The sequence below is a fragment of the Venturia canescens genome, chromosome 8 (assembly GCF_019457755.1).
Source record: "Venturia canescens isolate UGA chromosome 8, ASM1945775v1, whole genome shotgun sequence".
NCBI lineage: Eukaryota > Metazoa > Arthropoda > Insecta > Hymenoptera > Ichneumonidae > Venturia > Venturia canescens.
Window position 1 is genome coordinate 9,591,840 of NC_057428.1, and position 72,089 is coordinate 9,663,928.

The 72,089-nt window shown below is 36.0% G+C and overlaps 3 protein-coding genes and 1 pseudogene across 4 annotated transcripts; 1 reads left to right on the forward strand and 3 right to left on the reverse strand.

Annotated features, from left to right (window-relative positions):
* Nucleotides 1-824: 824 nt before the first annotated feature.
* Nucleotides 825-1,319, reverse strand: LOC122414964 (uncharacterized). The gene is made up of 2 exons (XM_043426682.1): nt 1,141-1,319; nt 825-1,074 (listed from the first exon to the last, which is right to left on the reverse strand). The coding sequence occupies exons 1-2, from the start codon at nt 1,316-1,318 to the stop codon at nt 923-925; spliced, it is 330 nt and encodes a 109-aa protein (XP_043282617.1). The 5' UTR covers nt 1,319; the 3' UTR covers nt 825-922.
* Nucleotides 1,320-7,427: 6,108 nt separating this feature from the next.
* On the reverse strand, nt 7,428-11,420 carry LOC122415229 (xyloside xylosyltransferase 1-like; annotated as a pseudogene).
* Nucleotides 11,421-24,647: 13,227 nt separating this feature from the next.
* On the forward strand, nt 24,648-26,377 carry LOC122414963 (uncharacterized). Of its 2 annotated transcripts, XM_043426680.1 has the most exons (6): nt 24,648-24,824; nt 25,226-25,273; nt 25,392-25,490; nt 25,562-25,756; nt 25,894-26,005; nt 26,079-26,377. In XM_043426680.1, the coding sequence occupies exons 1-5, from the start codon at nt 24,722-24,724 to the stop codon at nt 25,968-25,970; spliced, it is 522 nt and encodes a 173-aa protein (XP_043282615.1). In that variant the 5' UTR covers nt 24,648-24,721; the 3' UTR covers nt 25,971-26,005; nt 26,079-26,377. The 2 variants fall into 2 exon arrangements, with proteins under 2 accessions (XP_043282615.1, XP_043282616.1); XM_043426681.1 differs by lacking the exon at nt 25,226-25,273.
* LOC122415230 (putative nuclease HARBI1) lies at nt 26,235-28,251 on the reverse strand. The gene is made up of 6 exons (XM_043427217.1): nt 28,016-28,251; nt 27,798-27,938; nt 27,675-27,696; nt 27,431-27,593; nt 26,849-27,355; nt 26,235-26,263 (listed from the first exon to the last, which is right to left on the reverse strand). Exons 1-6 carry the CDS (start codon nt 28,249-28,251, stop codon nt 26,235-26,237), a joined length of 1,098 nt encoding a protein of 365 aa, XP_043283152.1.
* Nucleotides 28,252-72,089: the final 43,838 nt, after the last annotated feature.

The following is a 72,089-nucleotide window of genomic DNA, read 5'->3' on the forward strand; positions in this document are numbered from 1 at the left end:
GTTTTCTCTTCCTCTTGTGGTTTCATTAGATAAATAAATTATCTAGCAAGGCCATATAGACCATGGAGAGTGCGGTATGTCTACAATTGTTTTTCACACATTTGATTGTTAATGCTTTATGACGTTTCATTTCTTTTACGACTTTTTATCGAATTCAGATTTAATTTTTTATTACTTGACTGTTTGGAAGGGGGATAAATGGATTTTTTGTCGAATTTCTACTGTTTGTTACTAGTTATTTAGCATTTTTTGCAAGAAAGATTTTCTTAAGAAAGTCTTGGAATTTACGCAGAGTTTATAAGTGGTTGATCGATTGACACGCATTTTAAATTTCAAGGGGTTCGTCTTATTGATTATTGAGATAAACGTGTTTAAATATGAAGAAAAATGCACAGGATTATAGGGACTATGCGTGAAAAATCTTTCATCTTTCTATATAACAAATGAATGTACGAAGTTCACGAAAAAGTACACAATAACAATGAAGTATATAATAAAGGTCTGGGAACAAATTTGAGACTATTATCTTATTAGTAATAAAGATATATTACGTTAGAAATTGAACGAAATTGGCAAAATGAGCACTCATATAATCTCACATTTGCTTATTTCACCATTTTATTTCTTCTTGACTTGGGCCATTCATGTCACAGCCTTCTGCCTTTATCAACACTTTTTTCTTGATCCATTTCCCTTTTGTGTTTTCCCTTTTCGCTTTTTAAAGCGATTTTTTACATAAAAATACTATAGTAATTTAGCCAGATAAGTTGAAAAAATGTATTTACAATTCGGAATTAATAACTCTGACATTAATTTCAAGTGATTATTCTTTAATTAGGGAAGTAAAAGTCGATCTAATGTAGACACCCACAAAATACGATACTTCGAGCATGATCTACCTTAAGAGATTAATAGTATTAAATTAAATGTCAAGCTCTGGCTGCTGGTCGGTTTTATCGTTCCCGACGGTTCTACAGTGCCGTTGCTTTGAAGCCCTCAGTGCCGCAGTCAACGCGTCAATGACGGTGCGCCGAGACGGCCGATCGTCAGGTGGTATGTTTTTACAAATGGCAACTGCAGATAAAAATTATGTTTACAGCGTGTTCAACGATTATATTCATGAAATGTTCGAACACTTACGGTATATTGCTTTGTACAAAGCAGTGTCCTCCAACCGGCACGAGTTCCGCGTACCCCCCTGGACGGTTACAACCGTCAAGAACTGGTCGGAAATCGATTCTTTCACGATTAGATGAGCCTTCTCGTGTACTGAGCCAGAGCTCAAGCTGCCTAAATATTGAATCTGCAACAATAACATTAATCGAGAGGTAGATTGTAATAACTTTGAAGCTTTTCAATATCATATTTTCCTCATGGTGTTGTTGAGAAAATATTTATATTGTTCAATTAGTTTAGTATTGGTACTCACTGCTTGCTCTTTATTTCCTTTCGAGAACCCCCCCAACGCCTCGAGCTCTTGAACTCCGCAGACCGGAAGGCACCGCGGTTTTTGGAGATACTCTATAAGGTTCCGGCTGCGTTGGAGCTGTTCATATCGCACGAACCGTCCTTCCAGCGCTTTGAAAATGTGGTTACTATCAGTAAGATTGTCGTATTACTCAAATCTCATTTGCCTACATGTTATGCCAAAATACACACGTGATTTGGCTTATTACGGTGCGCTCCATGTTGCTGGAACAAAAAACCAGTGCAATATTCATATTGTAACGGTACGCTTTTAGACGTCACCCGCTACGCGTGAATTCGAGCTACTAAATTTAATGAGCAGGCATGAAATAAATGAGAGTGTGAAAATTTGTGTGAAAAATATAAATGTGTTTATTCAGTATGTTTTTAATGTACAAAAAAAATATTTCCAAAATCGTTGGTGTTTTCGCGTTAAATTTGAGATTCTTTCCCTAGTCTCAATTTACTTGTCTAGTTTGGCTAATTGCTCTTTTATGTCAAGAAACTTGTCCAATTCGGTTATTTCGCTATGATTTTGTTTAAGCTCATCTAATTTGATCAATCTTGTGTCCGCGAAGACCGTCGCGAAGGGACGAGTTATCAAGGACGAGTATTTAAGAGATTTAGGCCAAAAGAGCTGAACTCCAACTCGATACTTTTACAACAAGTTAACAATAAGTTTATTTAAGAAGTTACAAATTCGAGGTTTTATTGCCTCGAGACCAATCGTTACAATTCTCGTCAAAGACTGCCGAATTTTGGGTTAGTCGATAATTTTATAGATTTGGGGGTTTTCCCCTTCTCGTGCGAATATAACCTAGATTTCCTTCTGGAAGTTTCGATGTTGACATCGAGGGTCGATGCACTCGTTCGGGAGCATCGATATTTCGTCATTGCTGCGTTTGCGCTGAGAGTGCTTAATTTGTTTTAATGAGTGCGATGTACGGGCACAACAATCTGGTTAAGTTAGTGACTCTATACAATTTTAAGTGAGTTTTTGTTGTTTGGCTCGATACAATTGAACTAAGATTGATTTGGTAATTGAATTTATTTGAAAGAGTTCTCGCTTCATAAATTATAAATCGTTTCTGTTCTCTGAATGTATGAGTTTTATTTTTACTCCAAAAAAAAACAAGAAGGTTGAATGGTAAGGGTCCTACACCAAGAATCTGCAGACTGCACGGAATCGCACAATCCCCTCCCTTTTTAGCATAGGAAAGGATGGATCAAGTTTGAGAATCTTCAGATTTTCTTCAAGAATCTTCAAGTTTTTTTTTATGGTTATCATTCCCAGAGATAGAAAGTTGACGCACCCACGTCGATGCACAAAATTTTCAAACTCTGCATGTAGCCACCAAGGTTCAACCGGACAAAAGAAAAAGTATGAAGTTCGTCAAGACCAACAGAATTGCTTACTTTCTAATATGAGCATTGCATTTTGAAAACATAACTTCTTATGACATTCATAAATAGGCCATCGCTCACTTTTTGTATCATTCATCATTATTTTTTATTATTGATTATTATTTATAATCCATTTCCAAATCCTATAATTCATGTATAATTTATTATTTATTATTTGTAGATATCCATATTCCATAATCAAAAAAAGGAAGTACTAATACCTGGCATGCATGTCAATACACAGAATTTTCCAAATTTGCAAGTATTCGCTGCGATTTATTCATCTAAATTTTGGTACAGACAGAAAAAATTACCACCGATTCATAAAATTTATTATGCCAAAACTAAAAGGAAAAAAGACAGCGCACTTGAAAGTGAACAGAACGCATAATTGTTTCATGTATCTCATTCATATATTACAGTTGGAACCAAAAAGTGAAAAGATTGGCACACCTACCGCTTCGCAGGAATATCAAAGTTCATAGGTATTCGCTGCGTACCAGTAATACAAACTTTGGTGCTATGGGGCAAAAAACTTTAAAATTACCCGAACCACATTTTTGAAACTTATTATGGCATATTCAATAAATAAAGTGACAGATACGCTGCATGTTGAAGTAAATCAAATAGTGTAATTTAGTATGTCTCCATGGTTATACACAGACAAAATATTTGATCACATCCAGAAATGATTAGGCGTAGACTCACACACATGAATTTTTTAATCCATAATGCCAATCGTAAACATGGTCTGGAAATACTCAATATACGTGTCGCTTCATCATGTTGTCAAACTTAAGATGTGTTCATTGCATTTGGAAGATACAAATTTTGATATCACGAAAAATAAGCAACCAATGACTTATTGAAATGAATTTCCAAATTCATCGTGCAACCATTCAAGTGAATATCTATGTATTTACATGGCCCAAAGATTTTTTAAAACTCGTGTTTGTAAACAAGCAATCATGAAAACTTTTTGTTATGAATTTTCCAATTTATTGACATCAATATGAGGAAATAGAAATACGAATGTCACTCGAATTGTCTAGAGAATGAATAGAAATTGGTATGGATACACTGTAAGCTAAGGAGGTGGGAAAAAGGGCCCGGTGAACACAGCCAAACGAAATGAAAGAAAATATGACAATACATTGAATTAGACACTTTTACTTGACCGAAGTTTTTCAACATTTATTTGCATTCATTTACATACAATCACGCATGTTTTTTCTATAATGTAATTGCACAACATAAAATTTCTGTTTGGAAAGAACGTTTGAGAGGTTATAATGAGCGAAAGTTTATTTTTCTCACATAACTCCCGTTGAAAATTTTTGAAGAACCAGAACCAGGATTGCAACAAAATTATGTCATAAATAAACGTAAAATCAAAGAATTTGTATAAGGAGAAATTTCCCAATACTAATATATGTTCTATATAACAAACACTCGCGAACCGATTGCGATAAGCGTAAACTAACCCACATGGTTTTCACAAAACTTACATAACATTTTTTTTATAGTCATATAAGAATTTTGAATCGAATTCATACAGCTCGCACTATTTCTCCGAAATTTTATCATTCAGATCGCTGTTGCTATTAATTTGCTCATGCCATCAAAAACTGACAGATGGATGTACTATATATCACGTCAAAGTCACTATAAGTCTGGTTTTTGTAATACTGTATGACACCACATACCACTTTTTTAATAAAATAAATACATATTTAACACTTTATTAGATGAAAAATATTTTTTTGTCACCCCGCACTTTGTAATGTCGAAAATCCGTTTGTTATAACATCAATAACTGACGGCTGACTGATGGCCTTGTGTATATATTCATAAACTGTATTCCGCTGGAACGGTACAGCAAGTGTCCTGACCAATCACAACTCATTATTTCTGTAGCCGGGATCCCGGGACCCGAGCTTCCATAGAAATGGGTTATAGCTGGCATCAAGAGGCCTTTGATGGTGTTCTGTACAGACACAGTAAATCCATAGATGTGTTAGTAACTTTTGCACAATCTTGAGCCCGTGCAAAGTTTTTTCTCAGCAATTACGCCACCGATCGTATTGATTTTGGGTGGAATCGAAAGAGAATTTCTTAATTAGCTGAAAGTTCAATTTTCAAATTGCGACATAACTCCTGAGCTTCGCAATTCAAGAAAATGACATGTCAATTTTACCCCCACCACTGAAATTTACTTTATTCAGAGATAATATAGTCTCGGCGAAAGCCTCGGGCCAGCAGACGACAGGGCTGTCAATGTACTTGTCCCGAGACTCTACCGAGTCTCTTGATATATAACCTGACGCCTTCATATATATAACCTAGCCACTGACGATATATTTACACTGGACAATATTTCTCACACTCTGATTTAATTGAAAAATTATTTTAGTTAACGCTTATTTCCAGTCGAACAAAATAATGAAATCTTGAAAAGTTTTCGTTGACATATGCATCGCGCATTTTTTATATCCTTTTTCGCACACATATCACAGACTACATTTACGCGGCCGCTTTGATACTGGTTTAGTATATCACAAAATTTAACGAAATAAATAGTAATATGCACTTCGTTACATGACGAAAATTATTTTTAGTTATCCCGCACGCACTTCATAACATCATAACCCCAAACGTCAACATGACGTGAAACTTCGGCTGGTGACTTTCGAGCTCTCGGCATGTGACGTCAGTCCGCGACACCGCTGCGAAGTTAGACGTTAGACCGAGGGAAATGAGGCCTTTGATGGTATTATATACAGACATGTCAAATTTCTAAATGTGTTAGTAACTTTTGCATAATCGTGAGCCTGTGCAAAGTTTTTTCTCAGCAATTACGCTACTGATCGTGTTGGTTTCGGGCTCATTCGAAAGAGATTTTGAAATTTAGTCTCCAAACTAATTTTTGCTTAACAAAACGTCTCTTGAGCTCCGCAATTCTAGAAAATGACATGCCAGTTTTACCCCCACCACCGCGAATCGTTTTATTCAGAGAAAAGATAGTCTCGGCGAGAGCCTCAGGCCAGCAGACGACAGGGCTGTCAATGTACTTGTCCCGAGACTCTACCGTGTCTCTTGATATTCAAGTTTTTTATACAATTGTCCCCAGTTTCTAGTTTATTGTATACAGAATATACAGATCTTTTTTTTATGTACAGTTTAAGATGAATCATGCATGTGTAAAACAGTCAAAAAACTATTTTTTGACGTTTTTATTGCTATTTTTTGTTATTTTCGATCTTCGACCGAAATATGTATGATCGCGACTACTAGCTACTGGCAGTTTTTTGGAATTTACTCAAAATTTTGGGGGTGTATCAGTCAATCTAACCTTCGATTCAGATTCAGCGCGTCAAATTACATGAAAAACACGCCCGCGTAAGGCGAAGAGAACTTTTATTATGCTCTTAACAGCGATTTTCCGCAATTTTTGCGGTTTTTTGGAATGTACTCAAAATTTTGGAGGTATATTGGCCAATCTGACCCCGGATTCGGATTCAGCGGGCCAAAATACGTAAAGATTGATGGGTCCGGTTCTAGGTACTTACCACTTTTTTTTTTGTGTGCCGGTGTAATCAAACAATGTGATTTGTATCGCTTTGCTCATTATGACACCCTTCAGATTTTACTCGTAATCAGAGTATCGTGTTACTCGTACCAGAGTTTCGTCATTATTTGGTTCGTGAAGGGTAGTTTTTGCGTTGGGTCGATGCCCTGTGTCAGATTTGAAATACGGGATTTCTTTCGAGAGGCCGTCTTTTCCGTCCCACCGAGTCCGGCGCAACCTGTTATCGCCACCGCCACTCTGCTCATAGATTCATCGACGCTCTCATACATCTCGGTAAATAGTCGATCATCTTTATCTGAACTCTCGTTGGTTGTTCGAGGTTGTCCTCATTGACAAGAAATTCGGATAATCGCAACGATATTCGACGAAGTCGTTTGTTCTGGATTTTTTGCTTTCTCATATAGGAAACTATGTGATGATGAAAGTTTTTTTTCCAATTTTCAATGTTAATGTGCTCAAAATATCCCAAAACATCGAAAAATCATATCTAGAACAAATGTCCGGGTGTGTTATTCCTCGCATTCTGATTTGAAGGATTATCTCAGTTGCATTCACTTATGAATCGAATAATCTTCAAAAGTTTCATTGACATGTATCGCGTGTCTTTTGATATTTTTTTTCATACACACATCGCAGACTACATTTACGCGGCCACTTTTATACCGGTTTAGTAAAACCCGATGTCGTAAAAACCGATATTAAAAACCGTTTACATGAATTACGTTTACATCACGCTCTGCTAATTCCCATTTATTTTTTTATGAATTATCTAAAGGTTGACATGCACCGCGTTGAATCTTAACCGCGTTCACGTCATCACATGATATCATATCACGTGATATAATATGATGATCTGAATTAGTGTTAGTACGGTCAGGACAATCAATGAGAGCCCAAAGGGTATGAGTAGTGGTTTATACAGATACGCATTCTTCAATGTGTTTCAGAAATCAACCAATGATAAACTTTAGAGGGACGCGAGACCTTTGATGGTATGCATAACGTGAAACATATTTTTCACCTGTGCAAAGTTTTTTCTCAGCAATTACGTCACTAATCGTGTTGGTTCAGGGATCATTCGAAAGGAATTTTAAAATTATTAAACGACATGCCAATTTTACCCCCACCACCGCGAATCGGTTTATTCAGAGATCATATAGTCTCGGTGAGCTCAGGCCAGCAGACGACAGGGCTGTCAATGTCAGGGCTCTTCATTTTCTGATATTTTTATCAGAATCTGTAAAAAAATACGAATCTTACGACGTTTTGAAATTGTCATAAAGAGTGTTGACGTTCTAACTTCCGAAAATTTTAATATTTATTACTAATTTTTTTTTTTTTTTATAAAGAGATTATTATAATAAGAAGGTTGGTATTGAATTTCGGAAATATTGGTTGAGCGGTTTAAATTTTATGATTTTTTGAATTTTACGAAAATATGAGTTTTTCAAAAAATCGTCTAACCGCTTTAATTTTTGGAAATTTTGTAAGATATCGTGTATAAGTCTGTACTTCCTCTATACTTTCCAGCAAAGTTGTCGGAATTATTTAATTTAAATGTAAATAGAAAAACGATGAAAATTGAAAGTTGCAAACTGTTTTTTCTGATGGCTCGTCATTGAGTTTTTTTTTATGAATTTAAACAAAGAGATAAATTCATGTTCGTAAAAGAAGGTAGAGAAAATACATTATCTCCTTGTATACAAAAAAAATTCTGAAAATTAAAATTTGCAAATTGCTCCCTCAAGATGGTCAAGATGCACGATGCTTAAGATGCACGATACTCGAAGCTTCCTCTATGAGGAAGCCAAAATGAAAAATATAGCACCTCTTAGAGTAAGCTTTGAGGCATCGTGGATCTTAAGGTTGTTTAGAAGAAAATCACGTCTTATGAGAATAATTTGAAATTAACGCAGTGGGTAGTGGAATATTCAAGCAATATCCCTGCAAAATTTGAAGTTGATTCGGAGATTATTTACGGAGAAAAAAAATCGCAAAGTTGCGTACTTTTGAGCGCTTTAGTACACCTTTTCATGGACAGAGCCATGCACAATCTCATTAAACTCATGATATATTTGTATATGCCATTGAACTTTTATTGAAAAAATAACGGCGTAATCTCTGAAATATTCCGCGTCAATTAGTACCAAAATTTTTGGGCTTTGGAGAGTTTCTTCGAAGATGTAGTGAGATAAAGATTGAAAAACGTGTCAAAATTCACTCCAAACGAGTGAGTGTCTGACAGGCGTGGCAACGCTGCAGTGTCGCGGTAGAAGGAATGGGAGTACATTTAGTGAGAAAAAAATTTGGTTGAATCACTTGAAAAATGTTCAGTTTAACTAAAATATTTAGTCCCATACGCACGATAAAATATTTATTAAATTTCACTAAATATTTAGATAATGATTCAAATAGATAACGATTTGGATTAATAAAATTAAGAGTTATATGACGATATTTGGGTTACTCTAACATTATATTTTGTTGCTACGAAAATAATTGTATATTAAATCTCCGTAGACTTCGTTAGTAAGAAAACATTTAGCTGAATTAACAAAATGATATGCCATTCAAACAAACATTTTATCTCTGTCGACCAAAATTCTACAGTCCTTATCTAAAGATAAAATCAAAGTGACAAAATATATATTTACTATAAAAAAGGATCCTGTCATACAGCCTGAAAATACTGTTAATCGAACTAGTAAGTCATGCACTTTTAAGAACAAATCAAGACTGTCGCATTCAAAAGTTTCGTGGTTTTAACATACGTTTCTTTAAACTCTGAAGGATCGGATAACCAATATATTGGCTCGCCCTGTAATATGAGCTTTGTATTTAGTTGATACGTGATACCATATTTCTGATCACACCTTGAATATTCTTTGAGCTAACTCCCTGAAATATTTCCTATGTTACGGTGAATGAGATGCATTTAACAAATATTTACCTGAAAGACCGTAAAATCCATGCTTTCAGTTCATTTCTTTCAATGTAGTTATCCTGATTCAAATCCATTTTTTTGAGTAATATTTCCAATCTTTTTTTAGATTCCTCGATCGGAAGTTTGTCGAATTCCTTCGCCTCCTTGACACTACCCGAGGTCGTTGAAATTTTGTGACCGTCATTGCTGAATTTTTTGTTACTGCGAGATCACAAAAGCTTACCGAGAATAGCTTCGTGATCGAATTCTTGATGATGCTCTCCGTCAACGTAGTGTTCGCTGTCCCTAGGGCTAAACGCACCGTCCTCGGTAGTCTAATTACTACTGTCGACTTTGTGATAATGCGAACGAATAAATGAAGCTCCGCTTGAATTCTCCAATAAACTCGCTCCATTCCGAGAAGGGTGTAAAAGTCTTGATCGCACAAGTGGCCCTGTGAATTCAGCAAAATTTAATAGACTGAATATCAATGTGGTTGAAAACTAGAATAATATGACCTCACTCTTCCATCTGCATGATAAGTAATACCACTTTGTTATTTATTTATTTCCAAGACACTACCACAATTACATTAGTTTCAACTTATAATCAATTTATAAGAATAAATGAATAATATATTTATATTTCAATTTTCAAATTAACGATTTTCCTGAATTCTATAGAAATGCGTCAGAAGAATGATTTCTTCTGTTACAACGTTACAAACATTGATGTAAAGTAATTCTGTAATCAGTTAAATATCAACATATTTTTGAAAAGTTTCTCCAGCAAAAAACGATTTTTTTATAAAATAAATATTGAACATTCTTCGTTCAATGCTTCATGACTGTCTTAACACCAACTTTTGTAATATTTTGAAGATTATTTTATTCAGTTATACGAACTATTGCAGAGTTTTGAAATTCTGGCCGAATGAGTTTTCTAAGAAATGTGCGTTATTCATCCTCGAGTACGAGAAAAAAACTTATGGATTGAAAATGCCATTGCTGTTAACGATTTTCCTGAATCCTATTGAAATGCGTCAGAAGAATGATTTCTTGTGCTGAGACTTAGTGTTAGTGAACGTGATTGTAAAAATTAAATTTAAGATCATTTTCATCAAGTTACATATCTACAAGTTTTTACTCATCAACTTTTAATACCTTGAAACTATATTTCTTTCTCAGTCGTGTGATTAACCATATCTTCATTGATTATTTGATCCCACTCGGGGGACTTTCTTAATCTCTCCAATTGAAAAAGCACCACTCCGCTGTTGTAGCCTGGATAACCAACCAGAGAAATAGGCTCTCCAAAAATGGTTTTTGGATTTTGATTTCTGTATGAGCAAAGAACATGTCGATATACAGGTGTTAGTTCCGGTGCTAATCCAAAGAGGGCTTGTGGACCAAAATGTTTGAATTCCTCAAAGAGATCTCTGACGTCGCTCCTCAATTTTGTATCTGCGTCCAGCATTACTGCTAATTTTTGTTTTTCCAGAGCAATTTAATGCAATCCCAGTGACAAAAAGAACAAAGCATCGGAATAATAAGTTCCTGGCTTACTACTAAAATGTCGCGACATCACCAGTACAATGTATTCCAGTTGTTTCGCTAATTTGTGTACATCGTAATGTTGCACCTGCAATGAATTGAGAACATTTACATTATGCAGTTATAATCGGTGTAGAGGAAACTTCAGTTAACGGTCCTTGGTTACCTTCATGAATTTTTGTGTTGAGGACATAACTCCTTGAATGACAACTTCAGCGATGGATCGACTTTCGTTATCGGTTTCGAATCCAGTCTTAAAACAGAATTAGTAAATATACGAAACTTTCGTCTCATTGGAGAATTGATTGTGCCTTTAGTAAACATGCACCATACATTATAATGATTTTTCTTCTTCTGCGGTTACAGCAATTGTAACTCTATCCTGTTCCATCATTTTGTGTATCGCAGCTGCTCCTTTGACGACTGATATTTAGTCGAACTCGTCATCAATGCAAATAACGTCATGATCAGCAGCAAGCACCATATTGATAGCTTGTTTGGAAATTAATATTAATATTAAAATGAATCAAAATATAATCTGTGGAGAAAGAAAATTATGAATTTGGAAAAATGCAAAAGAAGAAACCCTTTGTTTCTCATATTTGCTAATCACTCACTTTTACTGCTTTTACAATGATTTTCGCACTGACAAAATGATACATCTAACGCGCGCACGGCTGACAATGTATTTTGCTAATTCACTCACTTTTACTGCTTTTACGATGATGATTTTAGCACTGGCAATATGATACAGCTGACGCGCGCACGTCTGTCAATGTACCGAGGTCCTCTTGAACAATTGTTTCGTCGTCCTAAGCTCTATGCTCTATTTATGGGTTATCTCGATTATCTCAACGACCAAGTTAAGAACACCTGTCACTGAGCATCTGTAATGTCAAATTATCGACAATGTGACGAATGCGTAATTCGTCACCAGAGTGCGCTGATTTCTGCGCTAAGAACCGCGAATTTGCGAATTTCGTACTTTCATACTGATTTTTTCATACTGAAAATAAAAAAATTTCGGCTAACTTGCACCCAAATTTTATTTATTCGATTATAAAATAATTAATTATTATTAAACTTTTTAATTACAGTACTGATGACTACTGAACGTCCACTTAAAGATATGATTAATAAAAAATTAGAAAAGCGCAAGTCGTTCAGCCAAGTTTATGGAGGTGTGTCAAATGGACATCGGGCGATTCTCCATTGTGTCAAATGCCCATAAAATATAGATGTACCGTTGACGACCATACAACGGCGCGGTATAGCTATATTTTATGGGCATTTGACGCGATGGAGAATCGCCCGATGTCCATTTGACACCCTGCCACTCGCTCGACCAGATGAGCAGGTGCCACGGTGCCACGCAAAGCCGCTGAAGTTTTTTCCCTGTTTTTCCTCGTCGATCGCATCGATAGGAGACCACCCTCGACTAAAGAATTCGTCATCCAGACCGTCCAATATTTCGCGTCCTTTCGTAAAAAATCAAAAAATCGGGAAAAGTTCGAAGTATCTGGCCGTCGTATAATAAAAATTTATAGGATAGTAAGTGATCGTTTTTTCACATTCACCATATCTTCTGCGCTTCCCCCCCCCCCCCCCCCCCAGTTCTGCTGCGTTTTGTTCGAACATCCCTTCTGATTGCCACTCAAACTAACCAGAATGTTTTCGTTTTAGAGCAATCACGATAAAAAAAGTAGGATCATCCTCGCGTAACCTGCACTTTGCAGCGTTCAATCCGAAATATCGCCTACTCCTGGAGGCGATCATCAATGAATGCCTCGATGACTACAAGCGGGTTGTAGCGGAAAAAAAAGTGCTTTCGTTCTTCCATGTAGAGTCCATCACGCGGGCAATTTGGTATGACGGACATTACCGACAAAAAATATTGTCGGTCCAGAAGTTTCTTTATGTCCACGGCGAGGAAAATTTGGTCAATATTCAAAGTAAGTTATTAGTCAATGGAAAAATATTATTCGAGTGACGTGGCAATGGTTCGATGCCTATGACAAGTCGCGCTACATACGGCAAAATGCAGTCGACGGTCATAAACTTTAAGCCGTGTGCTTTCAGGATTGATCGACCATCTGTCATGTAAGGTACAGCATCATTTTGAGATCGCATATGACGACCAGGTTAAAGCCGTCGCTAGACTCTGCATAAACCACGCCGGCTACTTGCTATCTTGCCCAGCGGAGAAATTTGCTTCTCCCGACATCGTGCAGAGTGTCTGGGAGAGATTGACAGGCTGTTCAACTCTGATGAATAAAAAATTTTTTAGGAGCTATCTCATCAACCACCGTGAGCGCATCATCCATTTTATGCGAATTTCGCTGGTGAGTAGGACAAGTTTTATATAAAATTCTTAATTATCAAAATGAATGAAAAAATTCCTGGAATTGAAAGATGTCTCTTCTTGCCAACAGGACATCGTGGACAATGTTGACTCGAGCGACATCTCCACTGAAGCATCGGACGTACCCGAGGAGTCGTTGATGTCCGTCGCATTGCCTGCTGGTTCCAATGAATTCGAGAGCTCGTGTGCCTCAGATCACGAAGAAGGGCAGCGCTCTCCATTGTCGTCACGGGCGGCAATAGTTGAGAACCCCTCAACGATCTCTTCGCGATCTGCAGGACCTGAAAGTTATTGCGTCTACCTCGTCGTGGGTTCCTCCACTTAATCTATCGTCCAAAGAAACTTCGACGCCGATGATCTCGGTATTCGCAGGATCAAGCCGCGACTTGCCCATCGCCTCAGCATCGCGTGCTTTCCCTTCCCGAATAACGAAGTGGAAGGCGAAGAAATTTTCCTGGACAAGGACATCGCGGAGGCTCCTCTGTTGTCACTGTCCAGAGAAATTTCGGACGAGGCAAGGATAGACCCGGCAAAATTTCTCGAGGAACAGCAGGCAATATCGTCAACATTGATTGACGGTTCCTCGGCTCCATCCCAGGATGATTTGGTGGATATCTCCGCAAATCGAGATGTCGTGAAGAAGAAAAAATTCCGTAGAACTCCCGTCGAGATGTTATTACATCATAATAGAAACGTGCCTTACATTATTGGCAAGCGCAAACTCAGGACTAGAGTCATCGACAATGTAAAAAGATGTGATTCCGATGAAAATAAAAACAAATCTAGAATCGCGGCAGCGACTCTGAGACAAGTACATTTATAAGATATGACGAGTTGCTGCCAGAGACTTGTAAACTTTTTTATTTAGTTTTCGATATTGATGCAATATAACCTTTAACAAATAAACGAGGGATGGCGAATAACAATTCTGATTCACTTAGATTTATTTATCACTCTCAATTAACTATTCTTTTTAACAATTTTGACTCAATTATATTTTCGGGTAATCTTCAATTAACGAGTTACAGGCGATATGACATAAAACAACCGTTGAAATCACACCCTCACTCCTCACACACACTCATACATACATACTGGTCACAAAGCTCGATTTTGGGAGACAATTTATAATTCGGAGAGAAACTTAGCTGATTTTATCTCTCGGTGAATCGTTGGCTCCTTCCACTCCGGGACTCGGAAAAACCTCGATGGTTGTAAAAATACGCAGGATCTCGGAAAGCTCGATGTCGGTTAATTTCTTGGGCTGACCACACCCAACGTCTTGATTCGTGGAGATTTCGTCCTTCGTCAGACAATCCAGTATTGTACGTGTTATTCCGATGACGGTCCCGGAGCGAAAGAGAGCGAGGCAAGCCTCACGCAAATCTCTTCAACCAGGTGGGAGAAAAAATCTCCTCGTCAGATATTGACTACCGAGCTCAAGTACAATTTAATTTTCGGCCCTACGGCGGGCAAATTCGAATATTCACTTTACAGACTCTTTACCGGAGCGATAGCGTTTCCAATTGTTTTCGAAAATTTTTGTAAACTCCTCGATGGAAAGTGCAAACTGAGATCCGCTCGTTCTCTCAACTTCTCTTTCCTTTTCACACCTGCGCACTCCTCGGAAAAAATCCCCAGTAAGATCTCTTCTCCAACATCTATCCCAAACAGAATAAGAATAGTTTTGCTGCGCATGACGGGGATATCTGAAGGTGATATCCACCCCGCAAGATACCATATTTTTTCAACTCTGAAATCTCGGCCTCCTAAAGTTTAATTGAAACGATATTCGTTTTGCATGTCAAATGGTCAAAGTGCAATGCCTATACATTTGACATGAGACCTCATAAGGTAGAAGACTTATGCTCCTTTATCTGAGGAGAAGAATAGAAAGATTGGAAGTCTTATAGGCGTACGGGTGGTGCTCCGCTGGCGCGAAAGCGCCCCATTCGTAGCCCTCTAGCGGATTTCTGCCACACTAGAATTCGTACTAGGCTATGCCGTTACAATTTACTGTTAAGGATGAAAAAAATAACTATTTATTTCAACAAAACTTTTGTTAGGTAGTTACAAAAATAATAGCTATTCTGAACTAAATCATTCACAAATGAATGGAGCTCTTATCCATGCTAGAAAATTCATATGGACTAATTATCTGTTTAACCCTTTGAGGGGCAGTGGTACATATGTGTACCACCTTTTTTCCTGCAGTTTTTTTCTTATTGCCGTTGTATTTTGCAATACTTTAATACTTCTGAGTTATTTCTAGTAACTTGAAGGTTCAAGCTACAGATACTCATGAAAAAAAGTGTATATTTGTTTATTTATAATTAGTTCTACATAATTGAAACCGAAAAAACTGGTTTTTTTTTCGAATAAAATCAGCTGTTCTTGAACGGAGCGTTGGATTGCTTTAAAAATTTTTTCACATATACTTCATGACGAGTACTATAACATATATTTTTTTCAGATTTTTCGACACGCTAGAATTTTCAAAAAAAATGTTCCAATTTTCAAAAAATTGAATTATGAAAAATTGAATTATATTGAAAACAGCGAAGATGATATTTCTATCACAGAAAATTTTTTACCAGAGAAATCATTTGAATTCGACGATAATGCAGTTGAGTTGGATGATGATTCCAATTGTGACATTGATGAAGATAATACTCCTCTCAGTAATCGTATCGCAGAAATGGATGGAATTTGGGAAAAAAAGAGGAGATGTCGTTTTGATCCACTATTTACTGAGCAAACTGGTCCGAGAAATTTTCCAGAACATATTACAAATCCAGGTGAAATTTTTTTATATTTACTCTCAGAACAAAATATTCAATCGATTGTTGAACAATCGAATCTTTATTACAAACAGAAAAGAATTGTTTCTGAAGCTATCACGAGCGAAGAAATAAAGAAGTTTTTAGGATTGAATATTGTGATGGGCATAAAAAGATTACCGTCATATCGGGATTACTGGTCTACAAACTTGCAAATGAATGAATATGTGAGTTCTGTCATGCCTGTCAAACGATTTTCTTTCTTATTATCCAATTTACATTTGAATGACTGTACGACAGAACCCAAAAGAAGTGAACCTGGGTATGATAAATTGTATAAAGTTGCTCCCTTCCTGAATATTCTTTCTGAAACTTATAAGCATTTTTACAATCCAACAAGAAATCAAGCAATTAATGAGAGCATGATAAAATTCAAAGGCAGAAGCTGTATGAAACAGTACATGCCAATGAAACCCATCAAGAGAGGATATAAAGTTTGGGTTAGAGCCGACGAATATGGTTATATTTGCGAGTTTCAAATGTACACCGGTAAAATTGGGAATGAAACAGAAAGTCTTTTAGGTGAGAGAGTAACAAAGGATTTGAGTCGTGCTTTAGTGCATAAGCACTATCGTATTTACTTTGACAATTATTTCACTACGGTGTATTTGAAAGTCATCTGTAAAATCATGGAAATCAATGGTCGTAAGACTTTAAATCCAAGAAACAAAACGTTGTTAAATAAATGCAGAAGTTGCCGAGTACATCGCACTACGAACAAAAGAATTACAAAAGAAGAAAAATAGGACACAACAAATTACAACCACAAAGAATACAAAGACAAAACATTACAAAAACAAATTGCGACTAAAATAAATTAAGATCATAAAAATTTTAAATAAATTACCCACGGAAAAAAATTATATACCAAAAAATTGAAACAAAAAAAATTTGGCCGTTGTACTTGGCGTTTTTTTTCTAGCTAATATTATCTAATTTACCTGTATCTTATACTCACAAATTCGAAAGTCGAGTAAAACGCCAAGTACAACGGCCAAATTTTTTTTGTTTCAATTTTTTGGTATATAATTTTTTTCCGTGGGTAATTTATTTAAAATTTTTATGATCTTAATTTATTTTAGTCGCAATTTGTTTTTGTAATGTTTTGTCTTTGTATTCTTTGTGGTTGTAATTTGTTGTGTCCTATTTTTCTTCTTTTGTAATTCTTTTGTTCGTAGTGCGATGTACTCGGCAACTTCTGCATTTATTTAACAACGTTTTGTTTCTTGGATTTAAAGTCTTACGACCATTGATTTCCATGATTTTACAGATGACTTCCCAGAGGGCATAAATGTACTTGTCTCCAGTTTTTTTACAGCATTCGTGCTGTGTTGCAGGTTTATTTGACGACTTTTTGTGTACTCGAAATCTGAAATTTTATGGGATACATTGAAAAATTGAAATAATGATCATAAAATTGAAACATCTGATCACCCAATAAAGCAGTTTATATATTCACCTACACCCATCTCTCTCTATATATTTATTTTGACATGCTGAAGCCGAATTCCAAAATACCGTGAAAATAGGTGAAAATTGCGAAAAATGGTCGTTGAGCAAAATTTTGTTGACCTAAATCTAGAATGTTTCTCGTGTTTTTCGAAAGTTCTGATAAACAAGGTTTCAGACAATATTTCGGATTTTTCGATTCTCACAAGTGACCCATGAATCTCATTGTCAGTATCCACTTATATATTTGAAGCCCCTGGCTCAAGGAATGTCTTGGTATGAATCAGTTGAGATTTCACACAATCTGGACAAGCGATGAGAATTTTTATTATGAGGTCCAAAAGCTTGGAATATTTCCATGAGGCACCCGAGACTTTGTAAAACCATGTTGACCAATTGATTTTGTTCTTCCGAACAGATGTACCAATTTTGCGATCGTAGAAAATCACTCCGTATCGGTTTGAAGTTAAAAGTATTATTAGGAAATTGTGCACCCTTTCCACTGCAAAATCTATCGACGTCAAAAAATCGAATTGAAACTTGAATATTACTTCAGAAATCAATTGACTGTAGAATTTTAATTAAAATTGAACATGACGCTAAACGAGTTTATCAGTTGTGCAGTTTATATTCTGTTTTAGGATGTTTTATCAAAAGGTAATGATTAAAAATGATGAATACAACGTTTTTATCACTCCTTCTTTCGGATTAACAAAATGTTTGCCGGTTCGTTTGCCTGTTTTGCTTTTGAACCAGGCAAATTTCCGGGTCCCTTCCTATTATTGTACCGCGAAACAAGACTCTGCAAGACCGGAAACGAAAAAAAAAACACGCATTAGTTTTGCTATGGCTGAATTTTCAAAAACCCAAGATTTCGCGGTGTCGAGGACGAAATGAACGGTGGTGTGAAAATAATATGTCAACTCGAGGAAAATACAAGAAATAATTCCCTGTCCGTCGAGTAAAGCTCGAATGACCGAGGAATGACCTTCCACAAGAAAAGCGAGTATAAAGTGTACGTAACAAGTTCTAATACTTCGGGAATCCATGAGCTTGGTTCGTTACGACAAAGTCTCCAAAACTTCTGTGTGAAATGAAAAATACCACCAAGCGGAACCATCTGACATTGCTCTGACTCGATAGCATACCATGAATAAATGACGAATGAGAAATAGTGAAGCTGCGACAAGCCTCTTCCACATTTATCAGCACTGGGGATCAAGGGACGCGGTAGCGGCTCGTATTGTTACAAGATTCTGCAATCGAAAACATGCAATTACTGTTTTACTTTGGAAAAACGTTTATCAGAAAATCTTTTAATCATAAATGACATTTCAAATGATTTGATTCCATCCAATAGTCGTAAGACTTTTAAAAGTTCTCTTTAAATTCAAGTCAATAATGAACATTTTTCTGCTTACTTGACAACCATAAACTACACGGCAGAACACACAGCACAGGCATTATTAACATTTTTTTATAGAAGTATCCAAAAGTCTGAGAATTTCAAAACCATTGTCACCAGCTTGTACGTATGCAATTACAATCGCAAGATCTCTATCATCATTTTCTTTTCAGACCACCAGAAATTTTCTCAATGCGTCGAGCCCTTGACTAGAATTAAACTTTCTTAGTGTTTTTCCATACAATGGGTTTGCTTCTTCGGTAGATATTTTTGTAGTCCTTGATCTTATTCGTCACTCCTATCTTGGGTTATTTTATTTATATTTTTCAATGGAATCTATCCAATTTTTGATAAAATAGCATAATGAAAATGATAATGATCATCTACAAATCTGATAATATTCAATTTTGGAGAGCTGATGAAAATTGTCGCCATGACAAAGATGCAGAGGCATGGATTTATTTATTTATTTAAATCTCCTTTAAAATGTAAAAGGATATTTAAAAACCAATTTCTCGTGAATTATTGAATAAAATGATTTCCATATGATATAACAAATGAAACGAAAATGGAATGTGTAGGGAATTGAAATCTGAGTATATAATCAAACAAATATCGTAGACGAATATAAATTCTTCATTTGTTATTAAATAAAATGTTTTCCATGAGAATTGAATAAAGAATCAAAAATGTAATGTGTTAAATTGAATTATTGTAAAAATATATATATTCAACAAATATACCCATCTATAATATTCAATTCAATTTTACACATTTCCGTTTGGATTCAATATTTATATCATACACAATACATTTTATTTGAAAATTTATTCCGAACTAGGGTGCATTCCGTGCGATTAAGCGTGTGAATAGTTTTCTTGTAGCGCTGCAGCGCTACTTTTATTGCAACAGCGTCTTCAAGCCCACCAATCTTGAAGCAGTTCAATAAGAATAAACAGGAGTACAGGGGGATGGCTCCATAGTTTTCGATGTCCAGGTATATTTCTCAAGAGTTTTTGATGTCTAGGTATATTTCTCTACGGCTTTCGATGGCGAGGTCAACGGCTCCATAGTTTTCGATATTTAGGTCGCTGTAGTTTATGGGGTCGAGAACAATCTCTCAATGATTACCATGTTAACACTGTTATTGTCATTGTTTTTCGATGTTTGAGAGGACGTTTCCATGTTTCATTATCTTTTTCATCTCGTATCATGTTTCATTAGGTTCCAGTATCTAGATTGACAGTTTCATGTTTATCAGTGTCCGGTGATATTTATTCACGATATTCTGGGTTCTTGAAATCTCCCCTGTTATTGAAGACCATGGAGTCTTCGATCAGGATATCGATAACCATGATGAAATATATCCAGACATCGCAAACCATTGAGTCATCGACCTCGACATCGAAAGCTACGGGGAAAATACCTAGACATCAAAAACTGTGGAGCCGTCGACCTGGACATCGAAAACTATAGAGCTATCGACCCAAACTTTGAAAACCATGGATCCATCAACCTAGACATCGCAAACCGTAGAGAAACATAGCTAGACATGGAAAATTATGGAACTGTCGACCGGGATAGCGAAAACTATGGAGAACTATACCTGGACATGAAAAACCATGGAGAAATATGCCTAGGCATCGAAAAACATGGAGAAGTATACCTAGACATTAAAAACTATAGCGCCGACGACCTGGATAACGGAAACAGTGGAAAAAAATATACCTAGACATTGAAAACCATGAAGAAATATATCTGGACATCGAAAACTATGGAGGCGCCGACTTAAATCTCGAAAACCTTGCAGTCGTCGACCTAGATATCGAAAACTATGGAGCCGTCGATCTGGACATCAAAAACCATGGAACCGTCGACCTAGACATAAAAAACCATGGAGCCTTCGACCTAGACATCGAAAACCATAGAGCTGTCGACCTAGATATCAAAAGCCGTTAAGAAATATACCTAGGGTCGAAATCTATGAAGCCGTCGATGTGAATGGCAACGACTATCATGAATCATACCTAGACATCGAAAACCATGAAGAAATATACCTAGACATCGAAAACTATGGAGAAATATACGTAGACATCGAAGACTATGGACAAATATACCTGGACATCGAAAACCATGAGGAAATATACCTAGACATCGGAAACTACGGACCCATCGACCTAGACATCGAAATTCTTGGAGCCGTCGACCTAGACATTGAGAATCGTGGAGAAATATACTTAGACATCGAAAACCATGGAGAAATATACCTAGACTTCGAAAATCTGGGAGAAATCTATCTAGACATCGAAAACCATGGAGCTGTCGACCTAGACTTCGAAAACCTGGGAGAAATCTATCTAGACATCGAAAACCATGGAGCCGTCGACCTAGAAATCGAAAACTATCAAGCCACCTACGAGAGATGGATTTTGCTTGTGCCCTTGGTGAAAAGGGGTCGAGATCGTTTCTCTACTGTGTATGCACCGACACATCATTCTAACCTCGTACGATGACGCGCGTAATTATTTTTTTCCTGCAAGTTTTGCTCATACAAAAAATAAAGAATGTACGAATGTACATTTGGCGCATTCTTCACTTAAATTCACTCCAATGCTTATCATCAACGATAAACACGAGTAAAAAAAAGCCCAATCCAACGATTTACTCGATAGCATCATACCTACTAAAAGAACATTAAACGATAGCATCACACCGACTAAAAGAACATTAAAAAAAAGATTCGGCAACAATACGTGACTCAGATTTCTTGGTAAAACGAACATGTGGTATCCTTTAATCTCTGAATGATTCGATAACATTTCGTGAAATTGACAGCTTAAATTTTGAATACAACGGGGAACTGTCACTTTCCAAATTTTTGAAGCATGAACAGATTCATGGAAATATATAGGTATACAATTTGTATTATGACACCAGAAAAAAATATATAGATATATAAAATGTATTATGGCACCAGATTTGTCACTAAAGAAAAAACAAATAAACATCAAAAATGTGTGCGAAAAAATGCAACATTTTTTGATGAAATTAAAAAATAAATAATTAATATCTTTTCAATGCGTTAAGCTACAGAGTTCGTAGAGGTCGCGATCGAAAGATAAAAAAAAATAAAAAATACGTCATCTTGCAGGATTCTTTGGAATACTGTAATTATTCAGTTATTAAAGAAATAAATTTTGAGTGTTATCGAAAACAGCTGAAAAACACTCTCGCTCCGGTAAAGACTCTCTGGAAGCGACTCGTCATACATAAATGTACTTGTCTCAGAGTCGCTACCGCGACTCTAGATGTCGAGCTTGGTAAACGATGGAATCCTAGCATGTGGTACAGTTAGAAAAGACAGGAAAGATTTACCAAAAAACCAAAAAGCCGAAAAAAATATGACTCCTGGAGATAGCGAATTCCGAACTTCGTTCAAAGGTGTTCGATGGCTAAAATGGATGGATAAGAAAGCAGTAAACTTTTTATCAAACTTTCATGACCCATCAGTTATATCACAAGTCAATAGGAGACAAAAAGACGGCTCTCTGAGAGTAGTGACTTGTCCACAAGTGGCCAAAGATTACAATACCTATATGGGATGCGTCGATAAAGCTGACATGCTGAAATCGTATTAGGAGATCAGCCGAAAAAGCAAAAAATGATGACATCGTATCTTCTTCCATTTCCTAGATGTAACATTAGTGAATTCTTTCATTATATACAGACAGCTTTTTCCAACAGAAGACTTGTCACTGAAAAAATTCAGATTGTCAGTAGCTGATCATTTGATTGGCGTATCTAATCGAACAAACGGAGGAAGACCGTCTACGAAATGCCCATTGAAATCCAAATTCAAGTCGCAAGTAAGTGATGCGGTCAGAACATCACAGGCACCACATTTCCCTGGTGTTCAGAATCGCAGAAGATGCTGCTACTGCAGTACAAAAGCAATTCAAAAACGGACGAAACATTATTGTACGACATGCAAGGTTCCATTGTGCATTGAGGAAAAAAGAAATTGCTTCATGAAGTACCATGAAAAGAAATAAGCTAAGCTCTCACCCAAAACGAGAAAATATAAAAAGGAATGGAAATCTACAGAAGCAAAACAAGAAAAAAATCAATCAAAATTATAAAAATAAAAAAAACATTAAAAAAATAAAAAAAAAACAAAAATAAAAAAAAACAAAAATAAGAAAAAGGAACTAGTTTTTCCCCACGTCCACGTCGTTAGTTCTGGGTCATGCTGAAAGGGAGAAGAATATATTCACGAATTTTTAGTATTTACACACTCAATGAGACCTATGTATAATTTTATACAAATTGTGGTCGCCATATTGTATCCGCCATCTTGGACTTTAGAAATCTGATGCCAGAATCATAATCAGCGACTCCAAAAACCTCTCTGTAATGAATTTCGTGCCGATTGAACGAAAAACCGCGAACTTCACCTAAAATAGTCGCCATTTTGGATCCGCCGTCTTGAATTTTTTAATTTTGAGACCGAAATCGTAATCAGCGACCCCAAAAACCTCTCTATACCAAATTTTGTGCCGATTGAACGATAAACCGCGAACTTAACCTAAAATAGTCGCCATTTTGGATCCGCCATCTCGAATTTTTTAATTTTGACGCCAGAATTGTAATCAGCGACCCCAAAAACCTGAAGAACCCCTATGATTTTGGAAATTTGTTCAATAGAAAAATGTGCCCCTCAAAGAATTATTCAACACGTTTTGTTTCTGGATTTGAAAATAAAGTAGATGTAAACACTGTTCAAAGTATTATCAATGAATTCAAGTAACAAAAATAACTATTCGTTTCAGCAAGAATTTTGTTTCGTGGTCACGAAACTAAGAATACATACGAAAAAAGTTTTTCGTATCAATAATTGAAATAAAGAAAATCAACTATTTGATCAGGCAGAAATTTAATTAGTTAAGAAATAAGTAAATCCGTTTAACTAAATTATACACAAAATATACTGAGCTTTCTTTCGAGGCAGACATCTGTACAGGCAATTGATTTGGTTCGTTATCGATAAGATTTAGTTAAGCTGCACGAAGAAAAAATCTGACTATCAAAATTATTTGTAATTTTCCACAAATCATGTTGGCTAATATAATAATACATTTCGACAAATTTTGGGTTATATTGAACTGATCAGTATAATTCGATTTACAAAATATTGAACATTCTTAACAAAACCGTTTAGATACATCAGTACTTCAAATTCAAATAAATATATCATAAAAGTGTATGTGAATTGAGTAAAAATAAACAAATGTTTTGAGTTCTTCGAACAAAAGATTTGGTTTCACTCGTTTAGTTAATTCACATAAACAAAAACTTAGTGATTCGGTTAAATGAACTATTCCTTATTTATCGTAAGCGGATGTTAGTTAAATCAAGCAACAAAAATATCAACTAAAGACATTTAGTTGTTACAACGATTTTTTTTCTCAGTGATTCGATTGAGGCTGCGTTTCATTTGGACGCTCACGTACTGTAAGCGCTCGTGAGCGTTGCTTATTCTGTTTCTTTTGAAGATGTGAGCGCTCACGAACGCTGTTGTGACGTCATTGATGACGTCATAACTCGTGCTTACAAACGCTTACAAACGTTCATTTTATCGAGGTATTTCAGCGAAAGCGTGAGCGCTCACAAACGCCTAAACGTCTAAAGAAACGCGAAACGCGAGCAGTGCGGAAACCCCAACCTAAAAAATGAATAAAAACGAAAAAATTTCCGTGACACTTCAGGATGCTGAAACAGGTAAACAATACACAATTTTCGTGACGAAAGATGAATCCCAGCGCATCAATACAGGTAAATTGATTTTTCTCTCTTGATTTTTACTTTTAGTTTTGTTTTATTCACTTGTTTTTGGTGGTTACGAAGTTGTTATTTTATATGATTTGGGGTTGGGAAAGTTGTGTTTATTCTTTTAATTGTTTGTTTCTGAAAGAATTATTTTTGGTGTCGTAATGAAGTTATCTTCTGTTTCACTCGTATCATTTAAATCATAAGGAAGGTTTTGTGTTTTTTTTCTGAGAATGAATGGTGTTTATATTCATTTTCTTATGTGTGTTTTGTTATACTGTAATCTAAAGTCGCGGCAGCGACTCTGAGACAAGTACATTTATAAGATATGACGAGTTGCTGCCAGAGACTTTTTACCGGAGCGATAGCGTTTCCAATTGTTTTCGAATTTCTTTATCCTCTTGCAGACCTAAATTTTGCTAGTTTAAAACTGCAAGAAGCAATAGCCATGCATTGTAAGTTCTCTATATTTTTCTACGGTTATAATCTTTCTTTAGTAGAATTAATTCTATACTTAGTGCATGAAAATTAAATTTGTGATGATTATTCTATAATTTTATTATCTTAATCAAGATGATCTCGATGCAGTCGAAAATGATTACCAAGAAAATATGGAAATATTGGATGAAAGTGGACATGATCAGTCAACACCGGCATGTGCAGAATTCGGAGGTATAACGTGGGTAATTTGCAGAAATTCTTATACATAATGACGAGTCTTAATAAAAAATTTTGCCTTACAGTTTTCAAATGGCCGCATGATGCGATTCTTCTCCTAATTGAAGAATATCGCTCGCAAGAGGATAATTTCAAAAGCGGTAAAACTTCACAGAAAAAAATATGGGCTGCAATAGCCGAGAAAATGAAAAAATATGGCCACAGCGTTACTGGACCGCAATGTTTGTCAAAACGGATCGGACTGAAACGAACTTATGAGGGTATAAAAGATCATAATAGCAAATCCGGGAATGACCATAGAACATGGCCTTATTTTACGTTAAGTTGTGTTCTGAAGTGTTATGCAACTCACGTATTTATCAGATGCATGATTGTAGAAATATTTCGTTATATTCAGATACTCCTGTAACGACTTTGTCCTCAAGTACCAAGCGCACGAGATCACCGTCGGAATGCAGTAATTCGAGCCTATGATAGTTTTATCGATGGTGACGGAGTCGAAAAGTCCAGTAAGATTTTATCACTGCTGTTGCAATTCATATAACCATGAATACAATATTTATCAGATTTTTTTCCAATCAGAAAAAATACGACGAACATCTGGGGTGGAGGATCTACTGAAGGATGTGATAGAAAGTAAAAATAAGGCAGAAGAGGCAGCGGAAAGAAGACATCAAGAAAATATGGCTATGCGAGAGAGATACTACCAAGTAATGACAATGTTCCGAAAAAGATTCGTCAACGCTTTCGAAAAAATGGCAGATATCCTACAAAAAAGGACACAATGAGACAAATTTTTTTTATTTAAGAAATTAAAAAATAAGAAAAATATATCGTGCAACGTTCCACAAAATGAAATATATATAAAATGAATAAGAAAATTTTCCAGCTATTTTTATACCATGTTTATTATAAAATTAAAAATAAAAATGTTATATATTCAAGCTTACTGCATAATCAACTCATTACATATTAAGGAGGGTGACTACATTCATCAAAATGATAAGAAATTGATCAAATTTGGTGATAATGTTCTTCAACATCAAGTGCGAAGATACAATTTTTTTTTTAATTTTCTTCTGCCTAGTTATCGAGTAATTACGCATTAAATCAGATTTCTTATGCCCGGAATGTATACCTATATATATATGGAAACGCTATGTTTATACACGTGAACTTCAGTAATCAATTACTCGATAACTGTACAGAAGAAAAATCTTAAAAAAATTGTACTGTCAAATTTGGCACTAAAAAATATATTCACCAAATTTTATTAAATTCTTATCATTTTGAAATTTTGAATATATTTAACATGGTTTAGCAGGGCAACATTGTATCGTCGCTAGCCACACTCCTTAAATCCCTTTTGCAGTAACCGGAATTTCTCTCCATTCTGTGTGTCGTCTGTGTTTCGATGTCATTGCCATTTTCCATGGAGTTTGAATCCTCAATCACATATTTATCACTTTGCAGCAAACAGATATTGTGTAAAACACAGCATGCAATGATGAAGTCTGGTATCTGATCTACCTTCTCCACATCGAGCATAGTATGTAAACTTCGAAACCTCCCTTTCAACATTGCAAAAGCTCGTTCAATGGTTATGCTTGCAGATGCATGACAAAAATTGTAATTTCTTTGCCTTTCTGTCAGATGACCATTGTCTCGGTAGGGTACCATTAAATGCTTATGTACGGTGTAAGCAGAATCTTCGACTAAATGACAGTCATGTGGAAATTTCCGTGAATTATTCAAATACTCGTTCACTTCCGACAGTCGAAATACACGTTGATCATGAACAGAATCAACATGCCCAGACAAACAATGGGTGAATCGTCGTTCATGATCACAAACAGCCTATGAACATCAACAATATGGAATTATCTGTACTTAGTGGTTATTCAAATAAATTGTCAAAAATATATAAATTATCTGTAATTGTATCGAATGATGTCCTTTTCTATTGACGTAACACTCTGGATTGTTGTGTGGTACCCGTATATTAATGTGCGTACCATCAATCTCTCCTATTACATTAGGGAAGTCACTAGTTGCTGCAAATCCTCTAAAAACTTCTTCGATTCTGTTACCTTCTGGCTAGGTGATGAAAAACGGAGCAAGGCCAACTAAAGCTCTCACAATGCTTCTTATAGCTCTCAGTGCAGTGGATTTTCCAACGTCAAATTTCTCACAGATTGATCTAAAAAATATGTAGATCTCAAACATATCAAATTTACTTACTCACAAAAATATATTTCTAAAATCGAGGCTTAACAAGAATTCAAACGTGAATCAATATACCGATATGAATCTGGTGTGGCCATTTTCCATATAGCGATCAAAAATTGCCTTTCAGGTGGTATCATTGATCGACCGGATTTCGATTTTGTCGATGAATCTTTTATAAGATTCAATATATAATTAAAGGTTAATCGGCTCATCCTAGAAAAGTATATTAATAATGTTGTTAATCAGGAAATATGGGTCTTTGTTTTTTTACTAAAAGCCTGAGTAAATACCTGTAATGTGATTTGAACTGTTCATCACTATAAGATGGTATAACCTCTTCCACATAATTCTTCAACCGTGGGATACGTTTTTTTATCATTCGTCGCACAAAAAAATTTGAACATTCATCTATGTTTTTCTCGTAAATATTACCGTCATTTTCATCAAAGTCGTCGTTTTTATCTTCTTTGAACAAAACATTGAACAACACTAAACTTTGAACTACCGCACTTTCCACATCCTCCATCTTTTTTTTAATGCATACGATGCGTTTCTTTTGGACGTGAGCGTAAGCGCTTAAAACCAAAAGAAACACTTGAAAGCAACGCTGAAAAGCGTGAGCGCCCAAATGAAACGCAGCCTGAAAGAGCGCTATTGAATAGGCGCGAAATTCGAAAATGAAATAGCGTTAATCCAAAAAAAATTTTTAATTTCCCAAAAACTTTTTTTTGGTTTTTACATAAGATACATTATTTACATAGTTACAAAAATAAATGTTGTTTTTACGAAAAAATCAAGTAAAAACATTAAAAAAACGTGAATCATTTTTTTTGTTGTACAAAAAAAAAGAAAAAAGTTGTTTGGATTATGTAAAAACGATTTTTTTAAATTTTTGCTTCCTCTTCGAGGAAGCTTTGTGACGATGAAAACTTTTTTTTCCAGTTTTCAATGTCAATGTGCTCAAAATGTTCCAAAACATCAAAAAATCATATCTAGAAAAAATGTCCGAATGTGTGTGTGTGTGTGTGTGTGTGTGTGTGGGTGGGTGGGTGGGTGGGTGTGTGTGTGTGTGTGTGTGCGCGCGCGCGTGTGCGTGTGTGTGTCCGTGTGTTATGTCAATGCAAAATTCAAACGCTTATAACTCAGAAACGGTTTGAGATACAGGGCAACCGTTTTGCACTGATGTCAGAATTTGTAAAAAATCACGAATCTGACGACTTTTTGAAATTTTCATAAAAAGGGTGTCAACGCTCTAACTTTCGAAAATTTAGAGATTTATTAATAATTTTTTTTTTTATAAATAGATTGTCATAATAGGAAGGTTGGTATTGAATTTGGGGAATATCGGTTGAGCGGTTCAAATTTTATGACATTTTGAATTTTACGAAAATATGAGTTTCTCAAAAAATCGTCCAACCGCTTCAATTTTTGGAAATTTTATAAGATATTGTGTATAAGTCTGTACTTCCTCTATACTTTCCAGCAAAGTTGTCGGAATTTTCTTTAATTTCAATGTAAATAGAAAAACGATGAAAATTGAAAATTGCAAACTGTTTTTTCTGATGGCTCGTCATTTAGTTTTTTTTTATGAATTTAAACAAAGAGATAAATTAAAGTTCGTAAAAGAAGGTAGAGAAAATACATTAATTCCTTGTATACAAAAAAATGCTGCAAATTAAAATTTCCATATTGCTTCCTCAAGATGGTCAAGATGTACGATGCTCAAAGCTTCCACTATGAGGAAGCCAAAATGAAAAATATAGCACCTCATAGAGTAAGCTTTGAGCATCGTGCATCTTGACCATCTTGAAGAAGCAATTTGCAAATTTTAATTTGCAGCATTTTTCATTTATATTTCAATGAAGACAAAATAAAGTAGGAAAATGAAAGAAAAATAAATCGTTGTTAATAAATATATATATTTTCTTTATTCTTTTGGACGTTTCATTTGGTATTGTTGACGAACTGTATTTTTTTAATTGTTCAAACTTAACATTAACTCACATTAACAACACTTTCCAAAAAATAAATTGTGTTATTTATTGTTTTTATGTCTTTCGTGACTTGCGGTTTTCCATCGACTGATTTTGATAAAAGTTCAATAACACCTGGCCCGCTGTTTAAAAAAAAAAAAATCCAATGTAATTCAATGGAAAATAATTGAAAATAAATCATTTTTATTCATTGAGTGAACTTGGCAAAACCTCTCGCGCTCGAGTGTTTTCTTTTTCTTTCTCTTGTGGTCCGTTGTCATGAACTCGAAACGACTCGGAAAAAAAAACAGTCAGTCAACACATCGAGTTGATTGAGGATGCATGTGCGTATTGAGAGAAAAAAAACCAAAATCAAATACGAAATCAAGATCTAAGGTAATGGTTTTCATATCATTATTCTTATTCTTGATGATCGCAATTCATTACATGGTTCAATTATGTTTGGCTGGTGATGGCCGCGGATTGAGGAATTCATTAGATGGTTTCAATTAATTTTGGCTGGTGATGGCCGCGGATTGCTTAATGGTCTCATGATGCTCTTTTCGTATGACTTGATATCTCAATTTTAGCTGGTGATAACTGTGGATTCAATACACCAAATGATGACTATATAATTTTTTTTGGTTGCTGCGGATTGAATTGTTTTTTTTGCAGTTGTTTTATTATAGTATAATCAATAATTTTTGTGATTCATTTATATCAGGTGAAAAGACAGTTATATCCTGCTCTGGAATTGATCCGGAAATTATCACGCAACGTAACACGAAAAATTGAGATTTCCTGTTGACGAACCACCAGAAGAGGAATTAAAAGACTTTGTATACACAAAACACCCGCCTTCATCAATAAATACGTCGATTAGCTTATCATAAGTGAGAGAAGACTCTATCAATTTAGTACACATTATTTTCGAAATCACGTTGGGTAGCGGGGCTAACGTTGTTGCTACAGAGAAAGCATTCTGATTTTTTTTTTGGTTGTGGAACCAGGATTGAATGCTTTGTTTTTTCTCGATAAAAGTATTGTCGGATATATTAAAATATTGCACAAGCTTTTCTAATATTTGCACATCTTTAATTGCATTGCGCGCTTCGTTTGTTGATACCTCAGGCAAAAATTCGTTAGCTAAATCCACTTGACTTGTTTTTTTATGCCTGCTTAATAAACTGCGGAAAATGGGAAGCGTGTCGCTGAAACAATTTGCTGAAAATGTGGCATCATGCCTGTTATAGCAATTACTCTGATCAGGTACGGTTTATCGAAGTTGCAATTGTGTGCGACGCGTAAGCAAGGCTTGCCAAATGAACAAATGAATTGATGTAATTCGCGCATTGTATCATTCAGTGGTAGAGTTTCCACTCTCTTGCCGTGATAAAATAATTCGCCACAACTAGCTGTGAGGCCGTGGACCTCACTAGCTTTTGGAGAAATCGCAACAGCGGGCGTGATATATTTTTCGAAAAATGAATCTTTACAGCCTGCAACAATTTGCAAAATCTCAGCAGCACTTCCAAGTCCCGTTGTTTCAAGATCAAAAAACACAATCTGTGGAGGCCCATAATCTTCTACAATGGCACTGTTATTATCGTTATGCTTATGTGCTGGTTCAATAATATCGCCTGTAGCCGATTGATTCAATAAGCCCATACCAGATTCATATGTTTTACCTTCAACCTTTTCTTTTTTTTCGCAAAGCTGGTTCAATAATATCGCCTGTAGCCGATTGATTCAATAAGCCCATACCAGATTCATATGTTTTACCTTCAACCTTTTCTTTTTTTTCGCAAAGCTGGTACTTTTTCAAAAGGTTTCGTTGAGCTTTGAATTCAACTGTAGCGGTTCTCATAACAAGAATGTTTTTAACCTGATTCTCTGTCAAGTTAGGCAGTAGAAAATTCTCCGGTGTTCCCTCTGGCCTGTTAATAACGGAATAAAACACGAGGAATACAAAAATTATTAAAGAAACAAATTTTGAAAATTTTCGAAAACAATTGGAAACGCTATCGCTCCGGTAAAGAGTCTTTGGGCAGCAACTCGTCATAACATAAATGTACTTGTTTCAGAGTCGCTACCGCGACTCTAGATTTAAAAAATCGACGCAATGCAACCAAAATTCTTTTTGTAATTGAAGAATATTTTTGGAAGATGGAATCGAGGGCTTTGAAATAATTGCTCTTTCAATGAGGTTCATTGCTTTGCCATTTATTTAGATACATGCCTGCCCGAGGGCAGTTATACAAAAAATTGTAAATTAGATTAGGGGGTAAAGCCTTTCTTTCTTATTTCACAAAAAACCAGCACAATCATATAGTGAATGTGTTACACTCTAAAAATACTTCAAAAAAGTAAAAAAAGAACGCCAAGTATTAAAAAACCGCCCCTCTAGTTTCGAATGATCTTTACTATATTTTCAGTAAATGAAAAATTTCTTTACCCATTATTTATTGCTAAAATGACATAGTAGGATGATCAAGATAAGAAAAAAAATATGAGATCATTTTAGCATAGCCAAGGATTTTGAATAAATTTCGATTTCTGCAAAGAATCATGTTACACCTCCAACTGTACTGGCTAAAGAGTTTTGTGACTTCAAGCGTTCCCAGAATGATTTTGCGATTAAGATATTGTTATTCTAATTTAATGCACAAATTCACTGTCAAAATTACACACAAACTTGGCGTGGATGGTTTTCAAATGGAAGCTCGGGAAGACACGATTGATCAAATATACTATTCAAAATTAATGGTTTGATGAATAAAATAGATTTCTGAGATAGTGTATAGATGAAAGAGATTAATGAAGAAAATAAAATAATTAGCAAATATGAATGATTTAATGAATTATTACACAATAAATATCCGGCGAATGGTTTAAATTATTGAATCAACAAACGAATAGAATGTGGAGAAAGTATGGTTTTAGGAATAAAAGAAATAGACAATCTGGTGAATGAATCAGAGAATGGGATACAGAATACTTGTGATGAACCAGTATATGGATAGGTAGACAAGTAAAAAATTCATACGTGGCTGGATGAAGGATAACGAAATAAGAAACAAATGAATAAGTGGGCATTGAAATTCGCTCTAGATGCAGACGGATGGAGCATTAGCATCCCTTCGCCGAGCTTCCATTTGAAAACCATCCACGCCAAGTTTGTGTGTAATTTTAACAGTGAATTTGAGCATTAAATTAGAATAACAATATCTTAATCGCAAAATCATTCTGGGAACGCTTGAAGTCACAAAACTCTTTAGCCAGTACAGTTGGAGGTGTAACATGATTTTTTGCAGAAATCGAAATTTATTCAAAATCCTTGGCTATGCTAAAATGATCTCATTTTTTTTTCCTATCTTGATCATCCTACTATGTCATTTTAGCAATAAATAATGGGTAAGGAAATTTTTCATTTACTGAAAATATAGTAAAGATCATTCGAAACTAGAGGGGCGGTTTTTTAATACTTGGCGTTCTTTTTTTACTTTTTTGAAGTATTTTTAGAGTGATTTCGCTTTTTTTTTAGAAGAGTGACAATTAATAAATATTTTGGAAAATTATACATTTTTTCTTATCTCCAAAAAATTTTTTACAAATGATTTGTTTAAAGTTGAGTAACTACCTTCAGATGGCGAAAGCAATCAACGCTACTAAATATTTATTTTTTCTATGTTGACGGACAAAAACTGTTTAGTCAATTTCCAATGATGTAAATCTTGTCTATATTAGAATGGTCTTATATTTTTTTCCCTATCATAAAACAAATAATGAGGAACAGAATTTCAAATTAACAATGATAATATGTGAAGATCATCCAAAACTTAGGTTGCGGTCTTTCAATATTTGTCGCGCTTTTTTTTTACTTTTTTTCAAGTGTTTTCACTACCGAGGAAAAATTTCCGAATAAAAGACCAAAAATGTTCCGCGCTCTTTTTTCTTCTACTAGGCCACTGGTTTAGATCTCGGATGCAAGAAGGAGCATTTTAAAGGGAAGAGCTTACTTTGGTTTATTTTGGTTTACTTTGGTTTATTCGAAAAGTCATTACGACCCTTTTTACGGGTGCTACGTCATTTCGAAAGACGTTGATTTTTGGTTCGTTGGATTCCCCTTTCAATTGGACCGCGTTTTCACATGAAATTTTTTCTCCTCAATTCTACGAGCAAATCCTCAAAAGTTGAGGTTTTAGATTCAATTTTTTTATTGGAAACGATTTTTTCGCTCAATCATCGCGTTTTTAGCAAAAGAAAAATTTTGAAAATTCCCGCGTATCGCGAGAAATATTAAATTTCACACGATATTTCAAGCGTAAAAAGAGTCGCGTCAGCGATTGTTTATTCACTAAATTTTTTTTAACATTTTCCGCCATGCAATTTTCAGTGAAACTTCAAGTACCTCGATTGTCGTAACTCTGAAACAATGAGGTTTTTTAATGAAATTTGAAGGAAAAGTTTTACCTTTTATTCAATTTCAGCTCATGGGAATGATATCAGATTTTTTTAATTTTTTACTTCAAACAGTTATGGATTGATCTAGGTTTTTCGAGAATCATGAAGTCGTATTAGAATTTTCAATGTAGAAAAAGTGTCATTTTTGCTTTTGAATTTTTTATTGATCGATTTCTTTATAATAAGGCATGGCACGAAACACTGAAATGCATTCTTGAGAAACTCATAGAAAAAATACTGTGAATTGTGTAAAAAGTACTTATAAAATGTTTGTCTCATATCAAAGAAACTACCTTTGGTGTACAGCATTTTTTTTCACAATTCACGAAATTCACAAGTTTTTAAAAAACGAGCATTGGCATCTCATACCACGTATTCGCTCTGTGTACGTGGGCGGAGCCAAAAATCTAATACTACTGCACTAATAGTATTAGTGTATTCATGCATACTGCCAGCACCACCGTAAATGGAACTCCGGCGTTTTTGGGGGAACAAGTATACACGACACACGCTCACTTTCAAAGTAGTGCGAGCGCACTACTTTACGCGCACGGAGCGAATAACCTATTGACTGGTATATACAAAAAAAGTCAGGTCAGTTCTGGTAATAATGTATGATATGCGTACATATTGAAATCTTGTTTTAAATTTTCAACCGATTGGGATGAAAAAGGGTTTACAAGTATTTTTTGTGTTGCCGAATCGACGTCCGGGCTTAATTTTCACCTTGAAAGAGGTGAAAATCGAGCGTTAAGGCTAACATTGTTAGATTTTTCAGTGGAAAGTTATTATGCGATATTACCCGAAAATTCCAAGTTCCACACTAGACTCTTTTGTCGAAATAGAACTAAATTCACTATCCCCGAAGAAATTAAAAATAAGGGTTGGGGTGAAATTTTCAGATTTTTCAATGGGAAGTTTTTATGCTATATTACATAAAAAGTATTCGTTTTTGAGGATACCAGATTCTTTTATCGAAATAAAATAAAATTCACCACCCTCGAAAGGATGAAAAAAAAGAGTTGGGGGTGAAATTTTTAAATTTTTCAATGTGAAAGTTTTTTACATTACATGAAAATTGCAAGTTTTTTAGGACACGAAACTCTTTTATTGAAATGAAAAAAAAATCACTATTCCCTAAGGGGTGAAAAATAAGGTTTGAGGGTGAAATTTCCAGATTTTTCCACGAGAAATTTTATGCTTTTCCACATAGAAACTGTATGTTTTTTTGTAGAGCATGAACGTCCTTTATCGAAATAAACCAAAACTCCCGATCTGCCAAGGGGTGAAAGATGAGGGTTGGGGGTGCATTTCAATAAAAGAGTCTAGGGTTCTAAAAAACTCAGAATTTTCATGTAATATAGCACAAAATCTCCCTATTAAGAAATCTAAAAATTTCATCCCCAAACCTTATTTTTCACCCTTTCGCAGGTAGCGAATTTTATTTTACTTCGATGAAAGAATCTGGTACCCTCAAAAACAAACATTTTTTATGTAATATAACGCAAAAATTTCCCATTGAAAAATCTGAAAATTTTACCTCTAACCTTCATTTTTCACCCCCTCGGGGATAGTGAATTTTATTCATTTTCATCCTAAAAAATTTGAATTTTCCATGTAATATAACATAAAAACATGCCCCTAGCAAATCAGAAATATTCTCTCTCAACCCTTATTTTCATCCTTTTCGAAGGTAGGTACATGAAAATTAAGATTGGGAATGAAATCAGCAACCTCGAAAATCCCAAGAAACAAATTTTCATGTATTTCGGTAATTTATTGACTCGTGCCAGTTTTGGCACGAAAACCAGAAAAAAAAGCTTACTAGTCAACCGGTTAATAATAAAAAATCAAAAGTAAAAATGAAATTTTTTCCACTCTGTATATCAAGAGACTCGGTAGGGTCTCGGGACAAGTACATTGACAGCCCTGTCGTCTGCTGGCCTGAGGCTCTCGCCGAGACTATACTTTCTCTGAATAAAACGATTCGCGGTGGTGGGGGTAAAATTCGCTTGTGATTTTCTTAAATTACGAAACTCATGAGTTATGTACGGCTTTGAAAATTGAACTTTTAGCTAATTAAGAAGTTCTCTGTCGAATGAACCCAAAATCAGCATGATCAGTGTCGTAATTTCTGAGAAAAAACTTTGCACGGGCTTAAGATTATGCAAAAGTTACTAACACATTCAGGATTTGACGCATCTGTATACGCGTACTCCAACCGCTACAAACATAGGTCCCTTGGCCCCCATGATCACCAATCCCTGGTGAGAGAAATTTTGCTGCAACCAATGAAGGGTGAGAGAATTTTTGGGCCAATGACATTCAATAAAAAGAGCAAGGAAGTTTGGCGGAAAGCTGAGGAGCTCGAGAGCTCGAAATCACTAATCACTCGAAAGTCACCAGCCGAAGTTTCACGTCGTGTTGACGTTTGGGGTTATGATGTTAGGAAGTGCGTGCGGGAAAATAAAAATAATTTTCGCGTCATCTAACAAAGGGTATACTAATATTTATTTTGTTAAAACTTATGGTATACTAAACCGGTATAAAAGCGGCCGCGTAAATGTAGACTGTGATCTGTGTGTGAAAATGAAAAATATAAAAAAATGCGCGATGCTTATGTCAACGAAACTTTTCAATATTTCATTATTTCGTTCGATTGGAAATAAGTGTCAACTGAGATAATCTTTCAATTAAACCAGAGTGCGCGGAATATTGTCAAGTGTAAATATATCGTCGGTTGCGTGATTATATATCATGTATAATAATGTAGGTTATATATGCGAGTTCCCTTTGATAGCTGTGTCGTAACGAACCGGCCGGGGTTTGACGTTACGAAGTGCGGGACAAATGTAACAAACGTTCGCACAGTTAGTGAATAATAATATAAATAAGGCAAATCAGTTTATCAAAAATAGGTCTGGAAGTTGTAAGGACAAATGTTCGTCAATCCATAATGTGTCAAGATTTCTTTTTGCGATCTGAAATATTATGGTTGATAATTAATAAAACAAGAACATACGGAACTGTTAGTATATAATGTGAGAAACTCCAATCGAATAAATGTTTTCTAATTTATTTCTTGTGTCATCATTATTTTTGAATATTCCCATATTTTGCTTCCTATTGAGTTTGACTCTGCTCTTTCCGATCCTTGTTTTCACCCCATCAGTTTGCAGCGGATCGATTCATATTATTAATTCGTTCCCTAATATGTGTCCTATGATTTTCTACTCCTTCATGATGATTGTGGTAACATGATTCGAGAGGTTTCTAACCATGATCTTGAATTGCACATTTTGTAAATCAGATTTTCAAAAAAAAATCTGGTCTTGGTATAGTGTGTAGTTATTCTTTTCCCATTAGGTCTGTCGAGTGATAAATTTGAAAACTTGTTCCAGAAAGTCTTCGGATGCTTTTTTTGCTGATGATATGAAAAGTCGTATCTTAGGAATGCGGTATGCAAACACAAATTTTGATAACAAAACTTATAGAATGACATGTATGTTGAGTGTTTCCACTTTGCAAACTACAAATATGGAATTATTATAATAAAAATTCATTCCGATAAGTCTACTGTTGCTCAGTTTTGGATGCGATCAAATATAATGCCTACCAACATCCCCAGAAACTTACAGAATTGCTGAATGCAATGTGCGCTATGTCATTTTAATGTAACATCATGACTTTTGACAACTTTTCATTATAATGCTGTAGATTCGGATCATTGAAATACTGCAAAAATCTGCAAACTATACAATTTAAATACTGTGCCATTCATTTTACATTTTGACTCTAACTGTAACATCTATATTATGAAGTAAAAAATTGATTATAAAAGTCTTCAGTTGCTCATTTATGGATAGATTTGAAATTGCTGTCATCGAAGCTCATTGCGCAGATACATTGAACCACAGCAGATACCTGCGAACTCAGAAATTTCTGTGGATAAATATATATGCGACGGATCACCCCTTATCTTTGATTATGGTAATATGTAAATGGAACTTGGTTCAGCAAGTTTTTAAGTGTTCCTTTCCAAATAGTATTGAAGTTTGTATGACTGATATACAGCGAATACTTCCAAACTTTGATATTCCTGTGTTGCAGCGTGTGTGCCAATCATTCAAATCATTTACTCCAACCGTATCATGTAATCTAGAAAATTCATCACAAAAGTCTTCCGCTTTTCTAAATACTTCAATTTTCCTTTTTCTACTCCATTGTGAGTTTTAGAATTTCTAAATTCATTTCTCAATTGTCCTGAAATGGTTTTCCTCCAAAACCAAAGCAGGTACCTTAAACGTCTTTGAATTCTATTGCTCTGTTGAATTATGTTCGCTTAGGTTTTTTTGCTGCTTTGAGTTCTGGCATAATAAATGTTAGAAATTTTCGGGTACTTTTTTTCAGCAACTATCAAACTGGATAATTGGACCTCAGCGGCCACTTGCAAACTTTGGAAATATATTTCATTGGGGGCACGTTTTGGATTAAATGAAATCTCTAGATTCAGAATGCAAAAGCGACATTTAAAGTGGGCAAATCTGTTGGATTTTTCGTGTCTTGAATTTGATCTATCTTTCATTTGAATTTTGAAGAAAAGGGATAAATAAAATCTGTTCTATTAGGGAAATCTTTACGTCAGTCCTTTCTTGGTATGAAGACTTGGAAAAAATCGCCAAAGGCCAAGGACAGACAGGTGACGAAATATTTCCAGTACAATTTTGACGAAAAATAGGTCTTTTTTCGTGAAAACCAACGTTATAAGCCGAAAATCATAAATAATTCATAGAAATTTAAACTACAATCCTACAGTCATCTGAACATAAATAAGGAACTTTTGAGAAAAAAGACGTAATATCAAACCATAAACTTCCCCTAGGAAAAAAAAGGTTGGGACAAGTACATTGAAGGTCCCTCGTTTGCTGATAATTCCATCCATAAAAAAAACTTGAAAAAAATTTTTTTTTTTTAATTGTAAAAAAAATTATTTTACAAAAAAAATACAGAACAATTCGAAAAAAATTTCTCAAATCTTGAAAAAACATTATCTTTAAAAATAACTAATCTATATCTATTTTTTAAAGTGTCAAAAGAATCAAATAACAAGTAAAAAATAAAAAACCGAAAAATCGTGCTTGAAATCATTTTCGAAACCGATGCCTCATTCTTCTTATTTGATTCGAACAGTTAAATCAATTGAAAAAAATTCCATCTAATTTACGTGCAGCATTAAAATTTATGATATCAATCGGTGGACAAGTATTTTATTAGTAACTTCAAATTTTGACATTATTAAATTGTTCTAAGAAGCTTTTAAATCGAAAAAAAATGACATGAAAGCTAGTCATTTGTTACTCTATGGTGGCAGAGATTTATAAGAAAATCGATTCTTCTCAGACTTTCAGGATCCTCTGGTATTATTCACAAAATTCGACGTCGATTGGATCGATCCAAATTATGTTTAAATATGTGTTAAAAGTACTTGTCCGGCCCATCACTATTCATTTAATAAAAAATCAATCATTAAAAAACGAAATTGACTCCAAGCGACTAGAGCGTACCGAAACATTCGATTTTAATTGCTTAAATCATCATATCTCGGGATTGAGTAAACGGATTTACTTGCAATAAGGATCAATTGAAAGAGGAATATCGAAAAAAAATTATCACTAATTTTCAAATTTTTAACTACAATGGTTTATCCGTGAGAACGGTTTGAAAAACGTTATGACGTGATAAATCGACATATTCGCGTATATAAGAGTGCGGCAGGGCTCGCGCTGACTTTTCTTTTACACTTTCGTTTTTTTTTTAATACTTGGCGTCGAGCCGCTACCGCGTCTCTTGAAATCGACATATTCGCGTATATAAGAGTGCGGCAGGGCTCACGCTGACTTTTCTTTTACACTTTCGTTTTTTTTTTAATACTTGGCGTCGAGCCGCTACCGCGTCTCTTGATTAATTGATTTATACACATGCCTATCGAGGGACAGTATCGATAAGATTATGAGTTAAACTTATTTAACTTAAATGTACAACTCGATGGAAGGGTTAATTTTTTATTCTTTTTACGCACTTCATAAATAAGTCAGCATAAAAATATAGTAAATGTGTGATTCATCAATTCACACACACACACACACGTATGCGTATGGATAGTATCGATAAGACTACGAATTAAACTTATTTAGCTTAAAGGTAGATTTTCCTTGGAAAGGTTATTTATTTCATTCATTTTTTTTTAATCATAAAAAAATAAATCTACTGAAAATGAAGTAAATGCGTAATTCATTATATCACACACAAGCCTGTCTATGGATAGTGTTTATGAAATTAGGAATTAAATTTTATTTAACTTAAATGTACAATTTGATCAAAAGGGAAATATTTTCCTTTATTTTTTCTCACGTCAAATAAATCAGTACAAAAATGTGAAAAATGTGTGATTTATTAATTCACACTAAGGTCTGCCTAGAAACAGTGTATATAATTATGGATTAGAATTATTTAGATTGAATGTATAATTAATCAGAGAGTAATTTTCTTGGTGAGTCGTTTTTTTTCGCTTTTTCTACGTTCTAAAGAATACAGCGCTAGATATTTTCAATGTATTTAGAATTGAAAGAAATGAGGTAAATTTTTATTTCATGCATTCATGGATGAAATCATGAATTAATTAACGTTAAAAAAAAAACAGTATACTAGGGAAAAACATGGAGAAGGAAAAAACCTACAAGGATTTTTTGATGGACAGCAACTTTTCAAGAGTCAAACGTCTCTTTTCAGTTCGAGTCAGCTTTTTTGCAACTTCTTTTTGCAACTTGCTCGGTAGCTTTTCCAACCATGGTTTCACATATTTTGAGCAAGTAGTTGTTGAAGGGTGGCATATCTAAGACTCCCAACAGCTTATTTAGATGTGTCCAACCCATGTCAGCATTGATCAGTCCTGAAATGATATGCAATTGTTGATTAGAAAAATTGATGGCGCTTTTTCCTTGACAATAGAACATTTTTCTAAAACTTACCCAGTGTGATTCATGCATTGATCTCGTACATGGTTTTTCCATCTGTTGCCACACACTCATTATCGGTTGCAATCGAATTCTCGATAAGACAACGAATTATCAAAATTGAGGCTAACCCATGACGTTTTTCGTCAACGATGTTCGTGAGTGACAAAATCTGTTTGTACCCTTTGCAAAACTGGTTTTGAGCCAATAAGTCCAAGTCAATTATTCTGCGCCCAAATATCAACCGCTGATTATACACTGCTTCCGTCACACACTTATTTTTCCACACAAATCTTTTTTTTTCACTACAATAGTGGTGTCTTCACTTTGCTCACGATTCATGATCCCGTTTTCAAAAATATACAGAGCAAGTGACACCGTTTAAAATTTTTTTAAGATAGTGTTGCTATCAGCCATCAGCCGGTAACGAGCTAGGCTCGAGCTTGCGTTATCGAGCACGGACGACAAAAGAGCCCCAAGGTTGCCGCGATTGTTCGTGATTTTATCATTTTTAATTAAATGAAGGTTAAACCATTGAAAAATGAGACAAGACGAGATATCGTGTTAACTGTGATGAAGGATACGAATAATGCAAATTTTGGGCATTTGCATCGAGTAAATAAAAAAAATACTGGTGGGAAGCTTATAGGGCTCCAAAAAAAATAGCTACTGCGCCCAATGTATAAGCATAGGAAAGTTACCCCCACTCTGATACATCCCCACTCTTCTTCTAAACAACCTTAAATCTAATCTATCGGTTAGTACATTTTTTGAAATGGTGTACGACGTACGTGAGAAAAAAATAACACCAGCAACGTATCGTAAAAGGTCTGATATTCTGGGTGAATATTTTGAAAAAAACGGCCATCCAGAGATGAATTGTGTCGTGGTAGATTGTAAAACTACTATAGCAGGGATGTGCCGAAAGTTATTAAAAAATTATGCCTGCTTCCAAGAAACGTCAGTATGCATTGCCGAATGTTCAGCAATAACGAAACATTTTCCGCTGCTCTCAATCAGCTTAAAACCGTTGACAACTTCTTCACACAATATTAATATCGAAGAGGAAATAATTGTTGAACGATACAAGAAATGCCCATCTGAAGGTTGTAGCGGTGAACGACAAACTGATTTGAACATTACAGGTGAGTCATTGAAGCTTACAAATTATTCCAATTTAATAATGGTAAATAAAAAATTATTCACATTCTCTTGTTACAGGTGACTTCGTAATATTCGAAGTTACGGTAGAAGATGACGACCGCAAGATAAAATTAAATGAAATTCCAAATAAATTACATCTTTCGCTCATGGATGAAGAGTTCCAACTTATAGAGGCATCATTCACTTTGATCGACCTCGGATATTGAGAAACAGTGCAGGAATAGAAGGCCTTAACGATCCGATAGGACATTACACGGTATTTTGTTTGCGCAACGGAAAATGGGTTCAGTTAGACAAAAAACTGAAATCCAAAACTGAAACTTTCAGTGTAACACCACAATTGGTGATGTATTCACGATAGGGATAATCCATGGAATATGGAAAACAGATGTATTGATTAACAGGTTTTTAATGAATATGTTAAACATATTAAAGATAAGTGTATACTAATACTTGGCGTCAAGACGCTGCCGCGTCTATAGATATTAGAGAACGATGAAAGTTATCATCTAAAGTCATTTCTGAATGTGATACGTGAATGTGATACCAAAATGGTTTTTCTTTTTTTTTAAGGACGTCGCATTACAATGATCTCAAATTAAAACTATAGTTTTATATTATGTCGAACGAAGCTATGAGCTGTAAATGACATAATCAACTATTATGAAAATAAAAAAATTGTTGAATCCAAGTGTCAAATGTTTTTTCTCGATGTAGCAAAACGGAGATATATTCTTATGCGAAGGTAGCTTAGAGCTTTCAAAAGTCATTTCCAACACGATCGATGAATAAGGCTTAGAGATTTCTAGGAGCCAAAAAAAGAAACTCGAATGTGTCGTAATTTGAATTAACGGTACTTCAAAAATACTATATTTTCATTCGGGGGTATCAAGGGGCCTACATGGGTCGCGTTTCCAGAAAATATACATTTGGTGGTTTAGGCTTGTACTATTCTGAGAGAACAGGCCGACAGAGGTGGTATTTTCAAAAAATATACGATTCTGGGGTTCAGACTTGCATCATTCTCAGAGCATATAAATAGCACTTAAATTCTTCATTCTCCAAATTGGTGATACCCCAGGAATAGTCATAATTTTATTCGAGGGTAGCTAGAGGCCTACAGGGGTGGTATTTTCAAAAAATATACTATTCGGGGGTTCAGACTTGCATCATTCTCAGAGCTCATAAATTGTACTTAAATTCGTCATTCTCTAAATTGGAGATACCGTAGGAATAGTCAATTTTATTCGAGGGTAGCTAGAGGCCTACAGGGGTAGTATTTTCAAAAAATATACTATTCTGGGATCCAGGCTTACATCATTCTCAGAGCTCATAAATAGCACTTTAATTCGTCATTCTCCAAATTGGAGATACCGCTAGAATAGTCAATTTGATTCGAGGGTAGCTAGAGGCCTACGATGATTTTTTACCGAAAGAGAAGCGAATTATTTTTTTATTCAGAAACAGCCATTTTTTTCTGGCTGAAAAAATTACAGAGTTTTCCAGTTTGTTTGACTATATCGCAAAACAATCACCAGAGTGGCACGGATCGAAGTTCTAGGGTAAAAAAAATATAATCAGAAATATTAATTTTTTTTATTCATGAGTGCGTATGGATCGAGGTACCGGTATAAAAAAATAAATTTGTGTGATTTAATTTTTCTTACCCTAGAACCTCGATGCGTGCCACGCTGGCAATTGTTTTGCGATATCCTCAAACAAATTGGAAAACTCTGCAATTTTTTCAGCCAGAAATGAATGGCTGTTTCTGAATAAAAAAATAATTCCCTCCTCTTTCGGTAAAAAATCATCGTTATCAGAACGTAGAAATTATTTCGAGTCGTCCGCTCGAAAGCTAACACGAAACTGCAATTTTTATGTGAAAACATTTTTTCAGTTAAAAATCTGAAAAAATTCACATGGAGTGATTTTTAGTAGTACTTTGATATAACCAGTTATGAAGTAGATCTGAGATGGTTGAAAAAAAATTGGCCGGTTCGACAGAGAATCCCTCGTACATAATATCTGAAAATCGTCAATTCCATTGGACTTGGTGAGTATTATGTTTTTTTTCTCTGTCTCTTTTTCTGTCAAATTTTGAGGAAAATCAACGAAAAAATTTGTTTTATTAAAAAGCTTTTATATCTTTTTTATTCACAATGATTTCATCCAAAAAATTCAAAACAAAATTATTTAAAAATAAGGCGGAAAAATTTTCCAATTATACGAAATATTCATAAACCTTATGGAAAATGATTTTAATCTCACAAAATTGTAAAAACATTCGAATTCGTTGAAAAATTAAGAGAATCATTTCAAACATTCGGAGAATATCAAACCGTTATAAATTGCACAAAATTTGACGAAAATCATTCAAGAAATTTTTTTTCAACATTACATAAAAACATTCAAAAACTTTTAAAAACTTTATTGAGCAACATTTTGTATCGTTTAGAACTACCACAGAAAAAAGATTTGATACCAAACCATAAAAATTCCCTCTCGGGAAAAAATTCGGACACGTAAATTGGTGATCGCCCGTTTTCGCATTAAATCTCAAAAAATGTAAACAAAAATTCTCAAACCTCGAAATGAAAATGATTTCAAACGGTAAAAAAATATCAAATATATTACAGTTTCACAGCATTAGTGGATAATATTATTATAATATTAAGGAGTTTCGGTACAGGCGATACAATGTTGCCATGCTAAACCATGCTAAAAACATAAAAAATCTCAAAGAGTTCAGAATTTTATAAAATTTGGTGAACATATTCTTTAGTGCCAAATTTGACAATACAATATTTTTAAGATTTTTCTTCTACACAGTTATCGAGTCATTGATCACTAATGTTCACGTGTATAAGCATAGTGTTTTCATATATATAGATATACATTCCAGGCATAAGAAATATGCTTTAATGCGTAATTACTCGATAACTAGGTAGAAGAAAATTTTGAAAAAATTTGTGTTTTCGCATTTGATGTTGAAGAACATTATCACCAAATTTGATAAATTTCTTAATATTTAGACTTCTGTACCGAAACTCCTTAATTAGTGGATAATATTATCCACCAATTATAGAGAGCTTGTTGCTTACTGCTATCTTCGCTTCCGTTAGGCAGTTCTGTTCCGTTTCGGCTCGTTGTGTTGTCCAGCTGTTTATTGGTTAAGTAAGGAAAGGTCGGTCATGTAGGACTCGCCATTAGTGGATAATATTATCCACTATCCGAGTATGCGGTATTTTTATCGCTAATAAGAGTATTGAAGAGAACTTCAAACATTCGACACACAAAACAAACATCCATGGTTTAGATTGTTGACTATAATTATTTGTCTCCATGCGGCTTCTCATTTAATATTTAATAAGAAATGAAAAAAAAACATTATTTACGAAAATTTTATTTATTCCAGCATGTATGACAGAGCATTCCTTGATAAATCAACCAAATTCTACATTCCACACTTTGTTGATTTTGGTTCTTGAGCTCATCAATAGCAAATTACACGAAATAAATAGTATATTACACACCTAGGGAGGGAAAGTAGCCTACTTCAAACCGCGAGCAGAATTGTCACCCGAGCCGAAGGCGAGGGTGATAAGCACGCCGTTTGAGGTGGTCTAATTTCACTCCCGTGGAGTGTATACTATTTTTCACCACGCATGCACCGAAAATTCAACCTTCCGATTTCGGAAAGTTGAACTTTCGGCGCATGTATGGTGAAAAAGACTTTTTTACTATTACGATTTTATTGAAAATCTTGAAGTTCTTGCCTACTAATAGCTAATATTTGTTCTTAATTTTGCAAAAAAAAAAATAGGTAAGAAGCTACAAGAATATATCGATGTGACGAGCACTTTTATCTCGTATGTAAACATTTTTTCAAAGATTGCTTCAATCGAATTTTCAATTTTCTGATCGCAGAGAATAGAGTTGTCATTTTTATTCTTTGAACTTAGCGTGATTGTTGTTAGCTCAGCTTAATTTAACCCGAAAAATAAGATTGCTGAACTTTTGAGAAAAAAGACGTGATATAAAATCCCAAAAGTTCCCCTAGGGAAAAAAAGGTTGGGACAAGTACATTGATGGTCCCTTGTTTCCTGATCATATCACGAAAAGTGTAAAAAAAATTCCATAAAAAAATTATAAAATCAAGTGTAAATAATTTCAACAGAACAAAAAATTTGACACCGATGCCTCATTCTTTTTATCTTATTCTAAAAGCTTAATCAATTGACAAAAAATTCCATCTCAGTTAAGTGTAGCATTAAAAATTATGATATCGATTCAAGGCCAAGTATTTAAGGATAATTTGGAATATTCATTCTTATGGGGGAACCATCAGGAACTTGAGAGAGTTCTAATGAATCAAAAAAGTTATTATTTGAGTTACGTACAGTCTTAAAATTTATTATATCAATCGGAGGACAAACTTTTTATTAGCAATTCCGATTTTAAATGAAATTGTTCTATGGAGCGTTTAAATAAAAAAATAAAAAAAATCACATCAAAGGTATTGCTACTCTATGGTGGCAGAGATTTAGAAGATAATCGATTCCCCTCAGACTTTCAGGATCCCCTTGTATTATTGACAATATTCGACGTAGATTTTGGATCGGTACAAATTATGTTTAAATATGTGTTAAAAGTACTTGTCCGGCCCATCACTTTTCATTTAAATTTTTCATTCAAATAAAAATCTGGGCCCTTCTAAGACTGACGGATCATAAGTACACGCATACAGAGGGGATTGATAAAGTTATTTTCAAGTAATTTATACTTAATTGCGTTAAATTAATAACAAATGCAAATGAATTCTCCTGTCATACACAGGGGATATTACTGTGCATCGATAAATGAAAAACATTTTGCACAATAAATATGTTTACGCTTCTAGAATGACCCCCCAGTTTATATTACAGGAACGGTAATTTTTACTTCTCATTTCTTCCAACGAAATAATTCTATTCGGTATAAGAACTAACCTATACTTTTATTGAAAACATTAAACGGATAATAAATCGCATTTCAGTAATTTTTCAACCGGATTCTACCGTACAATTTTGTTATTTTATTATAGATTTTTATTTGAATGAAAAATTTAAATGAAAAGTGATGGGCCGGACAAGTATTTTTAACACATATTTAAACATAATTTGTACCGATCCAAAATCGACGTCGAATATTGTCAATAATACCAGGGGATCCTGGAAGTCTGAGGGGAATCGATTATTTTCTAAATCTCTGCCACCATAGAGTAGCAAAACCTTTGATGTGATTTTTTTATTGGTAATTATGCAGAAGTGGGGCTCCACCTGCAATCGGGTTGAATTTTTATATTTATGTTTTTTATGAATATAAAACATGAAAACACGCAATATTGTGGTGGCGCATGACCTTGGGGATCAAGAAACATTTTATTTTTCATTTTATTCTTTATACATTGAAAATAAATTTAATCTGAATTAGAAAAATTTTTGATAGCCAGAGCCAATTCATGAAGTCGATCCGGGTGGTGAGGAATGTGTCTCCTAAATAAAAATTCCGCAATATAGCCGTCCATATGGTACTCTCGACGACCATATTTGGGCATTGCTCCCCGAGCATCTCGCCATACTCTTTCAATGTTCTGGGTATACGCGCCAGTATCCGGATGAACAAATTTATGCGTGTATGTACGTACGCGTGTGCGTGTATATGTGTACGTACCTTCTTCATTCAAACAATTATATGCTTTCCAGCAATCTGACATGATTGTGGTTCCTGGCTTTATCCGTCGTTTTATAACTTCTAAAAGAGTTGTTGATGAACGGTCTGCAACAACCTCCATGAATATTTCCTTCGAATCTCTATCAATACCACCGAAAATCCATTGGCCTTCTATCATACGCCCACGGTTGTATTTGCGTTTCCCGAACTTGGCTTCATCAACTTCGACAACGTGATCTTGACCGCCTATTATATTTGTTGTTTTATCACAACACCAATGCTCCAGAACTTCGCGAATGAAAGAAGACCAATCACATACAGTGTGAGCCGATACATTTAGTTCATCCATCAACACTTGTTCATGTGGTGGATTTAACATAATGTACATCGATATGAATTTGCACATTTTTTCCGGCGATAAATGTACATTGTCTAACCAAGAATCGGCACGTATTGATTTTTTGAAATTGCATTTTTTTTTTAGAACTTTTTTATTTTTTTTTTCAATATACCGTCGTTGACATCGCCACAAAAATTTCGTTTCGTAAAAAACTGCCGGTCTATTGCACGTAGGGCACATTACTTCTTCTTTTATTATACCATGTTTTTGCAAAAAATTTAAACTCGATTTACGATTAACAAATACTGTACAAGCATTACTTATCGTCATCTTACATCCGTCACACGCCATGGTTTTCATATAACTAATTATCGTTGAGAATATTACACAACTTTGAGAATAGAAAAAGTAACGCTGGGAAAATTGTAGTCATTCCACAACCACAATATTTATATGCTACACTGGAACGTTTGAACGATTGTTGACGTTTTTTGTATACATAAGACTGAAATAATCGTCATACGAATGTTGACATATATCCAGATCAGTGTTGCGATTGTAAGTACGAATTTATCAGAATTTCTCATAATTCTATAAATTTGCAAATTATGGGAATTTAAATTATTTTAGCCACCTTCCGCCACCATAAAATACATATTCCCATGCCATAGTATGAAATTTTATGGCTGTACATAACTCAAATAGTAATTTTTTTGATTCATTAGAACTCTCTCAAGTTCCTGATTCGGTCCTCACTTCAACAGCGAGTTACTCAGCGATATTGGGGACAGAAAGTACAGTTTATTGTTGGACGAGTCTAACGATATATCGGTAAACAAAATGTTGGGTATCGGCATTATATATTTTAGCACTAAACATGGAAGAACCGTCTCGAGTTTTTTGACACTGGCGAAACTAGAAACGTACGATGCGGATGGTATTGTCAATTCTATGAAGAACGCTCTGTTGGGAATGAATTTAAATTTGCAGAAATTGATGGCTATCGGAACTAATAATGCTTCAGTAATGGTCGGCGTGAATAATGGTGTATACGCAAAACTTAAAGCAGAAATTCCATCATTGATTTTGATCAAGTGCATTTGCCATTCGTTACAACTCGCCGTGTCTCATGCTATGACTGAAACACTCCCGAGGCATCTTGAATTTTTGATTCATGAAACCTATAATTGGTTTTCAAGATCTGCAATACGTCAACTGCAATACTCCCAGCTTTACGAGACGATCAACTGTGGCGATCGACCATTAAAATTATTGCAAGTTTCCGAAATAAGATGGCTGTCTATCGAGGCAGCTGTAAATCGAACGTTAGACCAGTGGCTAGAGCTGAAAACTCATTTTAATATGACGAGGCTTTCGGAGAAATGATATTCTGCCGACACTTTGCACAACATGTATTGTGACGAAAAAAACATGTTGTATCCATTTTTCTTGAAGCCGATTTTATCAGACATACAAGTATTGAATAAAGCTTTTCAAAGTGAGAAAAACGACCCTGTAAAGCTACTGAATGATCTTGTTACGTCCTAGCATTACGCTAAACGCCCCTCACTTTTTCTCTTCAACTCAAACGCTATCACGAGTATATTTCTAACCTTTGTCATCATTTGTCGATACATAGTTCGTATCTAAGAATATATATAAACACAGAGCGTATCCAGACCATCCATAACAAATACATCCTGCGAGACACTCGGCGCTCGCACATATTTTTTTCCTCAACTGTCCATTCTTTAAACACTCACAATGCGTGCCCTAGACTCTCTCCGACGTTCCGGCGCCATAAATAATCCTACAAGACGAGCACGGAAAACCAGAAATAAACAGTCCAAGACCGATTTCCTATCCTTGAATTTATTATCAATGCAGCATTTCCTAAATCCACACAAAATTCCAGAGACGCGTTCCGAAACTCGCGTTTCTCACGAGTCCCGAAAACAGATGCTCTTATCTCAAGTGCAACACGTGCACATCTCAGAACTCCGCTCAACACACTTTCCCTAATTCTAAGAAATCTCGAGCGACTTTTCCTCCAATCATATCTCCGGAAAAGTCTCCCCCATATTCAAATCCAATCATCAAATCAGACGATACTTTTTACCCAATCCAAACTAAAAAACCACAGAGAACAAACCCCCTCTACAGCATCCTACCCCCAAAAAACACATCCTCCTCTCGAACTCTAACTAGGCTAAGAATCTTAGTTGTTAGTCAGTTAGCATCGAACATTAAAGACATTAACATCGGAGAACTCTCCTTTCTCTAAATCCTAATTCATCTTAGAGAGCTCCGAATTATAGCTAACTCTTTATTTAACAGTTTAATTTCTTAATTTGTAAAGTAAATAAGTGCATAAGTGTCTCAATAAACACATCAGAATATTTTGTAATAAACAAAATATCATCGAGTGTACTTATTTCATCAAGCCTTCGACACCGCTCAACAATTGGAAAATCCTTCCAATTCGCGGGCACAACCACAATAAAAGGTCACGTATACCTGAAAATATAGTATATGTTCTCGGGCCTCGCACAAGTCCCAAAGAAGACTCACTGGCAGAGGTACTCAACGTACACTCTGCTTCTCTAAATCGGCGACTGTGCGCCCCCAACTAATCCTCCCCCCTGGGACGTAACATATTATTATATTAAAAACTGGTGGCAGCGGAAACAAAAAAAACAAAAACACCATTTTTTAATTTTATATTAAAAAACTGGTGGCAGCGAAAAAAAAACACAAAAAACACCATTTTTTAATTTTATATTAAAAACTGGTGGCAGCGGAAAACAAGGAAATCAACACACACCATTTTTAATTTTATCTTCAAAACTGGTGGCAACGGAAAACAACAAAAATCAGCAAACACCAATTCTTCAATTTTATCTCCAAATTGGTGGCATCGGAAAACAACAACAAAAACCCACCACTTTTAATTTTATATTAAAAATTGGTTCCAACGAAATTCACACCGAAGGACAACATCGAAAATAAACATCAACAAGTATCAACGAACTCCAGAAATCTCCTCCAACACGTACGAGTACTCCAAGCCATCGGAGGGACACAGCCATAAACCATCGGCATCATCGAAGAGCAGGTCAAAAACACCAGCAGCGGTAGACCACTAGCAGGATCATCACCACAACTCAACAACAGGTTCACCGGCACGTGTCACCCGACTACAAGATCTTCGTAACGTAAGTCATAAAACTCACAATGTCCAACGAAGACCAGAACCCCATGAATGTCTACGGACAGGGCGGACCGCCAAATCAAAATAACGCAGGTCAGCCGAATCCACAGAACGAATTTGGACCAAATCCCAACCCTCTACAAGTTAATGTAGATATAGACGTACTCAGTAGATATATTGCAGATAATATTCAACGTCAAGCTCCCCAACATGTCAATGCTAATCGAGCACCAGAAAACACACCATACCCCATACATGCGAATTATAAAGATTTCACTAGGTATGTACCAGAGTTCGATGGTACAACAAAATCATGTTCCCTCAATACTTTTATTAATTATTGTGAATCCGCAAGAGAATACACTCAAGCGATTGGCGAAAGACCAGTAGTCGCATTACTGAGAAGTAAATGCAAAGGCGTTGCATGCGAAAGTCTAGAAAGTTTTACAATTTCAACAATCGATGACCTCATCAACATTTTGAGAAGTAGATTCATTACATCGAAACCCTTGTTCGCGTGGCTCGAGGAATTAAACACTTTCGAACAAAAAGATAAAGAAACATTGCTCGCTTTCTATAGTCGAATCAACTTGCATCTTACTCAAACTCAACAGGCCATCGGCTTGTCAAAATTGCAAGACCCGGAAGGAGCAAAAAATTACGCTCGAGACATGGCAATAAATCAATTCCGTAGAGGCGTAAACCCAGCTTACAGCGCTCACATACCTATCACAGTCTTCGCTACCCTCGAAAGTATTTATCAACAGACAATCGAAATCGAAAAACTAGTAGGACCAATAGAAAGAAATAACAAAAATCAATCAACCTGCCTCCCTATTAGTTCGCAAGATAACAAAAACTCAAATAATAAATCAATGCAAAACGCAAACACGACCGGTAAACTTTGTAAATTTTGCAAGAAAACAAATCACGTTACGGACGACTGTTACGCTCTTGCAAAACAAAACAAACAACAAGAGCAACAACAAAAACCTCAACAATTACAGCAACAACAAACGACTGAAAACAAAAGTAGCGTATCTTGCAACTATTGCAAAAAACCGGGACACGTAATAAACGACTGTCGTAGGAGAGCGTACAATAACGGCAAAAAGGCTGCGGCGAATGCAGGTAACCAGCCGGGAAACGAGTCAACGACCCCTCGGCCAGGTGCCTCGACGGGACAAAATCAGCAGAGGCACGAACCCCTTACACCGACCGTAAATATCGTCACACAACCTCCGAGTGAAACTCCCCCTCCAGCGGGAGGCACCCCAAATATCGTGAACGATAGCGGCACAGAAATCGACACCGTCAATATTATCGAAACAAATGACAATTTAGAAATGGTCAAAGACAACTATATATGTTTCATCTCAGCAGACGGTACGGTGTCAAGCGAGATTGGCAAGAGACTAATCGAACTAGGCTTCCTCACCTTATCCCCCTTCAACAAACTGGAAGTAGGTCAAGTACTAGTTTCAGGTTCTAAAAATAAAAAGACATTTGGCTTAGTCATTCAAGAAAACGATTCATCACCCATCACTCTAGAAAATTTCACAAAATCATTAAAAAATCTCAGAATCAAGATGGAAGAATTAAAGTTGAATTCAGCAGCAATTTCTCAAAAAAGAAATAATTTCGACCCTTCAATTTGGATCAAAATAAAAAATCTCATACGCGAAATTTTCGCACATTCAAAAATCCAGATAAAAATATGTAAAGACGAGATTACAACTCCACCTCAAGAGCACAGATTAGAAATAATAAGAGAGTGCCACGACTCCCCGGTAGCAGGCCACAAAGGCGTCACCAAGACATATAATAGAATCCGTCAAAGATATTTTTGGGACAATCTAAAAAAACAAGTAGAAGACTACGTCAGGCAATGCGAAAGTTGTCAAAGGAGAAAATTGGTTCGAATAAAAACGAAACAACCTATGGTCATTACCGATACCCCGATCGACGTATTCGATAAGATCGCAATGGACATAGTCGGACCGATAACACCGGTATCAACCCTAGGTCATCGTTTTATCCTCACCATTCAAGATAATCTCTCGAAATTCTCCTTCGCAATTCCGCTCATGAGCGCGACAGCAAACGAAATCGCAGACGCACTGGTAACAGAATTCATATGTGTTTTCACTTGTCCAAAAATAATTTTGACAGATCAAGGAGCAGCGTTTATTGGCCGCGTCATGAAACAGTTAACAAAAATCTTCAAAATTAAACAAATCAAAACTACAGCCTTTCACCCACAGTCAAACGGGTCCCTTGAACGAAGCCATCAGGTACTCACAGATTACCTGAAGCACTATACCAACAAAAAAGACTGGCATAAATGGCTTAAGCCAGCAACACTTTCATACAACGCGACCATACACGAAGGCACAAAATTCTCGCCATACCGTCTAGTCTTTGGCAAAGAACCTCGTCTTCCATCTCAATTCACACAAATGGACGATTTCATCACGTTCGATGATCACGTGAAAAACCTCGCGACTCAATTACAGGAAGTACGAAAATTAGCGCGAAACAATCTAGAAGCCGCAAAACAAAAATCGAAAACCTATTACGATAGAAATATCCATCAAGTAAAATTTAATGTCGGCGAAAAAATTTATTTAGTAAAGAATCCAAAGATCGGAAAATTCGATGACAATTACAAAGGTCCTTACCTAATAACACGCACCTTCCCAGAACAAAATGATATCGAAATCGAGCTCGAAAACAAAAAGAGGAAAATCATTCATTGTGACAGAGCAAAAATAGCACATTAAGTATCATTTAAAACTTCTCGAGACTCATAAAATCGGAAGCTTTTCAGGATCATGGAGAAAATTACTCGAACCACACTAAATAAGCACGAACAAGTACACCCACCTTTAGACATATAACTATCGCCATCGCTTATTGGTCAAGACACCAAAAAACGTAGTCGTACCCCTAGTCCCCACCATCACTAAAGACAAACCCTTAGTCCTACATACCACTCCTACGCTGAAATGAAGCGAAAAGCAACCCCACCTCGAATACCCCCATCGAACTCTGAAACTCAGGAAAATTATACCAATGTTAAACTATAATATATATATATATACATTACACATAAGGACAATAAAAAGAATTAACAATAATCTTGAAGACACAAAATCTATGTAATAATAAACAACACCTCACAATTATTGATTAAGATATTGTAACATATATTGTAACACAATACGTACCTTAATTCGTTATTTTACAACACATCAAATGAAAACTAGCCAGAACAACTGGTCGAAACTCAACGAATATCTTAATCAGTACATATAGGAAATAAATAATAACGAACAAATATTCTTCAAACGCCTATTAGTAAGAACGTAAAACGACAATAAAATAAATGTCACAACAACATTGTAATCTTAAGATTTAAGAATTTAGCTCAATAAATCTAACTCCAGTGTAAATCGACAAACGATGATTACCAATCCTTCATAAACTCTCACGATTAAATTTTGATTAATCTAATTGAGCGAGACGCTCAATCTAAAGGAGGGAGGTGTTACGTCCTAGCATTACGCTAAACGCCCCTCACTTTTTCTCTTCAACTCAAACGCTATCACGAGTATATTTCTAACCTTTATCATCATTTGTCGATACATAGTTCGTATCTAAGAATATATATAAACACAGAGCGTATCCAGACCATCCATAACAAATACATCCTGCGAGACACTCGGCGCTCGCACATATTTTTTTCCTCAACTGTCCATTCTTTAAACACTCACAATGCGTGCCCTAGACTCTCCCCGACGTTCCGGCGCCATAAATAATCCTACAAGACGAGCACGGAAAACCAGAAATAAACAGTCCAAGACCGATTTCCTATCCTTGAATTTATTATCAATGCAGCATTTCCTAAATCCACACAAAATTCCAGAGACGCGTTCCGAAACTCGCGTTTCTCACGAGTCCCGAAAACAGATGCTCTTATCTCAAGTGCAACACGTGCACATCTCAGAACTCCGCTCAACACACTTTCCCTAATTCTAAGAAATCTCGAGCGACTTTTCCTCCAATCATATCTCCGGAAAAGTCTCCCCCATATTCAAATCCAATCATCAAATCAGACGATACTTTTTACCCAATCCAAACTAAAAAACCACAGAGAACAAACCCCTCTACAGCATCCTACCCCCAAAAAACACATCCTCCTCTCGAACTCTAACTAGGCTAAGAATCTTAGTTGTTAGTCAGTTAGCATCGAACATTAAAGACATTAACATCGGAGAACTCTCCTTTCTCTAAATCCTAATTCATCTTAGAGAGCTCCGAATTATAGCTAACTCTTTATTTAACAGTTTAATTTCTTAATTTGTAAAGTAAATAAGTGCATAAGTGTCTCAATAAACACATCAGAATATTTTGTAATAAACAAAATATCATCGAGTGTACTTATTTCATCAAGCCTTCGACACCGCTCAACAATTGGAAAATCCTTCCAATTCGCGGGCACAACCACAATAAAAGGTCACGTATACCTGAAAATATAGTATATGTTCTCGGGCCTCGCACAAGTCCCAAAGAAGACTCACTGGCAGAGGTACTCAACGTACACTCTGCTTCTCTAAATCGGCGACTGTGCGCCCCCAACTAATCCTCCCCCTGGGACGTAACAATCTAACAGTAGTTGTGCAAGGAATCGCAAAAAAACTCGTACTACCGACTCATAAATTAGATCCTCTGGTAGATTCCATCGACGATTATCTCGATCCTAAGCCGTAGTTGGGACATTCCTTCGAATCAAAACTTGAGGACCTCAAAAAAGACAAAAAAATTAATGGTACCAAAGAGGATAGCATCCGTGATAGATGCAAATTATTTTTACTCAAACTTTTTAAGCAGCTTAAACAACGGTTACCCAAGAACGTTGCCATACTGAAGAAAATATCATTGCTGTCCGTGAACAATGTATTGCGAGCTGTTATGGAGCTAATACTGCTCTTACTGGAATACGTGGGTAACCACAAAGAAATTGATGCCATCGAGTTGGGGAGGGTCCTAGTACGACATCAACCAAATGCCCAGAATTTCAATTGCCCAGCGTAACTTGCCATCGTACGAAGTTCCCGAGTGTAGCAATTGCCATTCGTGTCAAGCGACCAGGTGTATCAGGGTCCCAGTTTGACACCAACCGAATGTACCCAGTGCCTCAGTTTGCAGCGCAACTTGCTATCGTACGAAGTCTCCAAGTGTGGCAAATGCCACTCGTACCAAACGACCAAGTGTATCATTTGCCCACAGTATCTACCGACACACGTCCCAGCTGATTTTTTTCCGGTTATACTTCTTTTCAAGTAGAATCGTCCGTGTTCGATTCTCTTCGGAGCGGGTGATTTTTTAAATATAATGACTATTTACTGCATTAGCTTCCTGAGTCACCTTAAACATCTGAGAATTTATTATCAGATGATGAACACAATCCTCCTATGGTTAAAGCTGGTTCACTCTCGAACAACGATCAATCCTATCGTAAACGTAACATTGACACACACATATGTATAAATAGTCATAATATAGTCAGTGGATTTATTCAGAGACGCGGTAGTGGTTCGTCGCCGAGTATGAAGGTAACTCCTGTATTGCATGCTAGTCAAATGAGTGCTAAGTTTTCAAAACGCTTTTAGACCAAGTTTAATGTATCGATTAAACGTATTGTTAGTGGATTTGTATTGCAGCATATTATTAACTGGTATTAACATATCAAAAACGATATTTTTACAAAATCATCAACTAATAAATGCAAATTTCCACGATGACAAATTTTCACTGGTATTTTTTAAAGAATTATCTGTATTTTTTGACAAATTTGATTGCACTACGTGTCTTTTCGTTTCTTAACTGATCCTCTACGAATTCACTACGTAATGAACAAATAGCTGCAATCAGTGAAACGATTTAGTTGAAAAAAAAACTACATGGTGAATTCATAGAGTATCAGCTAAGGAACAAAATGTGACTTCGTGCAATAAAATTTTGCAAATCTGTCGTTTTTAACATCTTTACATATTAATAAGATATGCTGTAATACAAATTCACTAACAATACGTTTAATCGTTATCTATAACTGAAAACCAACGTGTAAAAGAAAAGTCAGCGCGAGGCCTGCCGCACTATTATATACGCGAATATGCCATCTTATGACCCCATAGCAATTTTAATATCGTTCTGACGGATGAACCATTGCAGATAAGAATTTGAAAATTCGCGACGATTGTTTTTCGATATTTTTATTTTAATTGGGTTTTGTTGCAAGTAAATCCGCTCACTCATTCCCGATATATGATAATTTAGGCTTATAAAATTGAGTGTTTCCGGACGTTCTAGCCCCTTCGCGTCAGAAAGACTTGAATCGCGCTTGTTTACGTTTCAACATATGCTCTTTGCGCCAAATGGTCTATTTTTAATTGATAATTAAAATTTAGAAAGATCATTATTCAAAACTAAGGTCGCGGTCTTTGAATACTTGGCGCTCTATTTGTATTTTGTCGAAGTATTAAAATAAATGTAGCCATGAGCATTATAATAATACCAGAATTGTCCAGAAGTAATAAGTTTGGAGGAAAATATTTTGCGTTTGGTTTTTATTTATCAATACAGATGAGTAATCATGAAATGCAATTTTTTTTTATAAATGTTTTCTGACCAATTGTCTAGTAGAAGACTTCCAAGGTGCTTGAATATGGCAACCTGCAAACAGGACAAGTTCGTCTTGGTCGAACGTACTCCTCCACGTCTATTATGACATTTTCCGCAAACAAGTCGATATGCGCTTGTGCATTAAGCCTATTCATGATTTCAAAGCATGTTGCACAACAGTCAAGATGTCCACAAGGTACGAAAGCGATGGTAGGACGTGCTAGCATACATGCGCAACAAGATCGGACTTCGTGAAAACCCACTTTCACCATTCAATGAATCCGTTTCCGAATTCCTTGATGACCGGACGACGTTATTACTGATGTCTTGATAGACTGGTAGCTCATTGTAGCCAAGTTGAGCAGGTAACCGCTCAGGTTCCGGTTGGACCTCGAACCTCGGAGGTTCCGGTTGGACTTCGAATCTCGGAGATTCGGCTTCGACCTCGAACCTCTGAGCTTCAGCTTCAACCTCGAATCTCGGAAGTTCGGCTACGACCTCGAACCTCTGAGGTTCAGCTTCAACCTCGAATCTCGGAGGTTCGGCTTCGACCTCGAACCTCTGAGGTTCAGCTTCGACCTCGAACCTCTGAGGTTCAGCTTCGATCTCGAACCTCTGAGGTTCAGCTTCGACCTTGAACCTTTGAGGTTCAGCTTCAACCTCGAAGTTACGATGAAGTGGCAATATCTCGGGTAGCAGTTGTACCTGCTCGGCACCTAATGAAGACATTTTGAAACATTATTTCAGTATTAAATTGTATACATTTATTCGACAAGATGTATTCCTGTCAGCACGTACCGCCAACAGCATTACCTTCACCATCATCAACATGGTTTGCATCATCGTCGACTGTAAATTCCATAAAGCGCTCAAATACCTAAGGTTTCATTCGAATATACTACCGGTCAAAAGTTTGGGGACGCTGGTTGAAATTTCTTGACGCACCAAAAGTTAAATTGTATAATCGAAAAAAGAAATATCAAAATTTCGCGAACGGCATTTTGAAGGGGACATATGTAGCTTCAACTTGCGCCTTAAGAAAACCTTTTTCAATTTTTTTTTCAGTCCGGTAAATACTTTTGAAGTTGGCCGTTTTTCAACCTTTTTTCAGCCCTGAAAAATTGCGCGCACAATTCGTAGAAAATTTTTCCAGTGGTATTTACCATGGAAAACGTAAAGGGAAGAGCACTAGCTTTGATTTCGTTTTTTAAAAAATTTCGTACGATTTTTTTTCACCTATGTATTTGATGATTCTGCACTGGCTAGAATTTTTTTTAGAATTTTTGGTGCAGTTTTTTTGAAAATGAATTTTCGTCGAAATACTGATTTTTCAAATCGCTTCAACTCGGGAATTATCGGGTGCGTGATAAAATGTTAATAGAAAAAATTCTCTTGCTTTTCTCTATAATGATCATTAGAATTTATCACACACCCGATAATTCCCGAGTTGAAGCGATTTGAAAAATCAGCATTTCGACGAAAATTGATTTTCAAAAAATCTGCACCAAAAATTCTAAAACAAAATCTAGTGAGTACAGAATCATCAAATACATCTTTTTACCCTCTTGACAATTTTTCCAAAACCTCATAGTTTTCTCGCGACGCCGTACGTTTTGAAAACGTTATTTTTTCACCAAAAATGCGATAACGCGGTTAAAAAAAATCATACTTCATTTTTCAAAAAACGAAATCAAAGCTAGTGCTCTTCCCTTCACGTTTTCCATGGTAAATACCACTGGAAAAATTTTCTACGAATTGTGCGCGCAATTTTTCAGGGCTGAAAAAACGTTGAAAAACCGCCAACTTCAAAAGTATTTACCGGACTGAAAAAAAATTGAAAAAGGTTTTGTTAAGGAGCAAATTGAAGCTACATGTGTCCCCTTCAAAATGCCGTTCGCGAAATTTTGATATCTCTTTTTTCAATTAAACAATTTAACTTTTGGTGCGTCGAGAAATTTCAACGAGCGTCCCCAAACTTTTGGCCGGTAGTGTAAAAGTAAAATTCAATATCGCACGCTTACTTCTTGCCATAACTTCACCATGATTGCGGATCATGGCTCGTCGACGATACCGAACCGCTGTCATCATAAAGTCGGTCATACTGTACTTATAAAAAATTAATTAAAAAAAAATAAATAAATACACTGTTTTGCATAATCCATACCACTGACCTCCCCGAAGCGAGTTTGTCTTGAGAGGCAGAAAGCCGCGCATCCTCTTTTATTTGGGTATCCGTTTCTCGTCGCCTCAGGTTCAAACCGTTTCGTGATCGTTGTAAATTCAAATTGACCACATGGATAAACTTTACAAGCTTTTCTGGAATAGTATTTATTTAATTTTTGTTAACGTCAATTGAAAGGATTATGTGATTTTAGTAAAAAAAACTAAAATGGAGGTGTTGTTACCTCCTAAAAGTTGTTATGGAGGAAAGAGGAGAAAATAATTTCTACGAGATAGACAAGCTTCCGAAGACCAAAAATTTGTTGAAAAAGAGCTCTATTATAAAGCACATGCCGGCTTAAAAAAATATTGTAAAAAATATTTTACGACTAATCAAAAGGAAGCTTAATTCTTTCACTTCAACATGAGGTTTATGAAATTAAATTTCATAGATTTTGAACTGAGCTACAAACTTTTACAGTGGGTAGAAATTTTAACAGGTAAACCTAAACTTTTGAGTAGGAGTATACGTAGTTTGGATGCAATACATACCGATCAACGACGCTATTCCGAGGACCTCCTAAACGACTGAGCACGAGCCGATTAAAATTTTCTGAAAATATTATTCGTACGAATCGGACTTCCACCCACAGATGCGATATCCGCTCGAGGTATCCATTGTCGTTGCAGGTATCCTACAAAAGCATCAACAAAAGGGTATCGGTCGGCTATTTCATTTGCCGATTCTCTGATAACCGTTAACCCTTCCTGAAATCTTTCTGCCGGAATCAAAGGGAGGCTCATAGCCATCCATAAAACAGTTTCCGGTACTGTGTTGTCTGGCCGAAGTTTCCGCCACTTGCGAAACACAGCCTATGTACCGATAAAAACAGGCATATTAAGAACTGCATTATGTATATGTTATTGAAAAAGAAATTATAAAATAATAGCAGGGAATATTGAGTACCTGTGTGAAGTGAAACGAACAACCGCGGATGTTCGTCGTCGGAAAACACCTACGTACTGACGTCACCAGAGCCTGCTCAAAATCACTGATGAGGGATTCTAAATTTATTTGCCAATTTGGAGTTAATTCAAAAATTTTCTCCCAAATCTTCTCATATAATTCCGTCGTCCGGTATTCACATAGAATATGAAAAGCGGCGAAACCCTGAAAGTGTACTTCGAATGAAGAAACTCGAAAAGAAAAATACGAATAACAGAGCGTCATTGAAAAATTCTACTTACAGAATCGGCCTGACGAATATGAATATTTAATAATTGGCTCATATTTAGATGCTTTGGTATTACCTCAAGGAGAAATTTTCCATTCAATAGATTCATCGGGAACTGGAACTGACTTCGGAAGAGAGAAATGAACTATTATCACATTACCTTGAAAGTACCATCAACGTGAATTTCTCTAGCTTTATCCAATTCAACAATCATTTCGTCTGAAGCAAACAAAAGGGCTACTTTTCCGCGCGAGGTGAGTTTTTTTTTCTTTCTTTCTTTTTTTTTCTTTCTTTCTTCTTTCTTTCTTTCTTTCTTTCTTTCTTCCGCTACTGACCCGCGGAAGAAAGGCCTCATTGGTTCGTAGTTGATTAAAAGATGTCCCAACTCTAATAAATTATGGGGAACAGGTGGTCGCATTCCCGATCTATCCCGGTTGAGCGTAGACCGAATCGAAATATATGATATTTCTAGGACAGCTCTCGCGAATCTGTAATTCATTACATTATTGACGGTTTCCGTAAATGTTCTTTCACATTCCACTATTGATACTTGGGTCTTACCTTGGTTGGATGCAGACGTTGTCAAAAATCTCTTTAAGAGGAATGAACGTTGAGCGCGCTTGGCGTCGCATTTCCGCTATCATTTCTGCCCGTTCACCCTCGCAAGGGCCGGCAGAATGGCTGTGCTCGTGAGTTACATGCAGTCTTCCGTCTTTCTTAATGAGATCATGGCCACTATTTAAAAATCTGCAGAAAAATCTGATTTTTTTACACAGCATAGAAAAATGTTCGAAAATTACGGTAAAAAAAAATTGAGGGGAGGTTACCGAACATTTAAGCAAGAAAATAAGTATTAAAAATTGGACATCGTAGTGGCAGTAAATGGATCGTGATTTTTCAATCAAATTTAAGAGACCGTAAATGCTGGAAAAAAAAAAATTAAATCATATACGTATTCGTTGAACATTTATCTTGTTAATGGCGTTATAAAAATATCAGGTCACCGAAACTTTAAGAATGAAATCATAAATTAACTACGATTATCGCTCACGATGAATCGTTGAATACTAGGTTCGGTACGACATCGGCAACACCGCTCTATCAGCTGTTTATATATATGTATATCGACGTATATCGTGTTTAGTTGTGACGTGCTTACATTAGTGTATCGGTACTGTACAGGCGAGTATACTTTCTCGGTATAATTAATAGACAAATGTTTTTTGTTCATATTTATACAAATATTGTGATAACAAAAATATTTGTAATCACAAGTAATGACGTAACCTCAAATTCAAATAAATTGTTGGTTATGTGTATAAAGTCATATGTGAGTGACAAGCTATCAGTTTACCGTTGGCAAGGTAGATATGTCTCTCCACCAACAACAAAGTTGCCAAATCAAAAAGTTAACTAGTCAAATTTTTACTAATAATGATATTTTTTTAATATAATTGATAATTACAACGGACTAATTGATTAGTTATGTTAATTTTTAAATCTATAAATTTTGAGAGAATATAATAGCACCAATCCCTTATCATGACAACAAAATTCAGTTGTTCAACGCTCGTGTGGTGGGCATGATCTCATTAACGATGCTACCCAAACATTGAAATTTACCACGACGAAGGGCACATCGATAGATCGAAGAACCCCGTGATCGATGATATGCGAAGCCGTTATACAAATAGCGAGCCGTATCGACTCTTCGTCCGGGTAATTTGATCATTTATAATGAAGCACAGCTAATAATTTATCAAAAAGTATATTATTGATTCCAAAGTCTACTCATTTTATACGAAAATTGTACTCATTCGTAATGATTAAACTCATTCGTTTAAACCCAGAGAGGTTCAGAAAAAAATGTCAGATTCAATTTGTTGGTAAAATGTAGAAAAAACTAACAAAAGTAACAATAATGAAAGACACATTTTTAACTATCGTCACAGGAAAATATAAAGGTATGACAGCAAAAATTATTAGAAATACTTACAGTTGTTAAATATTTAAAACTGCATGATTGCACAATAAAAAAATTTGCGCAATTTCCGTTCCAGTTTGTTTGAACACTTCACACACTCCGAAATGTACTACTGAGAGATCTAAAGTAAGAGTAAGTCCACAATGTCTTAGCAGAATAACTACGAAAATTAGTGAAGTGAACAAACTGTATTTTCTGACTTAGCAACGATACATTAGAGACAGAGAATAAACGAAAAACGATACTTTAGAATAAACAAAATAGCGAAATAGCCTGAAGCTCGGCATAGGAAAAAACAATGAAATATAAAGGAACTGTTCACAATCAATAGTTTAAAAAAACTATTTATCCCTTCTATTATTTCTAACCTCAAATTTGTGTAAACTCTTATACTTTTATGAACGCGAGATAAAAATCGGTTCGGTCGCGTCATGCTGGCCACATCGACAGTAGCCAAGCCATAATATAGGTTTCATACGATCATGACCTTCTCAAGGTTTATCGTACAATAAAAATCTGTAGATTATATATACTTCAGCTTCACATTGTTATACACGAAAAGCTTTTACAAATTACTGCCAGGGGCTATACATGCTCAGGTACTGATGCCGAAATTTAAAGGCCACAACATCTTCCAAGTCGCAAACAAATATCTGCCAAAAGTGACAACACTGATATTTTAAGCAATTAATAAATGATGTTCTAGAATGACATAAGTTATATTATCAAATGAAATGTCTCTTCGAAAATATTATTATTGGTGCTACAGTGCTACTTACCTCTCCCGCAGTTTCTGCAATAATAACTTTAATAAAATAACTTCTTCCGTAATTATTTCTTAACGATTCTTGAATTATTATAATACTCAAAACTATATTTATAAACCTACTGACTATATTATACATATGTGTGTGTCAATGTTACGTTTACGATAGGATTGATCGTTGTTCAAGAGTGAACCAGCTTTAACCATGGGAGGGTTGTGTTCATCGTCTGATAATAAATTCTCAGATATTTAAAGTGACTCAGGAAGCTGATGCAGTAAATAGTCATTATATTTAAAAAATTACCCGCTTCGAAGAGAACCGAACATGGACGATTCTACTTGAAAAGAAGTATAACCGGAAAAAAATCAGCTGGTACGTGTGTCGGTAGAAACTGTAGGCAAATGATACATTTGGTCGTTTGGTACGAGTGGCAATTGCTACACTTGGAGACTTCGTACGATAGCAAGTTGCGCTGCAACCTGAGGCACTGGGCATATTCGGTTGGTGTCAAACTGGGACCCTGATACACCTGGTCGCTTGACACGAATGGCAATTGCTACACTCGGGAACTTCGTACGATGGCAAGTTACGCTGGGCAATTGAGACACTGGGCATTTGGTTGATGTCGTACTGGGACCCTCCCTTGAGTTGCAGCTTTCAAAAATTAATTTGATAAACTGGGAAAATAAAACTGATATCATTGCATTTCCGAACGAAGTTTCTAAATACAAGGATGCATCCGGAAGTAATCCCTTTAGAGAGTTGGTGAATTTCGCTCTCTCGATGCTAATTTTACCATACTCTAACGCGAAAGTAGAACGGGTTTTTAGTCAACTGAACATCGTCAAAAACAAAACTCGGAACAAGATGTCTCTGGAAATGACGAATGCAATTTTGACGGTTCGTTTCGGTTTGAAAAATACAACAAATGCTGCCATAATTACGAGCTGCCATCAGATGTCTTATGCAAAATTGCTTCGAGCAACGCATATTTGAACAAAGTGTCGAACTCAAAGCTGCAACTGACTGTACCGACTGAAGAGAAACACAGCGATGACAGCGAAGAAATGGGGGCAAATTGTTGTTTCGACAGATACGCTGAGTTTTAATTATAATATTTTATTAATATTTATAAACATTGTTTCGTTGTTCTCTCATTATCATCAGAGTTTATTAATGTTTTAATAAAACAGATAATTTCCATTTCATGTCAATAAGTTCATGTTTTTTTATGCGGATTTCCCACCGAAAAACACCAAAATTACCTTAAAACCAGTCAAAAACGTCAAATTTACCGTGAAACCACTAATTTTCCCGCCAACCGCTAAACTCCTATGTATCCTCACCAACAGCCTTTCAAAATCACCAGTTTTAGCGAGAAAACTACTGAGCTGGCAACTCTGATTTCTGATGGTTCCCCCATAAGAATGAATATTCCAAATTACCCTTGAATACTTGGCCTCGAATCGATATCATAAATTTTAGTGCTACACGTAACTGAGATGGAATTTTTTGTCAATTGATTAAGCTTTTAGAATAAAATAAAAAGAATGAAGTTTTTCTTAACTCAGGGATTTTAATCTCTAAACCCTGTTCGGTTGCTCGGTAAATATTTCTTATATCGATCAAGGACAAAGTTTGCATCCGATGCCCCGTGGCTAGTGCCAACAAGGTCACCAGCTTCAAGGTCAAATTTTCCAAACTGATCTCCTCGTTTGGGTAAAAACTAGACAAATATTTCAAAACAATTTTTGGATCCCAAGTTGAGTCGTATTTGGGCTCCGCTGGTCTTAGTCTTGCGACGCCCTTGAAAAACCGTTGTATGTTGTCGTTCTTTCCCAACTCGGATCCTCTGATGAGCGAAATCGCGGATCTATAGCAGTTTAGCGAACTATATGACGCTCCTCTCTCAAATTGCTCCGTGAGAAACAATATAACATATCGTCTCCGAGGCTGTTAAACGGGTCGAGCTTCTTGGCCGCACAAAAAAGCCACCATCTTTTTAGGCCGCAATCGTATTCACGGAGTGACGATTTCGCTAAAGATGCTATTGCTATCTCCACTGTTTCCATTGGAAAATTCCTCTTGATAAACGCCTCCCGGATAATCTGGCGGCAACCAGAGTAAGGCAGTGTCACAAGGGGTGTATCTCTCTACAGGAAGATTGAATCAATTTAATATTCGGTTTAGAAATAATTGGTTCAGCATCAAGCAACGACAAAAATAAGGGAAACCATGGTTGAGCTTCCCAGTGCGGCACAACTATTATTCCGCACGATTTCTCACGCTCGATCTTTTGGAGCGTTCTCAAAATGACAGAGAACGGAGGGAAAGCGTAAAAAAATCAACGCTTCCACTCGATTGTGAACGCATCAATTGCTATAGATTCAGGATCTCTACGCCACGAAACATAATTGCTGCATTTTTTATTTGCCCGCGACGCGAATAAATCGATTTCTGGTTCGCCAAAAATTTCTACTATTATCTGGAAAGCTCTATCCGAGAGAGCAAACTCTGTTTCGGGTTGTAATCTTCTCGATTCTCGATCGGCCTCGACGTTCTCACAAGATCGTATATATGACGCTGAAATCCATATATTTCTTCTCTCACACCATTGCCAAATTTCTTTAGTCAGAGAACTGAGGTTCTCGTACTGACTATCTCTCATTCGGTTTATATATGCAATCGCGGTCGTATTGTCTATACGTAATAGAATATTGCTTTGTCGCATGTCTCTCGCAAAGCATTTTAATCCGAAAAAGGCTGCTTTTAATTCTAATTCGTTTATATGAAGCGCTCAATTTTCTTTGCTCCAAAACCCGTGATCTCTACGATCTTGACAATAAATGCCCCAACCAGTTCGCGATGCGTCAGAAAAAATTTCAAGCTCGAAAACTAGCTCACTCATTGGCGCCCTGGCGGAAACGATATTCTTTTCTCACCATGCAAAGTCTTCGGACAGACTTTTTGGTAAATACATTTTAGAATCGAAGTTATTGCCGTTTGCTTCGAGTGCCAAGGTTCGCTCCTTCTTGAATCCTCTCACGTAAATCATCCCGTACTTTACCGTCGGTACCGCGAGACTAGGGTACCGACGAAGCCTGCAAATTCTCTTATTGTACAACAGTCGAGTTTGTTAAATTGACGAAGCAAATTGAGAGTTCTTTGGACTTTATCTTTTGGTAATTCTAGAACCATTTTGGTGGAATCAAATATGAATCCTAAATATTTGCATCGCTGTGTCGGTACTATCTGGCTTTTTTCTTGGTTAATAATAAATCCCAAATCTTGTAACAACTCAATTGTTCTCTGAACGTTCTGAATGCAACTCTCATATGATCTGTCGATAATAAGAATATCGTCGAGATAGAAAACAGAGGCTAGACCGCTTTTTCTTAATAATGCTGCTATCGGTTTCAATAACTTGGTACAAACGTAAGGCGCAACGTTGAGGCCGAATGGCAAACACGTGAACTCATACAATTCGTCCTTATACAAAAATCTCAAGAATTTTCGGCTGTGTTTGTGTATGGAAACGAGATAATATGCGTCTTGTAGATCCAATGTAGCCATAAAATCCTGCGATCTAATCAATTTCTTCGCTACTTTCCAATCTTCGATCTTAAAATGATCTGCGGTAATAAAGTTATTGAGATTTTTAAGGTTTAATATCAATCGATACGACTTGTCTGGCTTTGGGACTAAAAAGATATTTGACAAAAATTGACCTTTAGACCCCGCACATTTTTCAATGGCGCCTTTTGAAATGAGTTTATTTATTTGACCTGTAATAAGCGCGTGCTCTTGTTCCGTCCATCTGTGTTCTACTGGAGGACGATCTTGAAATGGATACGATGAAAAATGTATTTTATAACCTCGCAACCATTTTAGAATCACCGGATCATCGGTTATCTTTGTCCACGCGCCATAAAAAGCACTCAGTCGACCTGCTGTTTTACCTACATTTCCTGTTTCATTTATCGGCGTTTCCTGTAACCTCGGAACGATTCTCGGCGATCCATTGACCTCTTCGATTCTGAATTGTTGTTGTTCCGACTGCTGCTGTGGTTCTCCTTGTTTTGGCGGCTGTTGTACTGCCGGCCCCCGCCCGACAACACCGGACGATTCCTTGACGAATATTGTCGAGACGGGCCCTTCGCGTTTTTTGTATTTTTCTGGACGTTTGACTGTTGTAACGGCTTCGCCGCTGGTTTGAGATCGTTCGACGTCTTTTCTAAGTTTTTTGCAATTTTTAATTTTTCGTCCAAATCTACGCCGAATAACCATTCGTCCACCGACGTGTTTGATAATGTCATTTTCAAGGTCGAGTTCAAATTGGCTAGAATAAGCCCTTTCCTCGCTAGAGACTCCTCGCGGTGTACTGAGGCGAGAAGTCTACTTGCGTCGCTCAATTTTTCGAGTAGCTCTATTTTCTCTGGGCCCCCAACTTTGAGCGCAATTGTAATTGCTCTGCCAAGAGCTCCAAGACCCGCCGCAACCCGTTCCTGCTTCTCAACGATTCGTTTATCTCTCTTCAGTGCTGTTTCTTGAACTGCCGCTGTAATTTCTGCTTTCAGCTTGTCCCGACGAACTCTGAGACGACGATGAACTCCGCGACAACGAGCGCTTACCTGTAAAATTAATACTGCTGCTTGACTTCCCAAGTCTAATTTGCATCGGGGGTTCCACCCAGTGAGCCAGTGAAAATACGATACACGCAATCTGAGTCAAACTCGAGCGTCGTTCGCTTGTACCGTCTTCTCTCGTAAAACAAGAGGCGTACGATCTGGTAAGAGCCAAAAGTACGACATACAACGATAAAATCGTTTGCGTGTAACCAACTGTGAGTTGGTTTGGTACACGGCGCCGTAAACTTTTCAAAAAAGCAAACGCGCCAATAGCGTGTTGAGCGAAAAGTGAGGTTAAACCTCTACTTACGCCGCTTCCTCTCCTGACGTTCCAACTTCCTCTCCAGACGATAGATTTTTTTCTTTATCCGCCTATTCTTGTCTCCTTCTTCATGCGCACTCCTTTTCTTTCTTTTTCTGCCCATAATTACTGATTTTTTAATGGGCTTGAATAATCTTGATGTGACGACACGTGCACAAAGCGAAAGAATGAAGATTCAAGATGGACGCGAGTCAAAGAGGACGTGGGATGGCAGCACACGCGCAGGACCGCGTCGTATGGGGAATTTTTATTCCAGCTTTAAAATTTGTGGCGACACTGTGGGAAGTGGGGGGTACTACATCTTTGATCTCGAGGAAGAGGCGCGAAATACAATTGAAATCAGATACTCTGTAAATACGATGTTTTTCTTTATCCAATGTTCGTGAATTAATGCTCAATAGCGCAAATCGTTCTAATAATATCAATTTACGTTTCTTCCACGAAAACTCTTTGAATGATTTTGAATGAAGCTATAGAAATTTAACAATTATTTCGGAATTACCATGGTGCCCTGTATAACGGCTTCAACTCTCTCAACTTCTACGTTCCATGCTACAACCTCGATTTTCATACCGTCGCTGTTGTTGATAGTGAATGTGAAAACCACGAGTGACTGCGGCCCGACACATTTTGAGGCTTCCACTTCGTCAACATAACCCACTATTTCTCTGCAATTTTCATAAAATTTCTTATCACTCACAAAAAAGTTTTTCTTTTTAACAATCAAGCATGCGGTTCAAGAGACTCGGTAGAGTCTCGAGACAAGTACATTGACAGCCCTGTCGTCTGCTGGCCCGAGGCTCTCGCCGAGACTATACTGTCTCTGAATAAAACGATTCGCGGTGGTGGGGGTAAAATTGGCATGTGATTTTCTTTAATTGCGAAGCTCATGAGTTATGTACGGCTTTGAAAATTGAACTTTAAGCTAATTAAGAAGTTCTCTGTCGAATGAGCCCAAAATCAGCATTCTCGGTGGCGTATTTGCTGAGAAAAAACTTTGCACGAGCTCAAGATTATGCAAAAGTTACTGACACATCACGAGTTCGACGTATACGTATACGCGTTTTGACGTAGTTAGTGGTAGTAGAGTTGTGCCTCTACGCATTCTGATTGGCTCAACGATGTCGGCTCCTCCAGCTGCTAGGCCGACCGCGAGTGGGGCTCAAGAGTTAGAAGGCCTAAAATAGCGAACAGGCATTCTGTATATCTATATATGCGTTATACAGAATGCCTGTTCGCCATTTTAGGCCTTCTAACTTTTGAGTCTTACCCCGATCGCGCTCAGACTCCGTGAATATTATCGATCATCGTATAAACAAACGGAGTTTTGACATTATGGAATGCGTGTGGGATAAATAAAGAAAACTTTCGTCATCTAACGAAGTGCATAGTACTAAAACCTGTGAAATGCTAAACTAAACCGGTATAAAAGCCAGTCGCGTAAATGTAGTCTGTGATCCGACGTGTGTAAAAAAGAATAAAATAAAAAAATACGCGGTGCATGTCGACGAAACTTTTTAAGATTTCATTAATTCGTTTGACTGAAAATAAGTTTAACTTATATATGATTTGTAAATAGGTTATACGATATCAATACATCGATACGCACATCCGAAACCACCTGAGACTTGTTTTCATACTGAACGTCATTTTGACAGGTGAGGTTATGATCCCCAAAGTGCTGTTGTGTGCGGACTCTAATTAATAAATGAAAATGGTTAGTGAAAAGTGGTTAATATTTATTTTGTTAAAACTTGTGGTATACTAAACTGGTATAAAAGCGGCCGCGTAAATGTAGACTGTGATCTGTGTGTGCAAATAAAAAATATAAAAAATGCGCGATGCATATGTCAACGAAACTTTTCAAGATTTCATTATTTCATTCGATTGGAAATAAATGTCAACTAAGATAATCTTTCAATTAAACCAGAGTGCGCGGAATATTGTTCAGTATAAATATATCGTCAGTTGCGTGATTATATATCATGTGTAATTATGTAGGTTATATATACGAGTTCCCTTTGATAGCTGTGTGGTAACGAACCGGCCGGGGTTTGACGTTACGAAGTGCGGGACATATGTAACAAACGTTCGCATAGTTAATGAATAATATAAATAAGGCAAATCAGTTTATCAAAAATAGGTCTGGAAGTTGTAAGAAAAAATGTTCGTCAACTTATAACGTCAAATTTTCTTTTTGCGATCTGAAATATTATGGTTGATAATTAATAAAACAAGAACACACGGAACTGTTAGTATATATACTTCAAAAAAGTAAAAAAAGAACGCCAAGTATTAAAAAACCGCCCCTCTAGTTTCGAATGATCTTTACTATATTTTCAGTAAATGAAAAATTTCCTTACCCATTATTTATTACTAAAATGACATAGTAGGATGATCAAGATAAGAAAAAAAATATGAGATCATTTTAGCATAGCCAAGGATTTTGAATAAATTTCGATTTCTGCAAAGAATCATGTTACACCTCCAACTGTACTGGCTAAAGAGTTTTGTGACTTCAAGCGTTCCCAGAATGATTTTGCGATTAAGATATTGTTATTCTAATTTAATGCACAAATTCACTGTCAAAATTACACATAAACTTGGCGTGGATGGTTTTCAAATGGAAGCTCGGGAAGACACGATTGATCAAATATACTATTCAAAATTAATGGTTTGATGAATCAAATAGATTCCTGAGATA

Excerpts from the sequence above, each read along its gene's own strand:
- LOC122414964 (XM_043426682.1), bottom strand. The coding sequence starts at position 1,318 with ATGTTATTGTTGCAGATTCAATATTTAGGCAGCTTGAGCTCTGGCTCA. Across the intron at positions 1,075-1,140 it reads TTTGTACAAAGCAATATACC|TTGCCATTTGTAAAAACATA; the intron begins GTAAGTGTTCGA and ends TTTTATCTGCAG.
- LOC122415230 (XM_043427217.1), bottom strand. The coding sequence starts at position 28,251 with ATGGAGGATGTGGAAAGTGCGGTAGTTCAAAGTTTAGTGTTGTTCAAT. Across the intron at positions 27,939-28,015 it reads CAGTTCAAATCACATTACAG|GATGAGCCGATTAACCTTTA; the intron begins GTATTTACTCAG and ends ATACTTTTCTAG. Across the intron at positions 27,594-27,674 it reads CAATCTGTGAGAAATTTGAC|CCAGAAGGTAACAGAATCGA; the intron begins GTTGGAAAATCC and ends TTCATCACCTAG.
- LOC122414963 (XM_043426680.1), top strand. The coding sequence starts at position 24,722 with ATGAATAAAAACGAAAAAATTTCCGTGACACTTCAGGATGCTGAAACA. Across the intron at positions 25,274-25,391 it reads AGAAGCAATAGCCATGCATT|ATGATCTCGATGCAGTCGAA; the intron begins GTAAGTTCTCTA and ends ATCTTAATCAAG. Across the intron at positions 25,491-25,561 it reads GGCATGTGCAGAATTCGGAG|TTTTCAAATGGCCGCATGAT; the intron begins GTATAACGTGGG and ends TTTGCCTTACAG.